This window comes from Dendrobates tinctorius, unplaced genomic scaffold (genome assembly GCF_039654945.1).
Source record: "Dendrobates tinctorius isolate UK_male_01 unplaced genomic scaffold, ASM3965494v1 ptg000147l, whole genome shotgun sequence".
Taxonomy (NCBI): Eukaryota; Metazoa; Chordata; class Amphibia; order Anura; family Dendrobatidae; genus Dendrobates; species Dendrobates tinctorius.
The window spans coordinates 3,467,069-3,539,157 of NW_027361814.1; positions in this window are offsets into that span (position 1 = coordinate 3,467,069).

Here is a 72,089-nt window from a genome sequence, read left to right on the forward strand (position 1 = left end):
TGAGCCTGCCTCATGCTGTATAGACATATATTTTGAATGTGTACGCTATCCATACATGTTATCCGGGGATACGGTACCCTTTCTAACCTTTGTGCAATCACGTGCAATCCATACTGGGCCTAACACCGTCTGAGCCTGCCTCATGCTGTATAGACATATATTTTGAATGTGTACGCTATCCATACATGTTATCCAGGGATACGGTACCCTTTCTAACCTTTGTGCAATCACGTGCAATCCATACTGGGCCTAACACCGTCTGAGCCTGCCTCATGCTGTATAGACATATATTTTGAATGTGTACGCTATCCATACATGTTATCCAGGGATACGGTACCCTTTCTAACCTTTGTGCAATCACGTGCAATCCATACTGGGCCTAACACCGTCTGAGCCTGCCTCATGCTGTATAGACATATATTTTGAATGTGTACGCTATCCATACATGTTATCCGGGGATACGGTACCCTTTCTAACCTTTGTGCAATCACGTGCAATCCATACTGGGCCTAACACCGTCTGAGCCTGCCTCCTGAGACATATATTTTGAATGTGTACGCTATCCATACATGTTATCCAGGGATACGGTACCATTTCTAACCTTTGTGCAATCACGTGCAATCCATACTGGGCCTAACACCGTCTGAGCCTGCCTCATGCTGTATAGACATATATTTTGAATGTGTACGCTATCTACACATGTTATCCAGGGATACGGTACCCTTTCTAACCTTTGTGCAATCACGTGCAATCCATACTGGGCCTAACACCGTCTGAGCCTGCCTCATGCTGTATAGACATATATTTTGAATGTGTACGCTATCCATACATGTTATCCAGGGATACGGTACCCTTTCTAACCTTTGTGCAATCACGTGCAATCCATACTGGGCCTAACACCGTCTGAGCCTGCCTCATGCTGTATAGACATATATTTTGAATGTGTACGCTATCCATACATGTTATCCGGGAATACGGTACCCTTTCTAACCTTTGTGCAATCACGTGCAATCTATACTGGGCCTAACACCGTCTGAGCCTGCCTCCTGAGACATATATTTTGAATGTGTACGCTATCCATACATGTTATCTGGGGATACGGTACCCTTTCTCACCTTTGTGCAATCACGTGTAAGCCATACTGGGCGTGAGAACGGCTGGCGAGCTGTTAAGCAAGCTACAGCACCTGTCCAGACAAGTACAGGGATTCCCTAGCGAGGAGACTTATTTGATTGTTTTCAATGTTGGGACAGCAATTTTTGGGGAGCACTATACTCTGGAGAATGATAGATGGGGCCCACCATACACTGGAACATTCCAAAGGTGGACATCAGACACTGGAGCAGCATTTACAGGGCCCATTATACACTAGAGCATTAGAAATGGGGCCCATTATGTTTGGAGCATTATTTGGGCCCATAAGACAGTGGAGCTTCATCCATGGGGACCAACATATACTGTAGCATTATGTGGAGCTCATCATATACTGTTTCAAACATTATATGGGACCAATGATTCTGTATGGAGAAATAGATGGGCCTCGTCATGAGATGTAAAAAGTGAGGTATTTTTCATTGTACTAAACTGCTATTTCTCTGCCGTATCGGAGCATGATGAGTTGTGGTATGTGTTAAAGGGGCGCTCTTTCGCCCAGGGCACATGAAAACCTGGAGTCATCCCTCCCCCCCCCCAGTTTGTAGCCAAATAACCCCCATTTTTCAGTGCGTAACTTGTATTATGAAGTTAATTAAGGTTGACAAGCTTAAGAAAGAAGAATTGATGCTTTTGGCATTCAAATGGGCACTGTAGGTGTGTTTCCTGTCCTCCTCTCACTGCCGACTTTTATTCCCCATTGACTTACATTGGGTTTCGTGTTTCGGAACGACCCCGACTTTTCCCTATAATCGGACGATCTTGCTCGACCCGACTTTTGGAAAAGTCGGGTTTCACGAAACGAAACGCGACCCTAAAAAACCAAAAGTTGCTCAACTCTACTGCACACGGATTACATATGTATGTAATACAGATGCTCCATTAAAAAAATCATATTGTACTCGTATGAAAATCATATGACACTCGTCCCACTTTTCTGGATCGATATTGGACCTTTTATTTTATGGTGATGGGTCTGATGCTCACAGATATAGTTTACCATACTATAAAAAGCGCTGGGTTGAAGATGCTCTTAGAATTCTATGGGACAATTTTCTGGGCATGCACTGTAACCTGTGCAGAGGTATTTGTGCAGCAAGGTGGAAGGAAAGCTGTATGCTGTGACCTTCTGTCATCTATATATAGGTGATTCCTATCATGGTACTCTTGCAAGTGTTAATGATGAGATGACGAGATCTCTACACAACTGGAACTGTCACCCTATTATGAGGCTTCGTGGTCAGAGAAGAGATTTCATGATTTTTTTAAATAGAAAAAGTGGCATAATAAATGAAAAAAAGTCATTTTTTACAGCCAGCTGTTTCATAGCATAGCGTCGCGAAACGTACGTTGGGGAACCAGAACAACGTCAAGGCAGGACGCAAAGCATGGGTAAGCATGGGTTCTGAGTAATGTGACTGACACTTGTCTATGCCCCAAGATATCAGCACGATAGAGGTTTTTCCCTTTTGGACAACATAGTACTATTTGGGATTCGTGGGGGTATATAATTATTTATATATATTTTCACCAATACTAATCACATTCTTAGATATATACCGAGTATGCCATCTTACAGTTTGACACAAACTATCTTGTTCTTGCCTTGTCCTCGGCCCCCTTATTACCCTAAGCTATGATCATAGATCCATATATGCACCTATATATACCCATAAAACTTTCGTAATTGTTATGTGTTTAACACTATTGTACCTTTTGTGATAATAAAATTATGTACTGTTCTTTAATGGCATAATTGACTCTGATCCTCCTTGCTTATTTAACCAAATAAATGAGCCAGGCCATATGTTGATAGAAATGCAGTATATAGGTGCTTGTTCACACTGGGGCCATTTAGCAGGAAAAAAAACTAAGATAAAAGCAAAATGAGCAAATAGTCTGTAGAAAGTAAATAAATAAACAAATAGTAATCGTACATGTAAATAACATAGGGGAGTTAGTTAACTGTATTTTGCTGAAAAAAGAGTAAAAGCCATCCTACCACGACAAGGTGACCCAATCAAGATGGTCCTATCTCTTGGACTAAACCTCTATATGTGTCAGCAGATCTCAAAATAAATGGGGCCGGAGAAGGACCCAGACCCAACTGGTCTGACACCCACCCACGAAAAGCAATATAGGCAAAATGCCTAACTCAAAAAGAGGGAGCTCAGCTCAAAATGTCCTTTCTAATGGTTTAGCATGGTGGCTACTCCAAAAGCTGCACAAGTTTTGAGCCTTTGATCAGACATCTTGGCAGAAACAAAATAGGCCTTCTGAAGCTGTGGTAGCAAAGGGCAACTCATCCTTTACCCTGTGAGGACATTTTAGGTTGGATGGGTTAGAGGACATTAAAGACCCCATACTAGCTACATAGGAAATCAAAATTGTCTTCCAAGAAACAAACCATTGTAGAGTTGTAGGTTTTTTTTATTATATATATAAATACTTGCCATGACACCACTATGATACATTACAAGATAAAAAACACAGCAGAACAAAAATATAAGAGCAAACTTCCAATCAGACAACAAGATGACAGAATCAGACACAAATCACAAAGAAATAAACCAGAAATGGAAACAAAATGGAGAAAGTTCATGACCTACTAAACAGGGGAAAAAAAAGAAAAATTCAAATAAAATAAAGAAAACAAAACTAAAAAGGGAAGAAACAAAATAACCATAACTACATGAATACCCCCCTAAAATAATAAATAATAAATAGTATAAAATCATGTAAAACCCCCGGCCCAGCTTCATTTATACTATTATATACAACCATACACTACATTCACACCGACCTATATGCAATATTATATACAATATAAACAATATAAAGCATTACACTAAACCGAATATTACAAATCACCGCAAACAGAACAAATACCTACTGGTCCCACTGCCTTACCTTACAGCCACCCCTTTACATCACACCACAACAAACCTAAATATAACACAATATACAAAATTAACAAAAAATATTTTTATTTTTGGGGGGGGGTTGTTTTTTTTTAAATAATTTTTTTTTTACTATGTATAAACACACAACACCTACACTCACTATCTTGCCACCCCTAATCCAGCTCTGGCCACTAAGAGCTAGGATCAGGCCCCAAAGTTTTCACCATTGTAGAGTTGTAACTTCTCATCATTCTTGCACAGGTAATTTATTTTCCAAATCCTTCTGATCAACAATTTTAAAGCTTCATCTAAATGGATTTAATAAAATGTGTTTCACGCAATAAGTCACCAGTAAAATATTTGTTACACTCTCACTGGAATCTTAATGTTCTTGAAATATAATTACAAAAAAAAAAAACTTTTGGTAATTAAGTCAGTACGCAAAACATCTGTCCTGGAGATGAAATCTGAAAATGTAGGAAATCAATGAACGGCGCCTCACACCTCAGTAAATATAACATTAATACATTATTAAAATAGATTGTAATAATTACTTTTGACTTAACAACTTTGCTTTAAAAACATTCATTGTAATACGTCTTGTGGAATAATGATATCGCAACAGATTTATAATCACAAGGCATGTTTGTCCTCACACCTTCTCTGAAGCAAGAAATTACAATAATTTACTTTTACTTTTCCTTAACCCCTTCTCCACCTTGGAATTTTTTATATTTTTGCTTTCTTGTTTTTCACTCTCTTTTTTCCCACAGCCATAACTTTTTTTTATTTTTTTGGTCACTGTGGCCATGTAAAGGCTTTTTTTTTGGTGGGACGAGTTGTACTTTTGAAAGACACCATTGGTTTTACTATATAATGTAATGGAAAATGGGAAAAAAATTCCAAGTGCTGTGAAATTGCAAAAAAAGTGCAATTCCACATTTGTATTTTGTTTTGTTTTTTTTACCATGTTCACTAAATGCAAAAGATTAATTGACCTGCCATTATGGTTCTCCAGGTCATATCAAGTTCGCAGATACCAAACATGTCTAGGTTCTTTTCTATTTAAGAGGTGAAAAAAATTCTAAAGTTTGTAAAAAAAAAAAGTAAACAAGGTGCCATTTTCCGAGATTCGCAGTTTCTCCATTTTTCGGAATCTGGAGCTAGGTGAGGGTCTTTTTTCTGCACGCCGAGATGAAGCTTTTATTGATACCATTTGGTGTAGATACGGTCTTTTGATTACCTTTTAATGCATTTTGTTGCATTTTTGCGGCAATCAAAAAAACATAAGCGTTTTGATTTATTTTGCCTTTACGCCGTTTACCAATCGGATTAATTCTTTTTAGGTCTAGTGTTTTTGAACACAGCGATACCAAATATGTGTATTTGTTTATAGTTTTATTTTTAATGGAGCATAAGGGGGATAATTTGAACTTTTATATTTTGTTAATTTTTGAAATATTTGTAAAATTTTTTGTCTTTTTATTAATTTCAATTATCTCCTTAGGAGACTAGAAGCTGTGATCTCCTGATTGCTTGTGCTTCAGCACTGCTATGTGTAGCAAAAATGATCATCTGATGTGAATGCTGGCCAGAGGGCGTCGCTCATAGCAGATCTGTAATAACAAGTACAGGAGTCTCCTGCAGACCCCTGGTTGTCATGCCAACCCATTGGCGCCCAGCGATCATGTGACAGGGACACCAAAGGTCAGGGTTTGTGACGGTCTTCTGGTGCGGATATGTTAACAGCTGAGGGTGGATCGCTGATCCACCCGAGGCTGTTAAGGGCACATGAAAGTTGATTAAATCAGCTGTTATGTGCCTGAAAAGATGCGGACTCGCATCAAAGCTCGCATCAAAGATGGGGAGGAGACCTATAAGTCACAGGTTATAAAAGGGCTAATGATATTACTTGTTCTTATGAAAATAAGTCAATTTTATCATAAATTAATAATTATGTCATGATTCGACTAGCAAATGACCTGGGACCAGGGGGCACCTTTCTTGGCCCTAACACTAGGGGGTGCCCTAGCTTGCCCTGTTCCATTGGATACTTCAAATGGCAAAGATGCCGGGGCTTCCGCGCTTGCCTTAATTCCTACAACAGCCCTACATCTGTCCCCTTCCCCCACAAGGGGAAGAGAGGCACTGCTGTGTACCGCAGTACACCAACCCGACAGGCAGGGGGACAAAGACAAGGGAAAAAGAAAACTACACACACACAAAGTATGCACTCACATATTACAGAGGTATTCACGAGGGTGTGTAGGGAGGGGGAGGAAAGTAAACAGGAAAGGATAAGGAATTTCCAAGCGTACAAACCAAGCAACAGTTGCTAATAAACTCCTCCAGCTCTTCTTCACAACACCAGCTTCTCCCACTCCAGATCTACATAGCTAATGCTAACTCAGACAAGGGCTTGGTAATCAAGCCCAGCTTTTATAGGGGGAGGAGAGGCTAACCGAGCACAGTTGAATGCAGGAATTTCCTGCATGGCCGATTAACCCCTGTTCTGCTGAAAGAAACCAAAACATTTAATACATATGAGTAGTGCTTCTTCTCAGTGGCGTTGTAGGAGCCACCAGATGCTGCAGTCTTCTGGCTCCGCTCTGGTGCGGTAAGCCCTTGGCACATTATGTTAACAGACAGTTGAGGAAAAATGAGCCAAGATATTGTAGTGAAATTGTCCAGTATATGCTCTACACCTGTCATTACTCTCAAGGAGAGAAAACAAAACTAATTGTTCAAAAATCATGCTGTAATTGTAAATATATAACACCTTTTTTAAGTACATTAGTGGTACAGTGGTACCAAATAAATAATCAAGATAAAATCATCAAGATGCAAATATAACTATGGTACAACCATCATGTTTCCTATATTAGGTTTTTTTATATCCTTATTTGATTTGCTCTAGGTATAAATTGAAATCCATTGTTATTTTATTATTAGTGATGAGTGAGTATACTCATTCCTCGGATTTTCCCGAGCATGCTCGGGTGTCCTCTGAGTATTTTGGGATGCTCGAATATTTATTTTTCGTCACCTCAGCTGCATAATTTGTGGCTGCTAGACAGCCTGAATACATGTGGGGATTCCCTAACGAACAGGCATTCCTCACATGTATTCATGCTGTCAAGTAGCCGCAAATCATGCAGCTGCAGAGACAGAAACTAAATCTCCGAGCACGCCAAAATACTCGGAGGACATGTGAGCATGCGCAGGAAAACCCGAGCAACGAGTATACTCACTCAAAACTATTTATTAAAAATCATATTTCATATATATGAATTTTAATAAAATATGAAGGTTGTATCTTAGTTATGTATGCATCTTGATGATTTTATTATATGTGTGCATAATTTTTCACTAAGGGGTCTGTATAATCCCAGTTTATAGAATTAAGATTTAAGGAAAATAAAACAAAATGCAGAGAATTTAAATTATGACAATCATCAAATGCATATGAAATATATACATAGAATAAAATAGATTTGACAGATAAAAGATCACAAACAGGGACAAGGAAATATGTTTGCAAATATATTTCTCCCTTTATTTTATATTAGAGATTTTTTGGCTGTTTATGAACTTTGAAGTAAGTCGTCGTTCGGTTTATAATTTCAGAGGTTTCGCAGTATCTATGTTGCAGCTTGTGTGGGGTGGTTCATGATCATCTACTGATAAAGGTTTATAGAGGGATGTTATATGGGGCAGATGCATTCGGTTAATCCACCAGCCCCCCTCTAATACTAATGAAAGGTATAAATAGGTTGTGTAGACCATAACACCTGATGAAGCCTAGATAGTCGAAACTCGCTGTGTTCATGTCCTTTAATGTTTTATATACTCTCTAGTAATCCTTTGTTTGAAGTTTTCTATATAAAAAATGAAAATAAAAAATAAAATAAATAAAGATTTCATCCTTCTACACTGCTGGATCCTCGCTCCTTTGAGTGCAAGTGCCTCTTAGCCTGGTTATTCTCATCTCTGTTCTTAAGGCTGTGTGCACACGTAGCTTTTTTTGCGGCTTTTTTTACAAGCGATATCGCCCTGAAAACGCAAAATAAAAGCATCCCATGCAATCCTATGGGATTCCGCAATGCTGTGCTAATGGTGCGGATTTTTCCGCTGCGTAATCGCATAGCGGAAAACTCCGAGCATGCTCATTCTTTTTGCAGAATCGTGGTGATTCCGCACCCATAGGATTGCATTGAAATGCTCACTTTACGCATGTGGCTATGCCCACCATACATAAAGTGAGCACTTCATGTAGGGATGGTACCCAGAGTCTGGAGGAGAGGAGAATGTCCTCCAGGCCCTGGGTACCATAATCCTGTAAAAAATAGAATACAAATAAAAAATCTTGTTACTCTCACCTTCCGACGGCCACCGGAGTCCTTCATGCCTCTCACCACGCTCCCGGCATCTTCCGGTCCCAGTAATGCTTTGCGTGAATGACCTCGATGACGTCGCACTCTCGCGAGTGTGATGTCATCGTAGGTCCTTTGCGCAAAGTATATCTGGGATCGGAAGATGCCGGGAGCGTGGTAAGAGGCGGGAAGGACATCGAGGGACGCCGGAGGGTGAGAATAACAATATAGTTTTTTTTATTATTTTTAACATCCTATCTTTTACTACTGATGCTGCATAGGCAGCCTCAATAGTAAAAAGTTGGTCACACTCGTCAAACACTATGTTTGACGAGTGTGACCAACCTGTCAATCAGTTTTCCAGGCGATGCTACAGATCACTTAAATCACTAGTATTCCGCAAGCTAATTACACTTGCAAAATGCTAGTTTTTCGCGGGAAATAAGCGGGAATTACAAATGCGGATTTCTCACGTATTTCCCGCGGCATGGAATTACGGAATTCCCGCGGAAATTTCTGCGGGAACTCCAGATGTGTGCAAATAGCTTAAATGGCAAATTGTGGTAGGAATATTTTTATCTATGTAGTCACACAACACTGTACATGCTGTATCTGTCAAATGTCCTCTTGGACCATGTGGATGCTGTTATTTTCTTGATCCCTTGTTTCTGAAAATTTAATTTTTAACTTATGTGTGGAAAATAGTTCCATTGTGTCAACCTAATATCCCATGCTGGAAAATATATTTCCCAAGTACTTTAAATACCGTGGCTTCCCCACCCCCACCAAAGATTAGACTTAAACTATAAATATACCACACACCAAAAACCTAGGCATTTTACATTTGGCCATCAAAGAAATATTTCTCCATGTAGTAACTTCTGGCTGCACTGTTATTTCATTGTGTTTTACAGTTCTGTAGCTTTAATATACATATATGCAATATACCTTTGTTTGTTAAAACTGGTATAAAGTAAGAGGTAACATAGTGTTTCCACTTTACAGTGTGTGAGAAGAAGTTTCACAGTTGCTGATTTTGACTTGTTTAGAGTATTTGGAGTTGCCATGTGCTGACTAACAGCTGTTTCTTATTCTGCGGAAAGGGAAAAGCGGTATTGTGCTTTACGTAATTATCACCACATTATTAATGACAAGTTGAAGAGCTAGTGTGTGTTGTTCTGTATGGGACTTAGTAACTTTGACTTTCATAGAATAAATAGGCTTATCTCAATGGCTATCTATTCTGTTCTGGACAAGGTATTAAGATTATTTCTACCTTCTACTAAATTAACCAAAAAGTAGGAAAAAATCGTGGTATTGCCTATTTGCCTCAATATCGGATGGCACTCGGCCTTTCATATGTATGAGTCTGTGGAAAACATCAGACCGCCCTTGGGTGACATCCGAGTGAGGTCTGATTTACACAGATTTACTGAATGAAGAAAACAGAGAAACTTTTTTTTTTAATTCTCCACATCCAAGAATATCAAATCACACTCTGATTAAACTCTGATCAAATTGTGATCAGATTGTGATTTACACAGTTTGACCTATTTTTTCGGATGAAGAACATACAGTCATGTGACCCTAGGCTTAGAGTCGATCATCAGTATTAGATTAGAGGAAATCCAGCACACATCCTCCCCCACCAATCAGTTGTCTGAAGGTCCCCCAATGACCAGAACTAATCAATGCATAGGGAAAGGACACCACAGCTTCAAACACGATTCAGTGACTATTCATTCACTTCAACGAAAGCTGAGCTGCAGTACCCAATGTGGTGTTCTAGGTTTACTTACATTGAACAGCAAACAGCTGATGATTGGGAGAACCCAGTGTCGGAATACCACCTACCCTGACGATAGGTCATCAATATGCAAGTCCTGGGCAGCTGCTTTAGATAATTCTTATGGTTTTCTGTAGTAGAGCTATGGCTAGACTTTTTTTCAACCAGGGTAAACATTAAAAAAAATGTATACATAGCTCACCTATCCAGTTCCTCTGTTGCTTGCTGCTCAATGTTCATTCTACTCCTAGACTTCCATCCACGACCAGGGCTTGGACATCATTGAATGTTATACTTTGTGAAGTTGCAGACATGTTTCATACTCAGTAACCTCTGAGGCCTGGTCTCAGTCAGAAGCCCCAGCTGTGAGCTAACAATGGCAGAAAGAAAAAGCCCTGAAGACCAGATGGTGGGCAACGAGATTCCGCTGTCGAATCTATGAACTGTTCACTCTAGGGACTTGCGGTCCCAACCAGACCTCATAGGCCACTACAAATCAAACATCACGAAGTGCAACTCGCAGTGAGCTTTGAGGCCTAGTTATGTCCGGAAGTACCTACCTATAGTAAACAGGCTGAGAGAGGCAGCTTGTAACAGGGGGAAGAAGAGACGTCTCTAAGGAGGGAACGGTGGCTAGTGAGCAGCAGTGGGGCTGGACAGGTGAGCTGTAAGGTGAGTGTAAATTTTTCTTTTTTACATCTTGCGTTTATTATGCACTGGGGTCAGGAGAGATCACAAAACATAATAGGGAACATTAAATTCATGGAGAATAACCTTGCTGCTAGCTGCTAATCGTATCTCCCAAAAACATCCATGCGATTTGGCAAATTTGTCAGATTCGGTGATCTGCAGTTCCAGACACAATTTGGTCATTTTCCTAGTATATTGTTATTTTGTGAACATTTAGGGTATGTGTACACATTGCGGATTTTTTTGCGGATCTGCAGTGTTTTGGATGCACGGAATTGCACCAAATCTGCAATGTAGTGCACAACCAATGTTAATTTAAGGGAATCCAGAATTGGTGTGCACATACTGCAGAAAAATCCACGCAGATTCGCAGCATTTTATTTTCCGCAGCATGTCAATTCTTTTTGCAGATCTGCAGCGTTTCTGCACCCATTGACTTCCATTGAGTCAGTCAAATCCGCAGCAAAACCGCAGGTGTAAAAAGATTTGTGGATTTGCTGCGGATGTGCATGTGAAAAACGCTGTAGAAAGGCAGGAAGAAGAGTTTGTGGGTGGGAATATGTGTGTGGGTGGAGACTGTATGCAGAGAAGATGTGCGTGTCTGTCTGCGGGTTTCTGTCTGTATCTGTGTGTGTGCACATGTGTCTGATGGGGTCTGCAGGTGTGTGCACAGCTGTGTGTGTGTGCAGGTCTGTGTGTAGGCAGGCATCGTCTGATGGGACTACTAGTCCCATCCGAATATGTCTGCTGTCACATAGAACAGTGACAGCATTAGCCGATGATGGGATAGTAGTCCCATCATCTGGCTACTGTATTGAATACAAACCTACAACGAACAATTGAGTTAAATGCCCCAAAATAATTCATCCAAATGCTAGATAGCTAGCTCAATGAACTAGACAGTTACCAACCATTAGGGTATATCAAAAAAGCTTTTTATTTATCAAAAATGGCACATAAGAATCCATAAAGTTATTCCAGATCAGTAGATATAGTGATGAACAAACAAACAAGACACCTGAGCATAGTAGTTAACTGGTAGTAAGTATCATGGGACACACTAAGTACCAAAGCACCATATTGTCTCTAAATGCTGTATGGGTCCCAGAGAGTGTAGACAAATAACCAGCAGGGCCGTGTATATATATCGCTAAATAGCTCCCACAAACCCTGGACCAACCAGTAACGCATAACTAAAGTGCCTCAAATAGTGCTCCTCCACAAATCCTTACCATGTGGGTGCTCAGTATGTCCTGCCATCGCCCCGATGTGCATTTCGCTTGGCAGGCTTCCTCGGGGGCTGTGTGGCTCATGCTATGGCTCGCGATCTGATTTACCGGCCGTCACCTGAGAGATTTGGAATGGGCGCCGCCATCTTGATTGGCGCATGCGCGGTGGGCACGCGAACCCCACCACATCATTTCCGGCTATCCCAGAACCCGATGCGTGTCAAGGCAGTATTTCCCATGATGTCACTGTAACACAGCGGGGCCGAATGGATGCCTTCCAATAAGCAGAGGGCTGCGCCACCACCACGCATGCACGCAGGGCGGTGGCCATTCCAATTGAGGGCAAACATATGGGCAGTGCACCACGAGACAGTGGTGAGTACATAAGTATCAATTCAACAATTTCTAGCAAAATATATTCAATTATACAATACTACAGGGATACAATTGTTCCATCCAATATATATAAGAGACAGTATCATGGTCGAGTATCCTTAAGGATGATGAATAACAAAGCACCGTTCCATTTCCACTTTTCCCAAATCAATAGTTTGGTTAATCCATTGGTGATACATAGGTAATACAGCCAGAAAGGGGCATATATCATCAGACATCCACAAAACGAGATAACTGTGTATAAACAAAAAAATATAATGAAACCCAACGCAAACATATCATGATTAAAAACATGAATCCTAGAGGAATGACATGAATGATAGCTTTTCATTGAGGCCGTGAGGAGACATTGTGCCGAGCGTAACAATCCAACGGCACTCAAGCTGCGCCAGAACACGTTTAGGATTACCACCTCTAATACCATAGTGAACTCGATCTATACCACGTACTAGTAATCCAGCTGGATAAGAATCATGGTGCAGCCTGAAATGCCTAGGGATTGTTTTTAGGTTTTCAATATCCATAGATTCCCCAGCCGGCACAATGTCTCTCACATGTTCCCTTGTAGTGAATCGAAGTTCGCGGGACATGAGGCCCACATACATAAGATTGCATCGGCACATAGCGTAATATGCAACATATCTCATGCTACATGAGCATGAGATGTACGACAAAATCCGGTAATCCCTACTCCCATCATATGACGAAACGGACGTAGCTCGTATAATATTGATGCATGCACGGCAAGAGCCACACGGATAGCAGCCCCACCTCTGTTTTTGGGTGCCAAAGGGATTGGGGGGAGTCACCACATAGTGGCTCCTCACCATCAAATCCCTCAGGTTCTTCCCTCTTCTCATAAGTGTCATAAGTGGACTTTCCGGTAGAATTTGGCTTAAAGATGGATCCGTTTTTAACACAGACCAATGTCTCTGGAGGATCTGGCACATATTAAACCACTGATTATTGTAAGTCGCAATGAATCTTAAAGGCAAATTATCAGTTGTGGTACGCAACGATCCGCAGAGAATTTGGTTGCGAGGAGTATCCTCTTTTAATACACCTGTTGCTGTAGCCACGTTCACGGAACTGAGGTCTCGAGTCTGGCCCTCGAATGCTCCATCCATTGAGCACACTCTCCTAATTCTCAAAAACTGTCCAACAGTGCAGCACCCCCTACATCTCCTCCCTCATTTCTGTCTGTCTGTCATGATCCAGGCTGGATATGACAGGTTTTGAATATGTAACCTTTTATTTCCTTTGAGCTGGTTGCTTAGAGTTAGTTTTGCCCCCGGTGGCCATTAGGGTTATTACACAGTGGTATCTTTTGTTCGAGTTTGCCCACAGTGGTGGTTAGTGTTATTGCATAATGAAGCAGGTGTTTTTGCTCTGGCTTTCCTATAAAGGAGTGTCAGGTGTGTTCACTCACGGTTGGTGATATTGGTCTTTTCCAACCATCCTTGGTGAAGGAAGGAATTTGAGAGGAGTCCCGGGCAGCTCAGTCAGAATCCTGGAGTGGCAGCTATGGTGTCAGCAAGGAGATCTTGCAAAGCTTGGAGGAGTGGCAGCTATGGTGTCAGCGAGGAGTTCTTGGAAAGCTTGGAGGAGTGGCAGCTATGGTGTCATTGTGGAGTTCTTGCAAAGCTTGGAGGAGTGGCAGCTATGGTGTCAGCAAGGAGTTCTTGCAAAGCTTGGTGGAGTGGCACCTATGGTGAAAGCTGCACTCAGATGCTGGACTCTGTTGCTGGAAGAGAGCTGCACTCAGGTGTCGGACTCTGTTGCTGTAAAGCTGCACTCAGGTGTTGGATCCGGTTGGAGGAAAAGATGCACTCAGGTGTCGGACTCTGTTGCTGGGAGCATTAGCAACAGAGCAAAGCTAAGTGGTGTTTCCCTGTTTGTCGCTTTCCTCAATGTGTGTTTAGTGCAGTGGTAGGATTAGTTTCTGCACCGTCCACTTCACTAGTAAGGGATTGGTTCAGGGCGAGCTAGGGATTTCAGGTATCCTGATTGGCGCCCGGGATTGTTAGGAGTGTAGAGACACTGACTCAGGGGAGTGCAGGAGGTCTCCACGTCCCCTGTTATGAATGAGTCACCGTAGGAGGCAAAAAACAGAAATACTAGCCAAGTCCAGAAAACCAGAGAAGTTGGCAGCTATCGGACTGCAGAACCCTGAACCTAACAACAACAACTAGCAGTAGCCGTGGGGGGTTCCTACGGTGCCCTAGACCCCTCGATCACAGCTGGAGAACTACATAGCCTAAAGACAGAAAGGGAAATCTAAACTGTCCCAGAGCAGACCCCAAAGCAATAGGCAGCCCCCAACATATAATGACGGTGAAGCAAGATGAAAAAACACTCACACAGATAGAAAGATAGGCTGAGCAAATGATGGGGCCCAAGCTAACTAAACAGGACAGGATAGAAAAGCTGCTGTCTGCAAACCGCCAAAACCCTCTCAAAACAAGAGCCAACAGACTGATAGGGAAAAAAGCCCTGAAGACGCTAGGCTTCAAAAAGACTATATCAGTACTCAGGTATTTTCACAAGACAGAGCAAAAAGGAATTCAGCTCACCCGGCAGGGAAAGGCAGAAATCAAGAAAAACAAGGCAAAACAAAACCAAAACACAAATGCAAAAAGCAGAGCAGAAAACTTAGCTTTTGAGGAGCAGGAATCAGACTGGTCTCCAAGAATCCCTCAGAGAAATCACCCGCAAGGCAGAAGGGCGTCGGCTGCCTTATATCCAGTCAGCAATTCCAGTCACCCAGTCATCATCATTCCGCTCAGGTGCTTTGTAATCAGCCTCACTACCTTCCTTCACCAGAAGAGGGAGTTCATCAGACCTCAATGGTGAAGGGGAAAATGAACTCACAACAGTACCTCCCCCTTGAGGAGGGGTCACCGAACCCTCATCCACGCCACCAGGGCGATCAGGGTGAGCCCGATGAAAGGCACTCACCAATCTTGTGGCATGAATATCAGAGGCAGAGACCCAGGAATTATCCTCCTGACCATAACCCTTCCACTTAACCAAATACTGGAGTCTCCGTCTAGCCAGACGGGAATCCAGTATCTTCTCTACCTCATATTCCATGTTACCTTCAATTAATACAGGGTCCGGAGGTGCCACCCCAGGAACAACTGGTTCAACAAACCTCTTCAACAAGGACTTATGAAACACATTATGAATTTTAAATGTGACAGGAAGAGCCAAACGAAAAGAGACCGGATTAATAATCTCCAAAATCTTGTAAGGTCCAATAAATCTAGGCTTAAACTTAGGAGAAGCCACCTTCATAGCGATATTTTTTGATGATAACCAAACCATATCACCAACCTTAAACTGGGGACCAATGGTCCTATGTCGGTTGGAAAACCGCTGGGCCTTTTCCTGGGAGAGAGATAACTTATCCACCACTTGGTCCCAGATCTGGTGCATTCTCTCCACCACAGTGTCAACACCTGGGCAGGCAGAAGGTTCCACCTGCCCTGAAGAAAATCGAGGATGAAACCCAAAGTTACAAAAAAAAGGTGACATCAAAGTGGCAGAACTAGCTCTATTATTTAAAGCAAATTCGGCCAAGGGCAAAAATGAAACCCAATCATCCTGATCAGCGTAAATAAAACATCTCAAATACGACTCTCCAAGGTCTGGTTTGTTCTCTTCGTCTGCCCATTGGTCTGAGGGTGGAAAGCAGAGGAGAAGGACAACTGAATCCCCAGCTTGGAACAGAAAGTCCTCCAAAATCTAGACACAAACTGAACTCCTCTGTCAGATACAATGTTCTCAGGAATCCCGTGCAAGCGAACCACCTGTTGCAAAAACTCTGAGGAAGATGGCAACTTAGGGAGTGGTACAAGATGAACCATCTTAGAGAACCTATCACAAATCACCCAAATAACAGTCATTCTCTGAGAGACAGGCATATCAGAGATGAAATCCATTGAAATATGGGTCCATGGCCTCCTGGGGACCGGCAAAGGCATCAACAACCCACTAGAGCGAGAACAAGGTTTAGACCGGGAGCAAGTCCCACAGGACTGCACAAAATTCCTGACATCACGAAACAACACGGGCCACCAAAAAGACCGACTCACCAGATCTCTAGTACCAAAAATACCTGGATGACCAGCCAATGCAGAGCAATGAACTTCAGACATCACTCTCTTCTTCCACTGGTCAGGAACATACAACTTTCCACTGGGAGAGCGCTCGGGTTTGTCATCCTGGAACTCTTCCAGAGCACGTCTCAAATCGGGCGAGATGGCAGAAAGAACTACCCCTTCGCCTAAGATGGTAGCAGGCTTGGTCACCACAGGAGAATCAGCAAAGAAGCTCCTAGAGAGGGCGTCTGCCTTGACATTCTTAGTGCCAGGAAGAAAAGAGACCACAAAATCAAAATGTGTAAAAAACAAGGCCCACCTAGCCTAGGTAAATCAAATTCTTGTGGTCAGTGAGGACCACGACTTGGTGTTTAGCTCCCTCCAACCAATGTTTCCACTCCTCAAATGCCCATTTCATGGCTAACAGTTCCCGATTTCCCACATCATAGTTAAGTTCAGATGGAGAGAACTTTCGGGAAAAGAAAGCACAGGGATTCATTTTAGATGTTACAGGATCCTTTTGGAACAAAACAGCTCCTGCACCAATCTCAGAAGCGTCCACCTCTACCTGGAACGGGAGTGAGACATCAGGTTGCCGCAAAACCGGGGCAGAAGTGAATCTTCGCTTCAGCTCCTGAAAGGAAGAAACAGCCTCCGGAGACCAATTCAACACATCAGCACCCTTCTTAGTCAGATCAGTCAATGGCTTGGCAATACTAGAAAAATTTGCTATAAATTTCTGATAAAAATTAGCAAAACCCAAAAACTTCTGGAGGGCCTTCAAAGAAGTGGGCTGAACCCAATCATAAATGGCCTGTACCTTGGCCGGGTCCATTTCAATAGTTGAAGGAGACAAAATAAATCCCAAAAATGAAATCCTCTGTACCCCAAAAAGGCATTTCGATCCTTTGACATACAGGGAATTCTCCCTCAAGATCCGGAACACAGTCCGAACATGTTCCACATTAGAATCCCAATCCTTGGAGAAAATCAAAATATCATCCAGATAGATAATCAAAAATTTATCCGCAAAGTCTCGGTAAATTTCGTTCATGAAGCGCTGGAAGACAGAAGGGGCATTAGTGAGCCCAAAAGGCATCACCAGGTACTCAAAATGTCCCTCCGGAGTATTAAACGCCGTCTTCCATTCATCCCCAGGCTTAATGCGGATAAGATTATACGCCCCCCTGAGGTCAAGCTTGGTAAACCAGCAAGCACCTTTAACTCTGGAGAATAGATCCGAAATCTGGGGTAACGGATACTGATATTTAATAGTAATTTTGTTGAGGGCACGATAATCAATACAAGGCCTTAATGAACCATCCTTTTTGGCCACGAAAAAAAAAACGGCACCTAAGGGTGAAGAGGATGGTCTAATATGACCCTTCTCCAACGCTTCCTTAATATAGGATCACATAGCCTCGTGCTCGGGTACAGATAAATTGAAGAGCCGACCCTTGGGAAATTTACACCCCGGGCTCAGTACAATTGCACAGTCATAACTCCTATGAGGAGGCAAAGATGCAGACTCATTCTCACTAAATACATCATAAAAGTCCGCCAAATAGTCAGGAACATCATGCGACTGAGGAGAGGTGGAAAAAACCGGAGCCTCACTAAGGGCACACCGACAACCCCCACAGACACAGATTTCCAATCCAAAACTGGATTATGAATTTGCAACCAGGGAAACCCCAGAACAATGGTATCATGCAAATTATGCAACACCAAAAATCTGCAATTTTCTTGATGGTCTGGGGCCACCCGCATTACCACCTGGGTCCAAAACTGAGGTTTATTTTTCGCCAAAGGAGTAGCATCAATCCCCCTCAAAGGGATAGGCGTCCGCAGAGGTGTCATCGGAAATCCACAACGTTTAGCAAAATCCAAGTCCATTAGGTTCAGGGCTGCTCCCGAATCCACAAAAGCCTTGGCGGAAAATGTGGACAGGAAGCAGATCAGAGTAATTGCCAGAAGAAACTTAGGTTGAACACCACCAACAGAAAACGTGTGTGCAAAACGTTTCTCTCGTTTAGGACAGACAGAAATAATATGCGAGGCATCTCCACAAAAAAACACAGCTTATTACGCCTTCTGAACTCCTGACATTGCTCCCTGGACAAAACGCTATCACATTGCATAGGTTCAGACACTTGTTCAACAGGTGGCAACACCTCTCGTGCAGTCCTGCGTTCACGTAAACGCCGATCAACCTGAATGGCTAATCACATAGAATCGTCAAGACCAGAGGGAACAGGAAATCCTACCATAGTATTTTTTACGGCTTCTGACAAACCCTTCCAAAAGAGAGCTGCCAAGGCATTATCATTCCAGGTAGTAAGGACCGCCCACTTTCGGAATTTTTGACAGTACAATTCTGCAGAATCTCGACCCTGGCTCAATGCCAACAGGGTCTTTTCAGTCTGATCAATAGCATTAGGTTCGTCATACAACAACCCCAAGGCTTGAAAAAATGCATTCACATTAGTCAGAATTAGAGTTGAGCGATACCGTCCGATACTTCAAAGTATCGGATCGGAATGGATCGGCCGATCTTTAAAAAAAGTATCGGTATCGCCGATTCCGATACCGGAAGTCCCATTCAAGTCTATGGGACTTCCGGTATCGGAATAAGAAAAACCCTGTTTTTGCCTTGTACAGCCTCTCTGGGGTATGTACGGGCCTTTCGGGGGGCTGTGCGGGCCTGCCAGGGGGTCTGTGCAGGCTCCGGTGGTCTGTGCCGGCCTGCCGGGGGGCTGTGCCGGCCTGCCGGTGGTCTGTGCAGGCTCCGGTGGGCTGTGCCGGCCTGCCGGGGGGCTGTGCCGGCCTGCTGGGGGGCTGTGCAGGCTCCGGGGGGCTGTGCCGGCCTGCCGGGGGGCTGTGCCGGCCTGCCGGTGGTCTGTGCAGGCTCCGGTGGTCTGTGCCGGCCTGCCGGGGGGCTGTGCCGGCCTGCCAGTGGTCTGTGCAGGCTTCGGGGGTCTGTGCAGGCATCGTCCGATGGGACTACAAGTCCCATCGGGCGATGCCTGCTACCATGACAGTGATTGACACATTAGCCAATGATGGGACAGTAGTAGTCCCATCATCCGGCTAATGTGTTGAATGTAAAAAAAAATAAATAAAATTACATGCTACATACATGCTACATTCATACTACATAAATACTACATGCAATATACATACTACATATATACTACATACATACTACATGCATGCTACATACATACTGCATGCTACATACATACTACATGCTACATACATACCACATATATACTACATACATACTACATGCATGCTACATACATACCACATACATACTACATACATACTACATACATACTACATGCATGCTACATGCATGCTATATGCTACATACATAACACATATATACTACATGCATGCTACATACATACTACATGCTACATACATACCACATACATACTACATGCATGCTACATACATACTACATGCATGCTACATACATACTACATGCTACATACTACATATATACTACATGCATGCTACATACATACTACATGCTACATACATACTACATATATACTACATGCATGCTACATACATACTACATGCTACATACATACTACATATATACTACATGCATGCTACATACATACTACATGCTACATACATACTACATATATACTACATGCATGCTACATACATACTACATGCTACATACATACTACATACATACTACATGCATGCTACATACATACTACATGCTACATGCATGCTACATACATACTACATACATACTACATGCTACATACATACCACATATATACTACATACATACTACATGCATGCTACATACATACCACATACATACTACATACATACTACATGCATGCTACATGCATGCTACATGCTACATACATAACACATATATACTACATGCATGCTACATACATACTACATGCTACATACATACCACATACATACTACATGCATGCTACATACATACTACATGCATGCTACATACATACTACATGCTACATACTACATATATACTACATGCATGCTACATACATACTACATGCTACATACATACTACATATATACTACATGCATGCTACATACATACTACATGCTACATGCATGCTACATACATACTACATGCATGCTACATACATACTACATGCTACATACATACTACATATATACTACATGCATGCTACATACATACTACATGCTACATACATACTACATATATACTACATGCATGCTACATACATACTACATGCTACATGTATGCTACATACATACTACATACATACTACATGCTACATACATACCACATATATACTACATACATACAATACATTCATACAATACATACATAGACATACAGTACATATAACATAGAGTAACATACTTACCAATACTTGTCACATTGTTCCCCGAAGCCATTGTCTTTTCCGGAATAAATATTAACATAACAAACCACAAAAATACTCACCCACGATCCGAAGCAGTCCACGAGTGTGTCCCACGACGATCTTGGGTAGAGAACTGCAGCATCAGCTGATGCTGCCGTTCTCTACGGGCTGCAGGAATCCAATGACGGAAGGTAGGTATCCTTCCGCACTGTATTCCTCCGCCACTTAAAAAAAAAAAGTCCCTAGTCTCACTTTATGCCATTGCTGTGTGGGAATTTCCCACGCAGCAATGGCATAAAGTGAGACTAGGGACTTTTTTTTTTAAGTGGCGGAGGAATACAGTGCGGAAGGATACCTACCTTCCGTCATTGGATTCCTGCAGCCCGTAGAGAACGGCAGCATCATCTGATGCTGCAGTTCTCTACCCAAGATCGTCGTGGGACACACTCGTGGACTGCTTCGGATCGTGGGTGAGTATTTTTGTGGTTTGTTATGTTAATATTTATTCCGGAAAAGACAATGGCTTCGGGGAACAATGTGACAAGTATTGGTAAGTATGTTACTCTATGTTATATGTACTGTATGTCTATGTATGTATTGTATGAATGTATTGTATGTATGTAGTATATATGTGGTATGTATGTAGCATGTAGTATGTATGTAGTATGTAAGTAGCATGCATGTAGCATGCAGTATGTATGTAGCATGCATGTAGTATACATGTAGTATGTATGTAGCATGCATGTAGTATATATGTAGTATGTATGTAGCATGTATGTAGTATATATGTAGTATGTATGTAGCATGTATGTAGTATATATGTGGTATGTATGTAGCATGTAGTATGTATGTAGTATGTATGTAGTATGCATGTAGCATGCAGTATGTATGTAGCATGCATGTAGTATATATGTAGTATGTATGTAGCATGCATGTAGTATATATGTAGTATGTATGTAGCATGTAGCATGTATGTAGTATATATGTAGTATGTATGTAGCATGTAGTATGTATGTAGCATGTATGTAGCATGCATGTAGTATGTATGTAGTATGTATGTAGTATGTATGTAGCATGCAGTATGTAGCATGTATGTAGCATGTATGTAGTATGTATGTAGCATGTAGTATGTATGTAGCATGTAGTATGTATGTAGCAAGCATGTAGTATATATGTAGTATGTATGTAGCATGTAGTATGTATGTAGCATGCATGTAGTATATATGTAGTATGTATGTAGCATGTAGTATGTATGTAGCATGCATGTAGTATGTATGTAGTATGTATGTAGTATTTTTTTTTTTTTTTTTTTTTTTTTTTTTTAACATTTAACACATTAGCCGGATGATGGGACTACTACTGTCCCATCATTGGCTAATGTGTCAATCACTGTCATGGTAGCAGGCATCGCCAGATAGGACTTGTAGTCCCATCGGACGATGCTTGCACAGACCCCCGGACATCAGCACAGCCCCCCGGCAGGCCGGCACAGCCCCCCGGCAGGCCGGTACAGACCCCCACAGGGTGCACAGACCACCGGCAGGCCGGCACAGCCCCCCGGCAGGCCGGTACAGACCCCCACAGGGTGCACAGACCACCGGCAGGCCGGCACAGCCCCCCGGCAGGCCGGTACAGACCCCGGGCAGTCCACACAGCCCCCGGCAGGCCGGCAGAGACCCCCGGAAGGCCCGAAATGACGGCGCATCATGATGCGCACACACCGCGCATCATGATGACGTCAGGCTGTCAATCAACTTTGAACTTCCGATTCCGATGCCGAATTCCGATATTGAAAAAATATCGGAAGTCGGTATCGGAATTCCGATACAGCAAGTATCGGCCGATACCCGATACTTGCGGTATCGGAATGCTCAACACTAGTCAGAATAGGATCATCTGGTTTCAAAGAAAACGCCCAATCCTGGGAATCGCCACGCAGCAAAGAGATGACAATTTTAACCTGCTGTGCAGAGCTCCCTGGCGAGTTAGGCTTCAAGGCAAAAAATAATTTACAATTATTTTTGAAATTCAAAAATTTAGACCGATCCCCAAAAAACACATCGGGAGTAGGGATCTTTGGTTCAGCAGCATGAGAATGAGCAAGGTAGGTGGAAATTCCCCGCGCTTCCGCAGCGAGCTGCTCCACACGATCAGACAATTGCTTTATCTCCATTGAGAGAAAATAAATTCCCCCTATGGCCTCAGAGATATAGAGGAAAAAATATACACACTTTTTTTTTTTTACAATTCTTTCCTGCTATTGAGTACCCTAGGATCTGCGGTATGGCGGGTGATTCTGTTATGAATGAGTCACCGTAGGAGGCAAAAAACAGAAATACTAGCCAAGTCCAGAAAACCAGAGAAGTTGGCAGCTATCGGACTGCAGACCCCTGAACCTAACAACAACAACTAGCAGTAGCCGTGGGGGGTTCCTACGGTGCCCTAGACCCCTCGATCACAGCTGGTGAACTACATAGCCTAAAGACAGAAAGGGAAATCTAAACTGCCCCAGAGCAGACCCCAAAGCAATAGGCAGCCCCCAACATATAATGACGGTGAAGCAAGATGAAAAAACATTCACACAGATAGAAAGATAGGCTGAGCAAATGATGGGGCCCAAGCTAACTAAACAGGACAGGATAGAAAAGCTGCTGTCTGCAATCCGCCAAAACCCTCTCAAAAAAAGAGCCAACAGACTGATAGGGAAAAAAGCCCTGAAGACGCTAGGCTTCAAAAAGACTATATCAGTTCTCAGGTATTTTCAGAAGACAGAGCAAAAAGGAATTCAACTCACCCAGCAGGGAAAGGCAGAAGTCGAGAAAAACAAGGCAAAACAAAACCAAATCACAAATGCAAAAAGCAGAGCAGAAAACTTAGCTTTTGAGGAGCAGGAATCAGACTGGTCTCCAAGAATCCCTCAGAGAAATCACCCGCAAGGCAGAAGGGCGTCGGCTGCCTTATATCCAGTCAGCAATTCCAGTCACCCAGTCATCATCATTCTGCTCAGGCACTTTGTAATCAGCCTCACTACCTTCCTTCACCAGAAGAGGGAGTTCATCAGACCTCAATGGTGAAGGGGAAAATGAACTCACAACAGTCCCCGTTCCCTATCGCAGGGCCACCATTGTAATTGTTTTCCTGGTTTTCCCCTTTATTCTGAAATTCACCCTGTTGTGGCGGTGTATCTAGACATATGTGCACTACTGAAATTCGCCCTGCTGGAGGCAGTGTATCCAGGGTCACGCGTGTCATATAAATTCACCCTGCTGGAGGCGCTCTGCAAACGACTTTCGACTAACCTCTGCACTAATCCGTACCTCCCACTCCCGACTCCAAGACTTCTCCCGTGCTGCGCCAATCCTCTGGAATGCTCTACCCCAAGAAATTAGGACTATCCAAAATTTGCATAGTTTCAGGCACTCCCTCAAAACACATTTGTTCAGAGTGGCTTATCACGTTCACTAATTAAAGTCATTCTATGTGTAAGTGTGCATGTGTAGCCCATTCACTATCTCCATCCATCCCTCACTCCCTCAAGATGGCTGGACCATCATTGCAAATACATCATTCTAAATACACACCAGTACTTTGTATCTCCCTCACCTCATTGTAAATTGTAAGCTCCCACAAGCAGGGTCGTCTTATTTTGCTTTAACTATTGTATTGTTAATGTTGTTACTTATGACTTGTGGTTTGAAACTGTTAAACTGTAAATCGCTGCGGAATATGTTGGTGCTATATAAATAAAGATTATTATTATTATTAACAGGAACAGCCTGTTTGGTGGATGGGGTATGAGCAGAATTAGCATGTAGTAATATGTTCACTGATGTCTCTTTTTGAAAGACATCAGTCTGACCTTTGCCCTCCACATCCACCATAATTTTAATGTCAAGAAAATCAATTTCCCTGGTAGCAATTTTATAAGTGAGTTTTATATTGTAATTGTTTTGATTGAGCTCATGGATGAAGTCCATGAGATCAGGCTCGGAACCCTGCCAAATAATAAAAATATCATCAATGAACCTGTTCCAGCACTGCGCCTGGGAAGCGGCGAGCATGCCGCCACCGAAAATGTCCCTCTTCCAGTACCCTAGAATGAGGTTTGCTTATTAATGTGCACAAGCTGTGCCTATCGCAGTGCCGCGTTGCTGCAAAGAAAGACAAACTTTGAAAGTAAAAATGTGTGTAAATTAGTGTTGAGCGATACCTTCCGATATCGGGAAATATCAGATCGGATTGGATTGGACCGATACCCCAAAAATATCAGGTATCGCCAATTCCGATACCGGAAACCCATGCAAGGCAATGGGGCACAAATATCGGAATGAAAATAAACCCTTTCTTTCCTTGCACATCCAGTTCGGGAGGGGGGAAGAGTGTGGGCGGTGCGTGGGCGGAGACTGTGTGTGTGCGTGCGGGCGGGGTCTTACGGACCTCTCGGGGGTCTGTGCGGGCCTGCCGGGGGTCTGTGCGGGCCTGCTGGGGGTCTGTGTGGACCTGCCGGGGGTCTGTGCGGGCTGCCGGGGGTCTGTGCGGGCCTGCCGGGGGTCTGTGCGGGCTGCCGAGGGTCTGTACGGGCCTGCCGGGGGTTGTGTGTGTGTGCAGGCATCGTCCGATGGGACTACAAGTCCCATCGGGCTATGCCTGCTACACTGACAGTGATTTACACATTAGTCAATGATGGGACTGTAGTAGTCCCATCATCCGGCTAATGTGTTGAATGTAAAAAAAAAAAAACATACATACTACATACATACTACAAATATGCAACATTCATACAACATACATACATACTACATACTACATACATACTTCGCAGAAATCTTAAACACCTTGACCTACACTCATTCTCTGAATCCCTCCTCCCTCTCACAGATATAAGTTCCTTACACAATGCGGATGACGCTGCTGCTCTATATAACACCATAATAGCTGTAGATTTGGAATCTGCTGCCCCACTTACACATACCAAAGCTCGCAAAATCAACAGACAGCCCTGGCACACCAGCCTGACCAAAGAACTGAGGCGAGCTTCCAGGGCTGCTGAGCGCAGATGGAAAAGATCCCACTCCAACGAGCACTTCATCACATTCAAACAGTCTCTCACTACTTTCAAGACCACACTCACCACAGCTAAGCAAACCTACTTATCATCGCTCATATCCGCCCTGTCTCACAACCCTAAACAGTTATTCAACACCTTCAATTCTCTCCTCCGTCCCCCAGCACCTCCTCCCTCCCCACTCATCTCAGCTGAAGACTTTGCCTCATTTTTCAAGCAGAAGATTGATAACATCAGAGACAGTTTTGGTCAACAACCCCCAGAGCCCCTCCTCCCGACTTCCCAGCCCTCCACCTCCAAAACCAACTTCTCCACCATTACAGAAGATCGACTCTCCACTCTACTCTCAAGATCACATATCACCACTTGTGCACTTGACCCGATCCCTTCCCACTTCATCCCAAACCTCACCACAGTCTTCATCCCAACCCTAACCCATCTCTTCAACCTATCACTAACAACTGGTGTTTTCCCCTCAAGCTTTAAACATGCCTCAATCACACCTATCCTCAAAAAGCCCTCTCTTGACCCATCCTCTGTATCTAGCTATCGCCCTATATCACTTCTCCCCTATGCCTCCAAGCTACTGGAACAACACGTCTACCTTGAACTGTCCTCCCATCTCTCTTCTTGCTCCCTCTTCGACCGCTTACAATCTGGCTTCCGGTCACACCACTCCACCGAAACTGCCCTTACTAAGGTCACCAATGACCTCTTAACCGCCAAGAGCAAGCGACACTACTCTGTCCTCCTCCTCCTGGACCTGTTGGCTGCAATTGACACAGTGGACCATTCCCTACTATTACAGACCCGCTCATCCCTTGGTATCACAGACTTGGCCTTGTCCTGGATCTCATCATACCTAACAGACCAGACATTCAGCGTCTCCCACTCACACACCACCTCCTCACCTCACCCCCTATCTGTCGGAGTCCCACAAGGTTCAGTCCTAGGACCCCTGCTCTTCTCCATTTACACCTTTGGCCTGGGACAGCTTATAGAATCTCATGGCTTTCAGTATCATCTCTATGCTGATGACACACAGATCTACATCTCTGGACCAGATATCACCTCCCTGCTACCCAGAATCCCTCAATGTCTGTCCACTAATTCTTCCTTCTTCTCTACCAGATTTCTGAAACTTAACATGGACAAAACAGAATTCATCATCTTTCCCCCATCTCACGTGACCCCCCCAACGAACCTATCCATTACAGTAAATGGCTGCCCACTCTCCCCAGTCCCACAAGCTCGCTGCCTCGGGGTAATCCTTGATGCTGATCTCTCCTTCAAACCACATATCCAAGCCCTTTCCACTTCCTGCCGACTTCAACTCAAAAATATTTCACGAATCCGTTCATTCCTCAACCAAGAATCTGCAAAAACCCTAGTCCATGCCCTCATTATCTCTCGCCTTGACTACTGCAACCTCCTGCTCTGTGGCCTCCCCTCGAACACTCTCGCACCCCTCCAATCTATTCTAAACTCTGCTGCCCAACTAATACACCTGTCCCCCCGCTATTCCCCAGCTTCTCCCCTCTGTCAATCCCTTCACTGGCTCCCCATTGCCCAGAGACTCCAGTACAAAACCCTAACCATGACATACAAAGCCATCCACAACCTGTCTCCTCCATACATCTGTGACCTCGTCTCCCGGTACTTTCCTGCACGCAACCTCCGATCCTCACAAGATCTCCTTCTCTACTCCCCTCTTATCTCCTCTTCCCACAATCGCATACAAGATTTCTCTCGCGCATCACCCCTACTCTGGAACTCTCTACCACAACATATCAGACTCTCACCTACCATCGAAACCTTCAAAAAGAGCCTGAAGACCCACCTCTTCCGACAAGCCTATAACCTGCAGTAACCACCGATCGACCAAACCGCTGCATGACCAGCTCTACCCTCGCCTACTGTATTTTCACCCATCCCTTGTAGATTGTGAGCCTTTGCGGGCAGGGTCCTCTCTCCTCCTGTACCAGTTATGACTTGTATTGTTCAACATTATTGTACTTGTTTTTATGTATACCCCTCCCTACATGTAAAGCGCCATGGAATTAATGGCGCTATAACAATTAATAATAATAATAATATATACTACATTCATACAACATACATACATACTACATACATACTACATATATACTACATTCATACAACATACATACATACTATATACATACTACATATATACTACATTCATACAACATACATACATACTACATAATACATACATACTACATATATACTACATTCATACAACATACATGCATACATACTACATACATACTACATATATACTACATTCATACACCATACATACATACTACATACATACTTCATATATACTACATTCATACAACATACATACATAATACATACATGCTACATATATACTACATTCATACAACATACATACATACTACATATATACTACATTCATACAACATACATACATACATACTACATACATACTATATATACACTACAACCATACAACATACATACATACTACATACATACTACATATATACTACATTCATACAACATACATACATTCATACTACATACATAGTACATACTACATATATAATACATACATACAACATACATAAAACATGCTACAGACATACAACATGCATACTGCATACATACTACATACATACTACATACAATACATTCATACATTCATACAATACATACATATAGACATACAGTACATATAACATAGAGTACATACTCACCATCACTTGTCACTTTGATCCACGAAGCCAGTGTCATCTGTAAAAAATATTAAAATAACAAACAACCAATATACTCCCTGATCCGCAGAAATCCATGAGTGTCCCACGACGATCTCCCGTGGAGAACAGCAGCATCAGCTGATGCGACTGCTCTCTAGGGGCTCCAGGAATACAATGACGGGAGGTAGGTATCCTTCCGCACTGTATTCCACCGCCACTGTAAAATAATAGTCCCTAGTCTCACTTTTGCCATAAAGTGAGACCAGTGAACTATAGTAACCTCTCAGTGATGCACTGCAGGAGATCGTCGTGGGACACTCGTGGATTTCTGCGGATCAGGGAGTATATTGCTTGTTTGTTATTTTAATATTTTTTACAGTGAGATGACACTGGCTTCGGGGATCAAAGTGACAAGTGATGGTGAGTATGTACTCTATCTTATATGTACTGTATGTCTATATGTATGTATTGTATGAATGTATTAATGTATTGTATGTAGTATGTATGTTGCATGTATGTAGAATGTTGTATGTATGTTGTATGTATGTAGTAAGTATGTAGTATGTATGTATGTTGTATGAATGTAGTATATATGTAGTATGTAGTATGTATGTATGCATGTTGTATGAATGTAGTATATATGTAGTATGTATGTATTATGTAGTATGTATGTTGTATGAATGTAGTATATATGTAGTATGTATGTAGTATGTATGTATGTTGTATGAATGTAGTATATATGTAGTATGTACTGTATGTATTATGTAGTATGTATGCTGTATGAATGTAGTATATATGTAGTATGTATGCATGTTGTATGAAAGGAGTATATATGAAGTATGTATGTAGTATGTATGTATGTTGTATGAATGTTGTATATATGTAGTATGTATGTAGTATGTATGTTTTTTTTTTACATTCAACACATTAGCTGGATGATGGGACTACTACTGTCCCATCATTAGCTAATGTGTCAATCACTGTCATTGTAGCAGGCATCGCCCGATGGGACTTGTAGTCCCATCGGACGATGCCTGCACACACACCCAACCCCCGGCAGGCCCACACAGACACCAGGCAGCCCGCACAGACCCCCTTCAGGCCCGTACAGACCCCCGGCAGGCCCGCACAGACCCCTGGCAGCACCCACAGACCCCCCGGAAGGCCCGCACAGACCCCCGGCAGCCCACACAGACCCCCGGTAGGCCCGCACAGACCCCCGGCAGCCCGCACAGTCCCCCGGCAGGTCCGCCCAGACCCCCGGCAGCCCGCACAGACCCCCGCAGGGCCACACAGACCCCCGGCAGCCCGCACAGACCCCCAGCAGGCCCGTACAGACCCCAGGCAGCCAGCACAGACCCCCGGCAGGCCCGTACAGACCCCCGGCAGGCCCGCACAGACCATGCATCATGATGACATCATTTCTGCAGCCAATCACAGCCATGCCATTAGTTGACATGGCTAACACAACTGGCTCATTGCATTATGGGAACTTCCGATTCCGGTATTCGATATTGTAAAAATATCGGAACTCGGTATCGGAACTCCGATACAGCGAATATCGGCCGATACCCGATATTTGCAGTATCGGAATGCTAAAGGTAAGGGAGAAAACAAGGGGAACTGCTACCTTGGATCTAATCCTTATAAACAGGGAGGAAATGGTTGAGGAGGTAAAAGTGGCTGGGACCCTAGGAGGTAGCGACCATGCTATTTTAGAATTTTGGATAACTAGAGGCGGAAGACCTGTGAAGACTCAGACGTCAAGGTTAGATTTCAGAAAGGCAGATTTTAAGGGATTCAGAAAGAGAATTGGAGGGATCCAATGGCTGGATATCCTTAAAGACAAAAATGTCCAGGAAGGATGGGAAATCTTGAAAAATGAAATTCTCAAAGCACAGTTGTTAACAATTCTGAAAAGAGGGAAGAATAGGAAGCAGTTAAGGAAACCAGGATGGATGAACACAGAACTTAAGCACATGCTAGAAAGGAAGAATAAAATGTTTATAAAATGGAAAGAGGGAGGCATATCTAAAGAAAAATATAATGCTGTCTGCAGAACCTGCAGGGCACAAATCAGATTATCTAAAGCTGAAAATGAATTGAGGCTTGCAAGAGATGTCAAAAGCAATAATAAAGGATTTTGGGGATATGTCAAAAGTAAAAGAAAAGTCAAAGATGCTATAGGATTTTTACAGGATGAAAATGATGAAATGGTAAGACAGGATGTTGAGAAGGCTGAACTTTTAAATTCCTATTTTGCATCTGTTTTCTCTCAGAAAGGAAATGTAACATCAACTGTTATTCACTGTCCTATTAAGGGAATAGAAGAATCCAGGATATCTATAAACAGAAAGATAGTGAGGAAACACTTAGCTAGCCTAAATGAATTCAAGTCTCCAGGTCCAGATGAATTACACCCCAGAGTACTGAAGGAGATAGCAGAAGAAATTTTTGAACCCCTCTCTATAATCTTTGAAAATTCTTGGAGAACAGGAGAAGTGCCAGAAGACTGGAGAAGAGCAAATGTTGTTCCTATCTTCAAAAAGGGGAAGAAGGTGGACCCAGGTAACTATAGGCCGGTGAGTCTGACTTCTATACCAGGAAAGATCTTTGAACAAATTATTAAACAACATGTATGTCAATACCTGGATAAGAATGAAGTGATTAAACAGAGTCAGCATGGGTTTGTAACTAATAAGTCATGTCAGACTAACTTAATTTCCTTCTATGACGGTATCACTGATTGGGTGGATCAAGGAAATGCTGTAGATATAGTATATCTTGACTTCAGCAAAGCATTTGACAAAGTCTCTCATACAATCCTTATTGAAAAAATGATTAAGTATGGAATGGACAAGGCAACTGTTAGGTGGATTCATAACTGGCTTAGTGATCGGACCCAAAGAGTGGTCGTAAATGGCTGCACATCCAGTTGGAAGAATGTCTCAAGTGGGGTACCACAGGGCTCTGTCCTGGGCCCTGTATTGTTCAACATCTTTATCAACGATTTAGATGAAGGAATTGAGGGTAAACTGATTAAATTTGCTGATGACACAAAGCTAGGAGGGATAGCTAATACTAGAGAAGAGAGAGAGAGGATTCAAAAAGATTTAAATAAACTGGAGAAGTGGGCAGCAACTAACAGAATGGTTTTTAACAGGGAGAAATGCAAAGTACTACATCTGGGCAATAAAAATGGAAAAAGCATATATAGAATGGGAGGAATAGGGCTAAGTGACAGCACATGTGAAAAAGACTTGGGTATACTAATAGATCACAGACTGAATATGAGTCAACAGTGTGATGCAGCAGCAAAAAAGGCAAATGCAATTCTAGGATGTATTAACAGAAGCATACAGTCTAGATCACGTGAAGTCATTATTTCCCTCTACTCCTCTTTGGTCAGACCTCATCTGGAATATTGTGTCCAATTTTGGGCACCACATTTTAAAAAAGACATCAACAAACTGGAGCAAGTTCAGAAAAGAGCGACCAGAATGGTGACCGGTCTGCAAACCCTGTCTTATGAGGAAAGGTTGCAGGATTTGGGAATGTTTAGTTTGCAAAAGAGAAGACTGAGAGGAGACTTAATAGCTGTCTACAAATATCTAAAGGGCTGTCACATTGTAGAAGGATCAACTTTATTCTCATTTGCACAAGGAAAGACTAGAAGCAATGGGATGAAACTGAATGGGAGGAGACACAGATTAGATATTAGAAAAAACTTTTTGACAGTTAGAGTGATCAATGAGTGGAACAGGCTGCCATGAGAAGTGGTGAGTTCTCCTTCAATGGAAGTCTTCAAACAGAGGCTGGACAGACATCTGACTGGGATGATTTAGCGAATCCTGCTTTGAGCAGGGGGTTGGACCAGATGGCCCAGGAGGTCCCTTCCAACTCTACAATTCTATGATTCTATGATTCTATGATTCTAAACACTAGTGTAAATACAAATTGTAACAACTCCAGGATAAGTGAGCGCAGCGCAGGCTCAAGATCACTCATGCCCAAAACAAACTCCCCCGCTCTCAGTCCATCTGATTGCCTGATGCTCGTATAGAGCGAATCCACATCCACAGTGGCCAAATACATATCGGAATCCATAGTAAGACCACCAATTCTCCAGAGGATGTCCGTAGTGTCTCTGACATGGGAGGGCAGCGTCTCCACCAAAGGCTTTAAGTAGTAGTCTATAAATTTACATATGGGATCACAAAGCCCTCCAATGCCAGAGACAATAGGACGCCCCAGTGGTGTTAAGGGGTCCTTTTGTACTTTTGGCAATAAAAAGAATGTAGGGATTACCTGATTCTCCATCAAAAGGTCATCAAAGATTTTTTGGGGGATTATACCTTGTCTAAATGCTCCATCTCAAATAGTTATCCTGAGAACTTGTCCACCGGATTATTGGGTAACAGAATATATTCCTCACAGTCCGTTAACTGACGGAATGCCTCCCTTTCATACACCACCGATGGCAAGATTACCACATTCCCCCCCTTATCTGTCGGCTTAATGACCACATCCTTTAGGCCACTAAGTTCCTTCAGGGCAATACGTTGAATAGGAAAACAAAAACATTTACATATACACATACAGCACACATACTCACCAAACAGTTAATCCCTGATGCCCTCAATTGCCTGCAATAAACTAGAATAATAAACCAACATAAATAATCCCTGTTCCGATCTAATACATTAAATAACGAGTGTCCCATGACTCGAATCTCCTGTGTAGAGCTGTCACATGGGGAGATGTGGCCGCTCTACACGGCTCCGGTGATATAGTGACAGGAGGTGATCCTCCCGCAGTGGATCACTCCACCGCCTGGAGGTCACCAGAGTTAGTCCTGTCAGTTGCGGCACTGCTGCATGAGAAAATTCTCACACAGTGGTAGTGACGTAAAGTGAGAGCATGAACTCTGATCAACTACACTGTGGGAGTATTGTGCCGGGCATTGAGGTGCGAGACTCGTGTGAATTTCTTGCAAGTGTGACCCTGGCCTAATGCAGATTTTGTGTGTGTGTATTTAACTCTTTATGTACCATTTTATTATGCTCATTACTAAACATCGGGCTTGTTATTATCTATCTATCTATCTATCTATCTATCTATCTATCTATCTATCTATCTATCTATATCTATATAGATATATATATACTGTATATTTATACATTATATATATAGAGATACATATATATATTCCCTTACATTTGTTTTAACATTATATTTAAACATCATTTCTGATGATATTATGGTCTTCAATGGAGTATGTAAATGAGGAGGTTGGACAAGAAATGACATCCCAATTCCTTTTTTGTTAAATAATATATCTTTATTTAGTTTACAAGAATGCATACAAACCCGCATGAAAATCTGCATCAAATCCGCACGGATTTTCAACTGCGTTTTCGGCCAAGAAAGGAAGAATCTACGCAGAAAATTCCATAGGCAAATCTGCAACGTGTGCACATACCCTAAAAGTGAGGATGGAGAAGCTGAGTTGTCAATGGTGTGTTTCAATGTTTTCTGCTTCCGACTTTATGGTAGAGTTGAAGACTTTTTTGTAAACCTACCCTACGATGATACTAATGGCTAACCCTTCACCCTTTGTACATTCAGAAAGCATCAGCCTACCGGGGGAGATCACTGTCCAGTGTAAAAAATAGAAATACAATTTTTGAAGCAAATGTTAGATTCTATTCTATAGTCAAGAAAACCCATCTTAAATTGAAAAATAATTATATGTATATACATATATATATATATATATATATATTTTTTTTTTTCAGTAAAAACTTGAATAAGACAAGAAATAATTTTCTGATGATAGTTTCCCTTTAACATACGCAAAAGACTGTTCTATATTATTCCTCTGTAGCCTCCTTGGATTTCAGATTTTCTTATCCAAGTGTCAGTGTGTATGTGCAGAAAAAAAAAGTGTCAAGGATGAAAATAAAGAAAATCAGTGTTGCAATGCCAAAACGAATGCCAATTCAGTAATAGCTGATAGGAATTTTTGCCGGCAGGAAAAAGAGCAGTTCAATAGTATTGCTACACAAAAGTGACCACTCATCATGCAGGAATTTCTTGTACCACCCTGGGCGACTATCAGCTTGAGAATTCCCACATCACTGGAGGGAAGTTCTTTTTAATTTAGCTCAGGTACCAGGTTCTTTGCTTGTACTGTTACATTCTACTTAGCTCATCTCTTCTGTTTCAACTTAATTTGGGCAGGTGTTCACCGCGAGGTATCTGAGAGTATTTAGTAGAAAATTAAACTTCTGCTGCTGTCGAAGTCCTGCCTGGAAATTCTCAGCACTTTCTCTAGAAAAGGTAAAAAAATATGTCTGCAATTACTAAATCTAATTTTAGATATGAGCAAAAAAATTCACACTGCTCAAGACCGGTCTCCATTTTGGTACTGGCTTCACTAGCAGAGGGATACAGAGAGCGCCATGTTGCCTCCATCACTAAAATTTCTAAAACGGCCATCCACTACAACAAGGTCAAGCAGCAGACATTGGGGACAACAAAGCTACAGACCGGCAGAGTGCGAAAATGACTCTCCACTAACCGGGATGACCGTCATCTTATTCGAATGTCACTCAGCAACCGCAGGATGACATTAAGTGACCTTCAAAAGGAATGGCAAATGTCAGCTGGGGTGAAGTGCACGGCAAGAACAGTTCATAACAGGCTCGTAGGCAGGGCTCAAGTCATGTAAAGCTAGAAAAAAGTCTTTCATCAATGAAAAGCCATGGAGGGCCAGGCTGAAGTTTGCCAAAGACAATAAGGATTGGACCATAGAGGACTGGAGTAAGGTAATCTTCTCTGATAAGTCTAGTTTTCAGTTTTTCCCCACCACCTGGTCATCTATTGGTTAGACAGAGACCTGAAGAGGCGTACAAGGCACAGTGTCTTGCACTCACTGTGAAATTTGGTAGAGGATCGGTGATGATCTGAGGATGCTTCAGCAAGGCTGAAATTGGGCAGGTTAATCTTTGCAAAGGACGTATGAATAAAGCCGCATACAAGGTTATCCTGGAAAAACAGATGATTACTTCTGCTTAGGCACTGTTCCCCAACTCTGAGGACTGGTTTTTCCAGCACAACAATGCACCATGCCACACAGCTAGGTCAATTAATGTGTGGATGAAGGATCACCACATCAAATCCCTGTCATGGCCAGCCCAATCTCCAGACCTGAGCCCCATTGAAAACCTCTGGAATGTAATCAAGAGGAAGATGGAGAGTCACAAGCCATCAAACAAAGAAGAACTGCTTACATTTTTGGACCAGGAGTGGCATAAGGTCACCCAAAAGCAGCCTGAAAAACTGGTGGAAAGCATGCCAAGATGTATATATATATATATATATATATATATATATATATTCGGTGCCTAACAGTCACTGTATTATATTACACACATGAGCAGATCTTCATAAAAAGTATTTCTAAAATCCATTTATGATATGTAATAGAAGCCTTTGACCAGTCGAGGAGGCGATAGTGTCCCCAAACTAGTCGGCCCACTTGGAATGCTATCACGCCCCTGTGCATGTGATTACATAGCTTACAAGTGCGACGTCATCACAAGCGCCATACCTACCTTGTGCATGCACGCAGCATCTTTCCCTCTCATCATTGATCCCCTGAAGTTGGGGTATGCATCCTGGCTTCAGAGAGGAGCACTGCGCACGATCAGAAGTCTCTGCACTTGAGATCACTTTTGGACTTTAGAATTACTTTTTCTCTTGTCTATTTATGTATGTAATATAATACAGGGACAGTTAGGCACAGAATATATATACGCAGACACAACTGCTGGTGGTTCTGGGTCCACGTGGGAACTAACAGGTTCTCTTTAACTCATTTCATGTGATTTTCTGTTGTAAATATGCTCTATGTTCTCAATTTGTCTACACTTTGATAGAAAAACAGCAGCTATAGACTTGTACCTGTTCCTCTTGCGTAATGTCCCTCAGAATAATTATAAGTTCATTTCAAATTCTTCAATTAATCAATAGATTGAGTAGGAGGATCCCAATTAGTATAATGGTAATTCTCATGAATAAAGAGCATAAATTAAGATGAGAGCTATAAAATATGATTGTTTCTTAATGACAAGTTATTATCATTTTATTCATGTCTAGTTGCTGCATGTATATGAGCAGATCAACCGATTATATTAGGCACAATAATAAGGAAGGAGGAGGGGGACACAAATGTTTCATGTTCTGTCAACTTCTTATGTGGTTACTCATTAATGTAACTTGGTCAGGTTGGAACCTGAACATTTCAATGCATTATTAAGTGTAAGAAACCATGTGTTTGTGTTCTTACAATTGTGCATTATGACTATTTTTGCTTGTTTGGAGAGAATCTGTCACCAGTAGGGATGAGCTTTCCGATATTTAAATATCGGAAATCAGCCAGATATTTGCGATATCGAAATTCCGATTTCCGATTCCGATATTTTTTTCACATCGGAAATCAGAAATACCATAATCCTTCATCCTCTGATCGCTCCATGGAGCCAATCAGGAGCTGAAGAATTGCTGACAACATTGTGTAACTCCCCTAAGCTTGGTAGGAGGCGTCCAAACTTACTAGCTAGGGGCTACGCTGCGATTGATTGGCTGGATGGTGTGATCAGGCAGTATAAAAGGCTGCGCCTGCCATTTTAGCCTCACTGTTATGAATGGGTCACCGAGGAGGAAAACAAAACCAAGCTAAGTCACAGAAAACCAGGGTGGTTGGTAACTACGTGGATTGCAGACCCCTGATCCTATCCACAACAACTAACAGCAGCCGTGGAGCGTACCTACGATGATTCTAGATGCCACAACACAGCCAGAGGACTAAATAAGCCTAAAGCAAGAAAAGGGGAAATCTAAACTGCCCCAGAGCAGACCCCAAAGGAATAGACAGCCCGCACACATGTATTGACGGTGAAACAAGATGAAAACACGAACAGAGGTAGGAAAATAGGCTGAGCAAATGATGGGGCCTACAGTAGCTAGAAAGGACAGGAAAGGAAAGATACTGTCTGCAATCACGCCAAGAAACCCTGCAAAAATGTCCAATACTTCTGATAGCAAAAAATACCCTGAAGTCACTAGACTTCTCCCACTATATCAGCACTCTGGCATATTCTGAGAACAGAGCAAAAAGAGGTCAATCTAATAAGGGACAAAAAGCAAACTGGCACATACAGTGACATAAGAGTGGAAATTCAGCACAGCCCCAGCCGGGGCTGGCTGACCACACAAAAAACTGAATAGACCAAACCAAATCAAATGTAAACATTAGCAAAGACAACTTAGCTTGAGAAGACAGGAACTGAGCTGGAAACTAAGACCTCAGGAGGCAGGAGGTAAATGTCATCAGCATGGGAATAGGGAGTCGGCTGTCTTAAATCCAGTCTGAGACTCCAGATGTCCACTCCTCTTCCTCATCATCAGTTGGCAGGTCTCTGTTAATTAGATCAGCTTCACTACCTCCTGCCACCACCAGAGGGAGCCCAGAAAGAGACCTCACAACTCCTCTGTCAGCACAGTCAGCTCCCTCACCAGAAACCAGAGGCAGACCAGAAAATGAGTTCACAACACCTCACTCTACTTTGAAAGCAGATAGGGATAGGTTGCTGTTGGAGATAGGGAGAGATCTCAGATCTAATAGCGATAGAAATTGTTTTTCAGCGACTGTAGCAGCCCCTGTGTGTGTTACAGAAGCAGTCTTTTTCCTCACTGACCCCATCAGTTTCATTTTTTGTGCTGTGCAGGCTCTCAGTGAGGTGCTTAATGAGACAGTGCAGCACACATTAACTGCAGCTGCTGCAGCTCCTCTTGCTGCAGCACTGTGTGGTGTGTGTCTCACTGCCTTTTCACAGCCTTTTCTTTTCATCCCTTAAATCCCCTTCCCGTATTTTTCCTAAAAGTGTAGCTTCACCATCCAGTACATTTTGGTGAACGCTATATAGGGATTTTTCAGTGAGGGGTTCCCCCCCCAAACCTCCCCCCCAATCCCTTACCCCCATTTATCTCTCAATTTTCCTGGTGCTCGGGTACGCTTTGCACCGTTTAGTCATCTCTGCTGCGCAGACCGCCTGTGTGCTTTTTTTTGGGGAGTGCAGCACCCACTAGGTCAGTCTTTGTAGTCACATCAGACTGCAGGACCCCTAGTGTGGCCTGTTCTATCGTGCACCCCCAAATTTTTCACCAGTAAATTCACTCTCAGTGCCCCTAAAAGTGTTACTTTACCTCACACCATCTATTGAGGTTAAAGTTAAACACTATATAGGGATTGTACTGTGAGGGCCCAAACAACCTCTGTGGCTGGTGCCACACAGCACCTGGCCCAGTCCCGGAGAATCCTTTTTTTTTTGGTATCACAGCAGTGTCATTTACTGCGCTGTGACATCCGACCATAACGTGTACACCAACACCACAAACACACGTTACTCTTTGTGTAGGCCACATTAGATTCAAATAAAGTGTAGCAGACACTCCATCATACAGTGCCATTAGTGTTTCTTATACCTGTTTGTAGTCCTACAGGAATAAGCACACTAATCCCTAATAATTACTTTCTTGCTGTTCTGAATCCATCGATAGAGATGAAGAAGGCAGGGAGTAAGGGACGTCCCCGCGGCGGCGGCAGAAGAGGTGCATCAGCAACTAGACATGGTGCACATCCAGAGCAAGCAGCAGGCCCAAGTCACTCAGCACCTACTTTCACCCGGCAGCAGTCATTTATGAGCAGCTTGTTAGGAGCGCAGGGCCATAGGCTGATAAGAGAGGATCAAGTAGAAACCATTGTTGGTTGGATGGCAGCTGAGGCATCCACCTCAATGAGCGCAGCATCCTCCCAGGACCTCTCCACCACATCGGGTCAGGCCAGTGAAGAGCAGCACCCATCTGCTTCTTCACCGCCCACTAAATTGCCCAGACATTCAGAGGGCCAGGAGCCAACCTTAATCCTCTTCTCAGAATCTGTTGGCTTGGAATCTGTGTGCCAGCCAGACAGCATTCCTGCAGCTGAAGAAGAGGTAGTGTGCACAGATGCGCAACCACTGTGTGCGTCTGAGGAAGAAGTGGAGGGTGGGCCAGTGCCCACAGTGACCAGACCAAAGTCAGCAGATGATGATGAAACTCAGCTGCCAGTTTCTGCTGACGAAAGTGTTTTGGATGACGAGGTCCTTGACCCATCATGGCATGCTGAGGGGCAGCAAGCAAGTGGGGATAGCTCAGAGGAAGAGCTTGCAGGTGTGACGCAGCGTGGCCGTCCATGTGGGATAGGAAGAGGGAAATATTGGTTGTCGGCTCCCTCAACTTCAGCACCCATTAGGAGCAGGGCTCTTTTAAAGAGCACAAGGGGTGCGCCCAAGAGTTGTGGTGCATGGGCCTTTTTCGACCAAGTTGCAGATGACGTTACAGTAGTCAGATGCAAGCTTTGTCGACAAACTGTGCTGAGAGGGAAGAATGTCAGCAACATTAATACCACCAATATGTTGACGCATGTCAGGAAGAGGCACCCTGTGGAGTGGCAGCATCACATCCAAGATGATTCGCCACCTGCAGCTGGTCCCCCACCTTCCACCTCTTCAGCCACAGCGGCCACCTCTTCCTCCAGCTCGCAAATAGCTGCTACCGCTTCCTCGCCAGAATGCCAGGGTGCATCTGCAGGCAGTGTTGTAAGGAGGTACACTGTCTGTACTCCGTCAGCATCAGCATCCCAATCTCTGGCATCCTCACACTCCCAATCCAGTGTGCAGCCATCTGTCACACAGGTGTGGGAGAAAAGGCACCCGTACTCGGCAAACCACCCACGAGCACAGGGCAGGAATTCTCGCATTGTCAAACTGCTTGCAGTGGAAATGCTACCATTCTGGCTGGTGAGCAAGCCAGCCTTTATCGATATGTTGGGGTTTGCAATCCCACAATACAGCGTTCCCAGCTGCTTCTACTTCAGCAGGCAAGCCGTCTCCGCCCTGCAACAGCATGTGGAGCGTAAAATTAAGCTTTCGCTACAGAATGCAGTTAGTAGCAAGGTCCACGTGACCACCGACGTGTGGACCAGTCAGCATGGCCAGGGATGCTACATTTCCATCACCGCCCATTGGGTAAATGTAGTTGAGCCTGGAACTGAAGTAGACAGTGCAAGTGCGTGGGTCCTGCCAACTCAATGGATTGCAGGCCTCTCCTCCGTACAAATTGACTCCTCCTCATACTCCTTGTCAGACTCGCCTGCACCCAGATGTACCACAACAACCGATTTCAGCACTGCATCGGACAAACATCCACAGGCCGTGTTGAAATTGGTTTATCTGGCTGATGTTAGCCACACCGCAACCAAGCTGTGGAACACGCTCAAGGAGCAGAGCGACATGTGGCTTGCGCCTCTCAACCTCCAGCCAGGTATGGTGGCGTGTGGCAACGGTCAAAACCTGGTCGCGGCTCTGGGCCTAGGTGGTCTGACTCACATTCCATGCCTTGCCCATGTCCTTAACTTGGTGGTGCAGAGCTTCCTTAGGAATAGTGTTAAGCTTTCCGATACCGCAAGTATCGGGTATCGGACAATTTTAGCTGTATCGGAATTCCGATACTGACTTCCGATACTTTTTTCATATCGGACACCGGAATCGGAAGTTCCCATAATGCTATCAGCCCGCTCGCTTTGATTCAGCCAATGGGAATCCTCAGAAGTGTGGGCACATCCTGTTAGGCATGTAGGCATGTTAACTATTGGCATGGCTGTGATTGGCTGCTGAAATGATGTCATGATGCACTATAAAAGCCACCGCCGCCGCCATTTCTGGTCACTCTGCTGTGAATTCAGTTAGGGACAGGCTGCTGTTGAAGACTGTGAGGGACAGTTAGAAATAGCGATTCTAAAAACAATATTGTGCTTTACCCAGGCTACATAAACCACCACTGTAGCTTTCTTTTGCCTAGCAGCAGTGTTCACAGCTGTCTGCAAGGGCTGTGTGAGTGCAGCTCACGCTGTGGAGTGGGTCCTGCAGCCACGTCTAGTTGTAGGCCGCCCAGCGTGCCTCACTGCTGCCTCATACATATTTTTCTTTTTGAGCTGCTTATTTTTAAAAAATGTTATGTAGTGTGCTTCCATCCGTATCCATATACGTTGGTTGCAAACACTAGTAGTAGACAGCGGAGCCTTTCTGCAGCCTTTCAGTGCTAGTGCCCACTTAGCTGCACTGTTCACAGCTGTCTGAGAGGTCTCTGACTGTGTGTGAGTGCAGCTCACGCTGAGTAGTGTGTCCTGCAGCTATGTCTGGTTGTAGGCCGCTCAGCGTGTCATTGCCTCACACATTTTTCTTTTATTGCAGCTCATTTTTTCTCCTATTAGTGTGCATCCATCCGTATCCATATACGGTGGTTGCAAACACTCTAGGAGTACACAGCGGACCCTTTCTGCAGCCTTTCAGTGCTAGTGCCCACTTAGCTGCACTGTTCACGGCTGTCTGAGAGGTCTCTGACTGTGTGTGAGTGCAGCTCACGCTGAGTAGTGTGTCCTGCAGCTACGTCTGGTTGTAGGCCACTCAGCATGTGTCACTGCTTCACACATATTTTTCTTTAATTGCAGCTCATTTTTCTTCTCCTATTAGTGTGGATCCATCCCTATCCATCTACATTGGTTGGTTGCAAACACTATCTAGGAGTAGATAGAGGAGCCTTTTTTCTGGCTTGTGCCCTTCAGCTGCAGCCAGATTAGTATTACCCAATTTTTTGGAGCCTCATCTTTTGCATTGTAGGTTACCTGCCTGCATTGTAATAGCTCCAGAAAGTTGGTGATACTCTGACTTTCAAATCTTTGGTCACATCCTTTTAGTTTTTTTTCCCCCCAAAAAAAACAACAAAGTTCACCAAACACTACATTTGAAAGTTGTGTAGGCCACATTAGCTCCCATTAAAGTGTAGTCGACACACACACTTCATAAAATTAGTGTTTCTTATACCTGTAACCAGCTGTTCAGGAATAAGCACACTAAGGCCCCCCTTTGTACTTTTCTGCCTATCTTTCTCAGTCTAGCAAGATGAAGAAGGCAGGGAGTAAGGCACGTGGCCGTGGGCCTGGAGTTTCAGCAGGGAGAGGACGTGGGGATTCTGCAAGGAGAGGACGTGGGGATTCTGCAGGGAGAGGACGTGGGGATTCTGTGCCTGCTGTTGGCACCAGTGAGTCAGCATCCCCCAGTTTTAGCAGGCAACAGTCCTTTATGTGCAGCTTTGTAGGACCTCAATGTACCCCACTGCTGCGGGAGGAACAAATTGAAGCCGTTGTCGGATGGATGGCAGCTAACGCATCGACTTCAATTACTTCCACATCCTCTCAGGGCCAGAGCACCGAAGAGCAACCATCTGTCTCTTCACCACCTGCCAAAGTGCCCAGGCAGTCAGAGAGCCCTGGACAGGAGCCATCACAGTCTCTACTTCTGTTCTCGGAATCTGTTGGTTTGGAAAGAGGGGGCCAGCTAAGCAGCATTCCAGAATGTGAAGAAGAGGGAGTATGCAGTGATGCGCAACTTCTTTGTCCCTCTGAATCTGAAGAGGCGGGTGAGCCAGTGCCTATGGTCAGCACTCCTCAGTACGCATCAGATGATGAGACTCAGTTACCACTTTCTGGTGCGTACGGTGCTGGCGAGACAACCCAGGAGAAGCAGGTGTTTGAAGAGGGGAGTGTAGATGATGAGGTCCTTGACCCATCATGGCGTGAGGAACAGGAAGGTGGTGGGAGAAGCTCTGAGGAAGAGATTCCCCGATTGGCCAAAACCAGAGGGAGAGGGAGGGGGCAGACTTGGTTGCCTGTAGCCTCCACTTCCACTTTCAAAAGGCAAAACGGGCGCTCCAAAGACTTGCAGTGCGTGGTCCTTTTTTGACACAGTTGCAGATGACATTTGCTTTGTCAAATCCAAACTGTGTCATCAGAGAGTCAAAAGAGGGAAAAATGTCAGCAACCTCAATACCACTAATATGTGGAAACATGTGCGGACCAAGCACGAGGTGGAGTTACACAGACACACTGAAGATGTAGGCCAACGTACAGCACCACCTACCACCTCTTCAGCTCATGTTGGGGCCTCTTCCTCCAGCTCACACACAGCTGGTTCGGCTTCCTCACAGGATCGCCAAGGAAGAACCTCTGGCACTGTTGTCCGGAGACCCTGTGACATTCCACCCACAGCACCACGTTCCCTGTCATCCTCACACTCCCAGGCCACTCGACAGCCATCGGTAGCACAGGCATGGGAGAAAAGGCGGCCATACTCGGCAAACCATCCCTGAGCACAAGCTCTGAATGCTGGCATTGCCAAACTACTGGCACTTGAAATGCTGTCATTCAGGCTGGTGGAGACTGACACCTTCCAGGACTTCATGGCATTGGCAGTCCCACAATACACCGTGCCCAGCCACTTTTATTTCAGCAGGCGAGCCGTCCCTGCCCTGCAGAAACATGTGGAGGCAAACATAAAACATGCGCTACTAAACGCCGTCAGTAGCAAGGTCCACCTGACCACCGATGCGTGGACCAGTAACCATGGACAGGGACGATACCTTTCCCTCACTGCCCATTGGGTCAATGTTGTGGAGCCGGGTACAGATCTGGAGAGTGGCGCTCTATGTGTTCTGCCAACTCCACGGATTGCAGGAATTCAGTCTGTACACATTGACTCCTCCTCCTACTCAAGTTCCTCTGAAACAGCGCAGCAGGAGCCTGTTATGACCGATATGAGCACAGCCGTGGCCAAACGTCAACAGGCCGTACTGAAATTAATTTCTTTGGGGAATCGAAGCCACACAGCGCAGGAGCTCTGGAATGCCATCAAGCAGGAGAGCGACGTGTGGTTTCTGCCAGCGAATCTCCAGCCGGGCTTGTTAGTGTGTGACAATGGCCGAAATCTGGTGGCAGCTCTTGGCCTTGGCAACCTCACTCACATCCCATGTCTGGCACATGTGCTCAACTTGGTCGTGCAGAGCTTTCTGAGGGACTATACGGATCTTGATGCACTGCTGCACAAGGTCCGCATAGAGTGCGCTCACTTGCGTCGTTCCAGCATGGCAAGATCGCGCCTTGCTGCTCTGCAGTGCCGATTACGCCTTCCGGAACATCGCATCATATGTGACCTACCCACCCGGTGGAATTCAACGTTACATATGTTGGAGCGGTTGTGTGAGCAGCAGGCAGCAGTCATGGAGTACCAGCTGCATCAGGCACAAACAAGTCGCAATGTGCGCCGGTCACACTTCAGCACCACTGAGTGGGCCTCTATGAAGGACATCTGCCTCATTTTGTGTACCTTCGATGATTCCACGTGGATTGCGAGTGCAGATGATGCACTAGTCAGCATGACTGTCCCCCTTATCTGCCTGCTTCAAAAAACACTGCAAGCACTAAGGGATGAGGTTTTGGAAGAGGTGGAGGATGAGGAGTCCCAAATGCCATCTGCCTCTGGACAGTCTGCGCTACGTGCTTCCTCACAAAGGCCTAGGCAGGGGACACTTTGTGAGGAGGATGAGGAGGAGTCGATGGAGGAGGAAGACATCTCTCCACAGGAGGGAGGTACACAAAGCTCTAGTCAGTATGTATAGCAAGGGTGGGGTGATGCAGAGCAGGCAGAGATCACGCCTCAAGCAGGGGACAGCGGTTCTTTGGCAGTTGGGAGTCTGCAGCACATGGATGACTTCATGCTGCAGTGCCTGAGAAACGACCGCCGCATCGCCCACATTCTCTACACGGCTGATTATTGGGTGTACACCCTCCTAGATCCTCGCTACCGGGACAACTTGCAAACCCTCATACCAACGTTGAACCGGGAGCGTAAACTGCGGGAGTACCAAGACACACTGGTGCAGTCCATCATGTTTTCCATTCCACCCGACAGCAGTGGTGCTAGTGCTTTACAAAGCACCGCTGTGCGTCCAGCCAGTGGAGGAAACTCGGCACAAAGAGGGAGCAGAAGCAGCGCCTCAGCACAAGGCAAGACCACTATGACCCAAATGTGGCAAAGTTTTGTGTGTCCGCCACAATTGTCTACACCATCACTGATGGCTCCAGTCAGCAGGAGGCAACGTTTCCGTCAGATGGTGACAGACTACATGTCTTGCCCTGTGAGTGTACTCCCAGATGGCTCTTCCCCCTTCAAGTTTTGGGTCTCTAAGCTGGATACATGGCCAGAGCTTAGCCAGTATGCATTGGAGGTGCTGGCTTGCCCTGCTGCCAGTGTATTATCGGACGTGTCTTTAGTGCCCCAGGTGGTGTACTAACAGACCGTCGCACGCGACTTGCTTCCGATAGCGTCAACCGGCTTACTTTTCTGAAAATGAACAAGGCCTGGATCTCCCCAGAATTTGCCAGTCCTCTTCCCGACTAAATAATTAGTTGGCAACTGTATCCAGGTCTCCTGTTGTGTTCATGTTTCTACCACCTGAACTATAATCCCTGGGCTTCAACACAGCCAGTTGTCGCTCAGATGTGTCGTCTGCACAGAGAAAAACACTAGCTCCTGTGTTAGTGGGGTTCAGTAACGCCAGCTGCTCCCCTGCTGTGTGGACGGCAAAGTCTCCTGCTCCATCCACATTCAAACTACTACTGATTTTTAATCCTGCTCCACTTAGGCCTCTGGCTCCACTGTCTCTAGTATTTCCCCTGGCCTCCAACCCCGCCAGTGACAGCTCTGAAGTGGCGTCTGCACAATCCACACTTGTTCCTGTGTTACTTGGCCTCAGACACGTCAGTTGATCCCCTGATGTGTGTCCGTAAAGGTCTCCTGCTCTGTCCACATTCCTATTACTAGTAGTGTGAAAGAGGACAGAGCAGGAGACCTTACCAGACACACATCAGGGGATCAACTGACGGGACTGAGGCCAAGTAACACAGGAACAAATGTGGATTGTGCTGACGCCACTTCAGAGCTGTCACTGGCGGGGTTGGAGGCCAGGGGAAATACTAGAGACAGTGGAGCCAGAGGCCTAAGTGGAGCACGGTTACAATCAGTAGTAGTCTACAACCTGTATAAAACGTGTTGCAAGTTGGCCTCAGCCAACTCCATGCCTCATCCTGGGCTCCAACAATGCCAGTTGGTGTTCAGAAGTGCCGTCTTAACAGAGAAACACACACTAGCTCCTATGTTAGTGGGGTTCAGTAATGCCAGCTGTTCCCCTGCTGTGCGGATGGCAAAGTCTCCTGCTGCCTCCAACATCATACTACATGTTATTTTCCACTTGATCCAAGTAGGCCTCAGCCTGCTCGGAGCATTGATCCTGGGCTTCAACACAGCCAGTTGTAGCTTGGAAGTGCCGTCCGCACAGATAGAAACACTCGCTCCTGTGTCTGTGGGGTTCAGTAATGCCAGCTGTTCCCCTCCTGTGCGGATGGCAAAGTGTACTGCTGCCTCCAACATCACACTACTACTGACTTTTAACCGTGGTCCAGTTAGGCCTCTGGCTGTACTGTCTCTAGTGTTTCCCCTGGCCTCCAACCCCGCCAGTCGCTGCTCTGATGTGCCGTCTGCACAATCCACACTTGTTCCTGTGTTACTGGGGCTCAGTCACGTCAGTTGATCCCCTGATGTGTGTCCGGCAATGTCTCCTGCTCTGTCCCCATTCCCATTAATAGCTGTGGGAATGTGGACAGAGCAGGACACCTTGCCGGACACACATCAGGGGATCAACTGATGTGACTGAGCCCCAGTAACTCAGGAACAAGTATGGATTGTGCAGACAACACTGCAGAGCAGCAACTGGCGTGGTTGGAGGCCAGGGGAAATACTAGAGACAGTAGAGCAAGAGGCCAAAGTGGAGCACGGTTACAATCAGTAGTTGTGTACAACCAATATAAAACTCGCTCCAAGTTGGCCTCAGCCTGCTGCATGATTGACCCCTGGGCTTCAACATCGCATGTTGCTGCTCAGAAGTGTGTTTGCCACGGGTACTCCCTCCTGCCCAGCCGGGTTCCAGCACCGTCAGCTGTTTCTCGGCAGAGCCTTTGGCCTAGGTGCCTCCTTCTTGGTATCCGAGTTCCAGCAACGTCTGCTGGTCCTTGGTAGTGCTTTTTAGCACAGGTAACTCCTGCTTAGAAACCGTGTTCCAGCACCGTCAGCTGGTCCATGGTTGTGCCTTTGGCTCTTGTTCCTTTTGCTGCCCCTCCGGGTTCCAGCACCGTCAGCTGGTTCTCGGCAGTGTCTTTGGCACGGGCACTCCCTCCTGCCCAGCCTGGATCCAGCACGCCTGCTGTTTCCGAGTAGTGTCAACGTCACTTTGCCACCAATACGTTGTCCTGTCATGTTGCAGTCGGGTTAGCCGAGTCTATGGTGCCTGCAGTTTCGGTGCTTCCTATGTGGGCTGCGGGTTCTGGTAATAAAGGCTGGTTCCGTAGTGCCAATAGGACAAGCACCCCCTGTAGGACTGTGGGTTTCGGTAACTGCGGCCGGCTCACGGCCTTGCAACTTTGTTTTTTTCCTGGGTACCTTCTGCTACCCATCTGGGTTCCAGCACCGTCAGCTGGTTCTCGGCAGTGCCTTTGGCCTAGGTGCCTCCTTCTTGGTATCCGAGTTCCAGCAACATCTGCTGGTCCTTGGTGGTGCTTTGTAGCACAGGTACCTCCTGCTTAGTAACCGTGTTCCAGCACCGTCAGCTGGTCCACGGTTGTGCCATTGGCTGTAGTTCCTTCTGCTGCCACTCTGGGTTCCAGCACCGTCAGCTGGTTCTCGGTAGTTCCATTGACTCTTGTAGCTAATGCTACCCATCCGGGTTCCAGCACCGTCAGCTGGTTTTCGGAAGTGTCTTTGGCACGGGAACTCCCTCCTGCCCAGCCTGGTTCCAGCACGCCTGCTATTTCCGGGTAGTGTCAACGTCACTTTGCCACCAATACGTTGTCCTGTCGTGTTGCGGTCGGGTTAGCCGAGTCTATGGTGCTTGCAGTTTTGGTGCTTCCTATGTGGGCTGCGGGTTCTGGTAATAAAGGCTGGTTCCGTAGTGCCAATAGGACAAGCACCCCCTGTAGGACTGTGGGTTTCGGTAACTGCGGCCTGCTCGCGGACGAAACACTTTGTTAATCATGGGTACCTTCTGCTACCCATCCGGGTTCCAGCAACGTCAGCTGGTTCCCGGCAGAGCCTTTGGACTAGGTGCCTCCTTGTCGGTATCCGAGTTCCACCAACATCTGCTGGTCCTTGGTAGTGCTTTGGAGCACAGGTACCTCCTGCTTAGTAACCGTGTTTCAGCACCGTCAGCTGTTCCACGGTTGTCCCATTGGCTCTTGTTCTTTCTGCTGCCCCTCCGGGTTCCAGCACCGTCAGCTGGTACTCGCTAGTTTCATTTACTCTTGCAGCTTCTGCTACCCATCTGGGTTCCTGCACCGTCAGCTGGTTCTCGGCAGTGCCTTTGGCCTAGGTGCCTCCTTGTCGGTATCCGAGTTCCACCAACGTCTGCTGGTCCTTGGTAGTGCTTAGGAGCACAGGTACCTCCTGCTTAGTAACAATGTTCCAGCACCGTCAGCTATTCCACGGTTGTCCCATTGGCTCTTGTTCCTTCTGCTGCCCCTCCGGGTTCCAGCACCGTCAGCTGGTCCTCGGCAGTGTCTTTGGCACGGGTACTACCTCCTGCCCAGCCTGTTTCCAGCACGCCTGCTGTTTCCGGGTAGTGTCAACGTCACTTTGCCACCAATACGTTGTCCTGTCGTGTTGCGGTCGGGTTAGCCGAGTCTATGGTGCTTGCAGTTTTGGTGCTTCCTATGTGGGCTGCGGGTTCTGGTAATAAAGGCTGGTTCTGTAGTGCCAATAGGACAAGCACCCCCTGTAGGACTGTGGGTTTCGGTAACTGCGGCCTGCTCGCAGACGCGACACTTTGTTAATCATGGGTACCTTCTGCTACCCATCCGGGTTCCAGCAACGTCAGCTGGTTTCCGGCAGAGCCTTTGGCCTAGGTGCCTCCTTGTCGGTATCCGAGTTCCACCAACGTCTGCTGGTCCTTGGAAGTGCTTTGGAGCACAGGTACCTCCTGCTTAGTAACCATGTTCCAGCACCATCAGCTGGCTCTTGTTCCTTCTCCTGCCCCTCTGGGTTCCAGCTCCGTCAGCTGGTCCTCGCTAGTTTCATTTGCTCTTGCAGCTTCTGCTACCCATCCGGGTTCCTGCACCGTCAGCTGGTTCTCGGCAGTGCCTTTGGCCTAGGTGCCTCCTTGTCGGTATCCGAGTTCCACCAACGTCTGCTGGTCCTTGGTAGTGCTTTGGAGCACAGGTACCTCCTGCTTAGTAACCATGTTCCAGCACCGTCAGCTGGTCAACGGTTGTGCCATTGGATCTTGTCATTCTGCTGCCCCTCCGGGTTCCATCACCGTCAGCTGGTTCTCAGCAGTGTCTTTGGCACGGGTACTCCCTCCTGCCCTGCCTGGTTCCAGCACGCCTGCTGTTTCCGGGTAGTGTCAACGTCACTTTGCCACCAATACGTTGTCCTGTCGTGTTGTGGTCGGGTTAGCCGAGTCTATGGTGCCTGCAGTTTTGGTGCTTCCTATGTGGGCTGCGGGTTCTGGCAATAAAGACTGGTTCTGTAGTGTCAATAGGACAAGCACCCCCTGTAGGACTGTGGGTTTCGGTAACTGCGGCCTGCTCGCGGACGCGACACTTTGTTAATCATGGGTACCTTCTGCTACCCATCCGGGTTCCAGCAATGTCAGCTGGTTCCCGGCAGAGCCTTTGGCCTAGGTGCCTCCTTGTCGGTATCCGAGTTCCACCAACATCTGCTGGTCCTTGGTAGTGCTTTGGAGCACAGGTACCTCCTGCTTAGTAACCGTGTTCCAGCACCGTCAGCTGTTCCACGGTTGTCCCATTGGCTCTTGTTCCTTCTGCTGCCCCTCCGGGTTCCAGCACAGTCAGCTGGTCCTCGCTAGTTTCATTTGCTCTTGCAGCTTCTGCTCCCCATCCGGGTTCCTGCACCGTCAGCTGGTTCTCGGCAGTGCCTTTGGCCTAGGTGCACGGTTGTGCCATTGGCTCTTGTTCATTCTGCTGCCACTCCGGGTTCCAGTACCATCAGCTGGTTCTCGCCAGTTCCTCAGCCTTCTTGTACCTTCTGCTACTTTTCCAAGTTCAAGCTTGTGGAAATGGTTTTTGATTTTCACTCTGGATCTCCCTGACAATGACCCTGAAGACGACGACCCTGAAGACCACACGGAAGAATACCTAAAAGATGACCCTGAAGAAGTTGACCAAGAGGACAAAGAACAGGAAGACAACCACCAAGATGCAGAACAACAAGAGACAGAAGAACAAGAAGCATAAAAACCAAAAGCAGAAGAACATTAAGCATAAGACAAAAATTCTGAGCAAATGAGATTATCAAATTTATAAGCAGGAGAAGACTAAGCAGTGTATGGGGGTGAGTCCGTTCCTCCTCGTGGTGCCCCTGGAAAAGGCCTGCTGCTGCAGGCCATACTGAACATGGACAAATCCTGTTGTAAATCTTTTGTGACAGGCTGAACGGAAGGTGTAATCTTGAAACTTTTATAGATAACAACTACAGGGAAAAAGAAGAAGAAGAGGAAGAAGATACTGCTGCTGCTGAAGATGATGGAGAAAGTGTGGGAGAAGTAAAAAGAAGGTGAAGAGCATGGAAGTAGTGAAACATACATATCTGACAAAAAATTACAGACTTTAACATAGTCAATATCTTTGTAACTACGAATGTCTTTAAAAAAAAAAAAAAAATTCCTGCTATTCCATTTAATTGGGCTAAACCTCTATGGCTTTAATGTCTCCTACACCTCCCACAATACATTCTACATTATTATTAGTTGTTTTTCTTCATGTAGAATTAACCGACAGGGAAAGAAAGGGTTTTTTTTAATTCCGATATTTCTGTTCCATTGACTTGAATGGGATTTCCGGGATCGGAATCGGCGATACCCAATACTTTTTTTAGATCGGCCGATCCATTCCGATACGATATTTTTCAGTATCGGGTGGTATCGCTCAACACTACTTAGGAACTATCCTGACCTTGAGGAGCTGCTGCACAAAGTCAGATAGGAGTGCTCTCATTTGCGGCGTTCAAGCATGGCTGCATCGCGCCTTTCAGCCATGCAGCGCAGATTGGGCCTGCCCGAGCACCGCATCATTGTTGACCTCCCCACCAGGTGGAATTCGACTTTGCATATGCTGCAGAGGTTGTGTGAGCAGCAACCTGCAATTATGGAGTTGCAGCTGCATCAGGCGCAAAGTAGGCTACACACATCTCAGCCCTCCCACTTTACAACCACACAGTGGGCATCCATGAAGGACATATGCACCATTTTGAAGTTCTTCGAGGACTCCACTGTGATGGTGAGCGCGGATGGTGACCTACTCAGCCTGACTGTTCCCCTTATATGCCTTATAGAATCATCACTCAAAGTACTAAGGGATGAGGTTTCTCAGGAGGAGGAGGAGTATGATGAGACACTTGCACCAACCAGGCAATCTTCATCGGTCCGGTTGGTACAAAGCTCTGTGGGTGCCTCACAAAGGTCCAGGCAGGACACAGCAAGCGAGGAGGATGAGGAGGACTATGAGCATGAGCCAGAGGAGGAAAGTACACAGCGCTCTACTAGTAGTCACCAGATAGAGTGTGGATGGGGTGATGCAGAGCAGCCAGAGCACATTCCTTCAGCTGGTGACAGCGATGCATGGCCAGTTGGCAGCCTTCAGCACATGAGTGACTTCATGCTGCAGTGTCTGAGAAACGACCCATGCGTGGCTCGTATTCTCCACACAAATGACTACTGGGTGGCCACCCTCTTAGATCCACGCTACCGGGACAGCCTTCAAAGCCTAATTACACCATTGAACCTGGCGCGTAAAATGCAGGAGTACCAAGACGCACTGGTTAATTCACTCATGTACTCTTTTCCACCGCATAGCAGTGATGCGCGTGCACTAGCAGGCACCTCAGTGCGTCCTGGGCCCAGCGGAATCCATTCAGAAGCCAGTAGCAGAAGCAGTACATCTGCTACTGACAGGTTCAGTGTACCCAACCTGTTCCAATGGTTTCTGAACCCGCGAACAGTTCAGGCACCATCAGCACAGACAGTGCAACACACTAGGAGTCAACGTTACCGTGACATGGTGGCACAATACCTCTACACCCCTGTCAGTGTGCTTCAGGATGGATCTGCCCCCTTCAAGTTTTGGGTCTCCAAGTTGGATACAGGCCCGAGCTTAGCCAGTATGCCTTGGAGCTCCTGGCTTGTCCTGGTGCCAGTGTGATTTCTGAACGTGTCTTTAGTGCAGCTGGCAATGTACTAACAGACCAATGTACCAGACTATCCGCTGCAAATGTGGACCGACTTACATTCATAAAAATGAACCAGGAATGGATTTCTGGTGACTTTTGCTGCCCTGGGCCAGAGTAGACAGGTTACATGCATGGTTGGTAGCAGTATGCATGCTCTGTCATGTGCCTATGTTGCACACAGTGTCATCTGTTATGCCCGTGCTCTGGCCTCTACTACCAACATTTAGCACCTGGTTCTGTGACTGACTCTTTCACCTCATACTGTTTTCCATGGGCTCTAGTACCGCCAGCAAGTGCCTATTTCTGTGACTGCTGATTTCACAGCATGCCGTGTTTCTGGGCTTTAGTACCGCCAGCTAGTGCCCATTTCTGTGACTGCCATTTTCATAGCATGCTGTGTTACTGGGCAACAGTACCGCCAGCTGTACCTCGTTAGACCAAAGTGGAAAAAAAGGATGACAGATGCCAAACACCTATAGGCAGAAGCACAAGAGGCGGAATCCAGCCACGCCGGGAGTTTCCTGTCAGTGAAGTGCGACCTCCTGCTCCAAACCGTGTTTCGACAACGCTAGCCGTTACACGGTTGAGTCCGCCGCACTGTTCCACGCCCCCGCCGTACATCATTCTGGCTCAGTTTGCTGTTATCCTTGATGTCGGCAGTGTAGGAGCCCCCTACGTGGACTCCGGGACCTGGAGCTCAAGGCTGGTCTCGACAGTGCCAGTAGGCCCTGCTCCTCCCCTGCTGCGACTGCGGAGTAAAGAAGACTGTGTCCGGGTTGGGGGGGCAAATGTGGCTCTTGCACCTTCTGCCGAGAAGACATTACTCCGGTAGAAGACCCAAGACAGGAAGACAGATGCAGAAGACCCAAGACAGTAAGACAGATGCAGAAAACCCAAGACAGGAAGACAGATGCAGAAGACCCAAGACAAGAAGACAGATGGAGATGTCCCCGGACTCCTGTCTTTTTGCTCTTGAACTTGCATCTTTGTGGGGTTTTTTGGGCTTCTCAGCAGTGCTTTTGGCTTATGTCACTATTAAATTGTGATATCCGGGCTACAGTAATGTCAGCTGTTGCCCAGTACAGCCACTGGCACTTTTACCTTCTGCTGCTTATCTAGGTTCCAGTAACCTCAGCTGGTTCTCAGTAGAGTCAATGGCTTAGGTCCCTCCTTTGTGGTATCCGAGTTCCAGTAACGTCTGCTGGTCCTTGGTAGTGCATTCTGGCACAGGTACCTCCTGCTTAGTTAACGGGCTCCGGTAACATCAGCTGGTGCCCGTTAGTTCCATTGTCTCTTATGCTGATTTCTGCTGCCTATACGGGTTCCAGACTCACCAGCTGGTTCTCTCAAGTTCCTGTGCCTACTGTTATTTCTGTGTATTTCCTCTGGGTTTGGGATATTCTGCGACCAGTCAATAGCTGAATAACCATAGACGGAGGTTTAGGAAGCAGTAGGAGCAGATGTACATGATCCAAAAGCAGAATATCAATATGCAGAATTACTGAATAACAGTAACATAATCAGCAGAAGAAGACTAAAAATGGTTTAAAGGGAGTGTATCCGTTCCTCCACGTGGTGCTCCTGGAAACTCCCTGCAAAGCAAGGTGAGCTGAACGCGGACACATGTCAGTCAAAGGGCATATTGACACCACCACCGGCAGTTTTAATTTAATAATGTAAAATCACTAACCCTAACCCTAACTAACCCTAACCACTAACCCTAACCCTACTAACCCTAAATGTAAACCCTAACCATAGCCCTACTAATCCTAACCCCTAACCTTAACCCTACTAACCCTAACCCCTTACCCTACTAACCATAACCATAACCCCTAACCCTAATAACCCTAACCCTACTAACCCTAACCATAACCCTAACTAACCCTAACCCTACTAACCCTAACCCCTAACCCTTACCCTAACCCTTACCCTACTAACCATAAACCCTAACCCTACCCCAACTAATCCTAACCCAAAGAAAAAACACCGCTGTTAAGAAGATGGCGGCAAGTTTTCCTGCTACACCTTTCGCTCTGTGCATTTTTCTAGAGACTTTTTTGCTCCTCTGCCTCTGCAAACTCCTTCCCCATTATCCTGAGGTGTTTCCCCTCCATTTTATCCATTATACAGCACTGTAGTGGTCATTTTGTAATTCCGATTTTTTTCTTCCATTGACTTGCATTGATATCGGAAATCGGAAATTCCGATATCCGATATTTTCCAATATCGGAAATCGGAATTCCGATATAATATTGGGCAATATCGCTCATCCCTAGTCTCCAGGTTTTGCTAGGAATTCTATTAGCAGCATGCTGTGTCAGTTACATAACTGCTTGTTGCAATTTTGATCAAATCATTGTTTTATTTGCTGCAAGATATACCAGTTTGCTGAATGCTGAGCTGTGTATCACCCCGTCCACACCACTGATTGTCAGCGTTCTGTGTACACTGTGCATAGGCAGAAAGCTGCCAATCAGAAGTTGGGGACGGTGTAATACAGAGCTCTTCAATATAGAGAACTACATGGCAGTAGGTTTATTAGTCATTAAATGATATTATCCTGCTGCTAAAACACTGATTTTATAAAAACTACAGCAAGCAGCCCAGTAACTGACATCAGGGAATCACGACCTCTATATCTACAAAATGCTGAAATGCTGTTCTCAGACTAGAAGGCAAAACCTGGTGTCAGATTCCCTTTAAACATATGAATAGTGATGGGTGGACCCATGATGTTGGGTCTGTTGGGTTCGGCCGAACATTTGAAAAAACGGTAGTCGAACTCGAACCCAAACCCGGACCCCATTGAAATGAATGGAGAACAAGAACATACAGTGTTTCCCAAACAGTCATATGTGACAGTGAGAGAAACACCGGAACTGATCAGTGGTAAGTTTGTTTCCGCTGGTCAGAGTGCTGTGGTTCCCACACTGTCACACAGACAGCAGCTGTGATTGACAGTAAGAAGGTTACTGCCAATCACAGGCGTTGGCTGATGAGGGTACTACTCTCATCAGCGTACATCTGGTCTCGCTGATAGCAGAGAGAGCAGGTGTATGATGATGAGAGTATTCTCGAGCTGGCACCTGTGCAATAAATAAATAAAGTTAAAAAATGGCATGGTGTCCCCTCTTTTCTTTATAACCAGCGCAGGTAAAGCTGACAGCTGCGAGTTGCAACCCCCAGCTGTGAGCGTTATCTTGACTGGTTATTATTGTTATTAATATTTATTTATATAGCACCATTGATTCCATGGTGCTGTACATGTGAAGGGGTAACATACAAATTACAGATATCACTTACAGTAAACAAATTAACAATCACAGACTGATATAGAGGGGAGAGAGGACCCTGCCCTTTCGGGCTTACATTCTACAGGATGGTGGGGAAGGAGACAGTAGGTTGGGGGGTTGCAGCAGCTCCAGTGATGGTGAGACAGTAGCTCCAGTAGTGGTGAGAGGGCAGCAGGGATCATTGCAGGCTGTAGGCTTTCCTGAAGTGATGGGTTTTCAGGTTCCGTCTGAAGGATCCGAGTGTGGTTGATAGCCGGACGTGTTGGGGCAAAGAATTCCAGAGGATGGGGGCTATTCGAGAGAAGTCTTGGAGGCAGTTGGTTGAGGAGCGAATAAGTGTGGAGGATAGAAGGAGGTCTTGGGAGGATCGGAGATTATGTGAGGAAAGATATCGGGAGATTAGTTCAGAGATATATGGAGGAGACAGGTTATAGATGGCCTTGTGGATCAGTATTAGTAATTTGAATTGGATACACTAAGGGAGTGGGAGCCAGTGAAGAGATTTGCAGAGGGGAGAAGCGGAGGAGCAGTGAGGAGAGAGATGAATTAGTCAGGCAGCAGAGTTAAGGATGGACTGGAGAAGTGTGAGGGTGTTAGCAGGGAGGCCACAGAAAAGGATGTTGCAGTAGTCGAGACGGGAGATGGTGAGGGCATGCACACGCATTTTAGTAGAGTGAGGGTTGAGGAAGGGAAGAATTCTGGAAATATTTTTGAGCTGGAGGTGGCAGGAGGTGGAAAGAGCTTGGATGTGCGTTTTGAAGGAAAGAGCAGAGTAAAGGGTTACTCCGAGGCAGCGGACCTATGGTACGGAGAAAAGTGTGATGTCGTCAGGTAAGGAAGATCTGTGGGATGGGGGAAAGATGATCAGTTCAGATTTGTCCACATTCAGTTTGAGGAAACGGGGTTATCAAAAATACAGGAGTCCCCACAACGGTTTTTAAATTATTTAAATTAATATATTTAAAAATACAATGTGGAGTCCTCCCCATTTTTAATAACCAACCAAGCAAAAGCTGGGGGCTGGCATTCTCAGACTGGGAAGGGGCTGTAGATATCGGCCCCAGCCTAAAAAGAGCAGCCAACAGCTGCACCAGAAAATGTGCATCCATTAGATGCACCAACTTTGGTACTTTCCCCGCTTATCCCACTTGCCCATGTGCATTTCCTGTAGAAGTCCATGTTCGGGGTCTGTGCCCAGACCACAGGTGTTCAGTAGGTATGTAAATGTAAGTCAAGGGGGTCACAAATAATCATATTTGGGATTACCCCCCTTCCTAACAATTGTAACAGACAATGATGGATGTATACAGACTTTAAGACTATAGTAACCTTTAGTTAGTACAATTGTTTCTCCTTGCAATTTTCATTCCATCATTCACTTTCGGACCCCCTGATATACAATTTGCAGGGAGCATCTCCCCCAGTAATATAGGCTGTGGGATCAGTGTGTATCTGGGGTGTTGCAATCTTCACTTGTTTTTTTTCTATCAGCACAACTGCAGTATTGTACTCCCCTAAAAAAAATTATTCTTATCGCCTGCACAATTCTGCTCCAGTCCAATGAACGTTGGTCAAGTGCAGATTCTTCCTCTGTCTGGTGTGGTATCTTCCTTCAGCACACTGGATAGAAGTGCACTGGACAGAAGAGGCTACCTTAGATTGAAGAAGACCACCGGATTCTGTGCTGGGATAGGTGAGGGCTGATAGAGTAAATATATATACTATCTGAAGAGCCCGGTGTTGCCTAGGCATAGTAACTAACTGTGGCTAGTTATAACAAATTATAATGATTATATTGCACATAAAAACATTTCACATATATATTTAGTTAAAACTTGGAGTAAAACAATCAGAGGAAAAGTATAATAGAAACACGTCACCAGGTAAAATACTGACCAAATACTGAACAAGTGAATGTGGCCTTATACACAGCCCACACCTGCAGCGCCTCACTCTTCTCTATACACAGCCTCATACTGCAGCAGCACATCACTTTTCTCATTTTCCCATCACGTCTCTCATTTTCTCCCTCACATCTCTCATTTTCCCCTCACATGTCTCACTTTCCCCTCACTCCTCTCATTTTCCCCTTCACACCTCTCATTTTCCCCCTCACTCATCTCATTTCCCCCCCACCCGTGTCATTTTTACCTCACAACTCTCATTTTCCGATCACTCTACTATTTTCCCCTCACTCCTCTCATTTTCCACTCACACCTCTCAATTTCCCCTCACTCCAGTATTTTCACCTCACTCCACTATTTTCCCCTCACTCCACAATTTTCACCTCACTCCTCTCATTTTCTCCTTACAACTTTCATTTTCTTCTCACTCCACTATTTTCCCCTCACTCCGGTCTTTTTCCCCTTACTCCACTATTTCCCCCTCACTCCTCTCATTTTCATCTCACTCCTCTCTTCCCCTCACACGTGCACAGCAACTTCCTGTTATGAGCACAGCGGTGTAATCCATGAGGCTCCTCCCTTTCCATTGATGTCATGCCTCACAGGAGCAACTCCATTCTAGACACGACGGAGCTAGATGTGGCCTGTGCCTGCTGCGCACTGATACTCTGAAGGCGGCAGCCCTGTTTGTAGCTCGCAGCAGCTGGGATGTCACAGCCGGTGAGTTTTGCAGGGTGGCTTTTGAGGTGAATGTGTCTCTGCCCGTGTGCGCTAACAACGTGGGCCGTGTGGACCAGTCTTTGTGTGTGAAGTGTGTGTGGCGATGCGGTTTCTGTAACTACAACCACATCAAGTATATTATGGGCTTAAAGGAATTGCCCGGGACTTTATCAATGATGCCCTACCTTTAGGATACATCATCAATGTCTTATCGGGGTGGTGGGACTCTCGGCATCCCCGCCGATCAGCTGTTACTGGTGTCGGATAGAACTGCTCAGTTGTGGAGCTGGCCAGCACAGCTCCATCAAATGGCCACAGCCGGGTACTGTACATCCAACCCTTATTGATTTGAATAGGTGGCGGATGTGCAGCACCTGGCCGCTGCCACTATACAATCGATGGAGCTGTGCTATGCAGCTCCTCCACCCTGCTGTTCCGGTCGCCGCCGACATTGGGAATAGCTGATTGGCGGGGGTGCTGATTGTCACCCCTCCACCGATCAGATGTTGATGACCTAGCCTAAGTATAGGCCATCAATCTTAAAGACCCAAACAGCCCCTTTAAAAGTCAACATCAGCAGCATACACGTCAATGACTTCACGTAAGTAAGGTATATTTTGCATTAAATAATTAGCAGAAGAGACAAGTGTCTTTGGTGTAAAGAAGAGGTTTGGCCATTTACTTTGCGACAGTGTCCAGTATTGCACCAAATGCATTTATCAGCATTTGTGGTTAACTATGAACTTCTCCAGAGTGCATCTGGGTACAGGAAATTTGGGCTAGAACTTCAGTTCAATCCTTTGCTTATTATGGACATTCAGGCTATTACATAAAAATCTGTATTCATTTGGCACAAGGACGTCCTGTAATTATGACAAGCCTTAGTGGTGCCCCTGACAGATAGGAGGTTGTAGGTCAACGTATTTATTTTTTTCTCCCATTCTCCGGGGAGTGGTGTCATGCTACAAAGCTGTATTGTTTGACTAGGTTGAGCAGGAATGGTCTATCTCTGCATTCCACAGGCGTACAGGAGGTGCCAACACAGGGGGTCGCATTAAAGGTTAGTCTGGGCGAATAGTTATAACACACAAGATCTCTCTGAAGTGTCAAGATGATGGTTTGTTTTCAAATGTATAAAACATATTTAAGAGGAAGTCTCGGAAGCCTAAAATGCTAATAAACCAACATTTCACTGGGTTTATTACAGCAAATGCATAGTTGACAGCTTTAACTGACCACTAAAGACTATTGGTAATACTAAGGAAGAAGTAAAAAAAAAAAAAAAAGCATATCACATAAAACAGCCATGGCAAGCAGATGTAAGAAGGATGAAGCCATATATAAATATTTTTATTGGGTATTTTTATTTTTTAAGTCAGCCCCTTTTGCCAATTAATCTGATCTGCAGTGGAATAACTGGAGTCAGATGGGCATTGGTGCAAAATTTGGACCTACATGTCCGTCAGATGTATGGGCCCTGGCAGCATTCCAAATCTTAAAAGGACATACTTGTTTGGTTCCCCTATCCTTCATCATGTAATAATGTCCTCCATCCTGTACTAATGTCCCCATCTGGGGACCCTTCTTGGTATATTATCCCCAATCCTTGGCCCTATCCATCCTAGTATATATGTCTCCCATCCTGAACTCATCCTGGTATATATGTCCCCATCCTGTTTTTTTCCTGATGCATATGGCCCCTATCCTGGTATATATTTTCCCCCATTCTGTGCCCTTTCCGGGTATGTATATGTCTCCTATCCATCCTAGTACATATGTTTCCCATCTTGAGCTCATCCTAGTATATATGTCTCCCATCCTGAGCTCATCCTGGTATATATGTCCCCCATTCTGGTCCCTTTCCTGATATATATGTCCTCTCTCCTCGTATATATGTCCCCTATCCTGAGTTATTTCCTGATTTATATGTCCCCCATCCTGGTATATATGTCCTCAGATGCACATCCAGTTGAAATATGCATGGGGTCATTCGCAGTTACATGTTCTGCAACTGTGATGGTTGAGCCCCTGCTGATCCCACTGATCGCTCTGGCTAGTTAGAAGAGAAAATGTGGTACATGGCGGCCATGCTCTTTCCAACCAGGCTCCTAGGGCATTATTAGAAAAGGCTGTTATTTCTTCTCAATATAAAAGACTGTAGAGATAATTTTCTGTTAACTTTTTGTATGATTCTTTTACAGACAACCTGTCATCAAAATTTACAGTACAAACTGCATGCATAGTGTAATACATCTATTAAACCTGACGAGACTAGTGTACTTCTTATGAAACACAATGTCAGAATGACTACAAAATGATCAATATTAAGATCGTCTAGGGCCGGATTCACAAGATGCTAATTTTAATATCAGGTGTGAAAACTTTCAAAAAAGATTATACAGACATTGTCAAATGAGTTTTCAAGGTAAGTATGCCAGCCTCATCTGATCTAAGAGGTCTGATTAGTAATGTATGAAGCTTGCATTGTGAAAATCTTTTCAAATATCCACTTTGAGCATTTTCTTCTGTTGGAATATGTTTAGTGCAACAACCCCATTCCTGTCAATGAGTGTTTAGTTGCTAGATTTGTATGCTGTTCATAAAGTTAGAACAAGAAAAAAAGCTCCCAGAGGCTCACACAGGGAAAGCATGTGACTGTATTTCCTGTTTTTCATGTGTCTGTGTATGAGAGAAGCAGCCTGCTGCAGATGCTGCACAGATAGACACACAAATGATTTATTCCTGATCTATTAAGCTTATCATATATTGTTCCTTTTTGTTCCTGAATAAAGCAGCTCTGTTGTCACACACTTGGAGGGTATCCTGAATAATCCGCTGCCAACATCTTCAGATCTTTGTCAATTACAATGGGTTTTCAGAATGTGATGGGTGACAACTTGAGATAATAGCCGATTTTGAAATTCAAAATTTTTGAGGTTTGACAAATTTTTTTCTAAAAATTTAATTTGGAACGAATTTATCCACAGTGAATTTCATCTAGCCAATTACTTGGAATGGTGTGTAGAACATTTTTATGTCGCCCAATACTGTATCCATATTAAGGGAAGGAGAAAGAATATTTTTATAATATTTTTTGCCCCTTCTGAGCCTCTCTAATTCTTTTAGATACCCAGATTTTCTTTGATCAATACAAGATTTCATGTAATGATTGAAGACCAATATGCCATACTTGGGAACACAAAGAAATGGGAATGAGGGCTAAATAGTCAGCTGAACATTTACTAAAAAAAAAAAAAAAGTTGTAAATAATTTTGTTTTTTTAAAAACTGCCCACCACCTTTTTGAATTCAAAAGCCCAGGAAGTAGTTAAAAAAAATCTTTATAAATAATTACCTTCCTTTATGCCCTTCTTATGTGTCCACTCCTACCAGTCCACAGATCAACTCCTTTATCATCTATCTTTTTTCTTTTTCTCTTTCCAGGCCTCTGACACTGCCATTTTTCCCTGGGTCCTAATCCATTACATGACAAGCAATGCATCAATGATGTGCATGGCACAGCACCCAGTCACGTGAGTCTCAGAAAGGATAGAAGATAGAAAACATAAGGCAGAAAAGCTCATCATTGGATTGGCAGTGGTGGGAGAGGTATGGGGAGCACCAATGAGATGTTAGTATAACAGTTTTTCAATTTTTTTTACTCCTTCCAAACCAATTCGATTCGCGCAAAATATATTTATTGCTAATTGATTTTTTCAGATGAATTTTAGCAAATGTATGGAATTTAAATTTTGGCATATTCACTCATCTCTGTGTTTATGATATGCAAAAAAAGTGTATGTAGTGTTATTGAGGTTCTATGTCAGTTTTCCTAAACTGCCTCCACCACTAGCACACCTATCCAAGGATATTAGGCCCATCTCTTGAAGAAGAGAATGGAGAATTGATCATTGAGTCTCTTTCCCTTCCAAGTTGGCTCACTTTGACGTTGCTGAAGAGACAAAGGGCAACTTGTACTGGGTCTTTTTTTTCCCAAAAATCTTGCTAAAAGCCACAACTTCTTCTATGATAAGTAATAAAGATGTTTTTGTATACACAGTCAAAATTGTTGGTACCCCTCTTTTAATGACAGAAAAACTAACAATGGTCACATAAATAACTTGAATCTGACAAAAGTAATAATAAATCAAAAATCTATGAAAATGAACAAATGAAAGTCAGACAATGCTTTTCAACCATGCTTCCACTGAATTTTCAAAAAAATAAAACTCATGAAATAGGCCTGGACAGAAATGATGGTACCATTAACTTAATATTTTGTTCCACAACCTTTTGAGGCAATCACTGCAATTAAACAATTCCTGTAACTGTCAATGAGACTTCTGCACCTCTCGACAGCCATTTTGGCCCACTCCTCAAGAGCAAACTGCTCCAGTTGTCTCATGTTTGAAGGTTGCCTTTTTCAGACATCATGTTTCAGATATTTTCAAAGATGCTCAATAGGATTTAGGTCAGGGCTCACTGAAGGCCACTTCAGAATAGTACAATGTTTTCCACTTAGCCATTCTTAGGTGTTTTTAGCGGTGTCTTTTGGGCCATTATCTTGTTGCGAGACCCATGACCTTCGACTGAGACCAAGCTTTCTGACACTGGGCAGCACATTTCTCTCTAGAATCCCTTTATTGTCTTGAGATTTCATTGTACCCTGCACAGATTCTAGGCATCCTGTGTCAGATGCATCAAAGCAGCCCCAGAACATAACAGAGCCTCCTCCATGTTTCTCAGTAGGGACAGTATTCTTTTCTTGATATGCTTCATTTTTCCATCTGTGAACATAGAGCTAATGTGCCTTGCCAAAAAGTTCCAGTTTTGTCTCATCTGTCCATAGGACATTCTCCCAGAAGCTTTGTGGCTGGCCAACATGTAGTTTAGCAAATTCCAGTGTGGCTTTTTTATGGTGTCCTCCTTGGTCATCTCCCATGAAGTCCACTTTGGTTCATGCAAAGATAGATGGTGCGATCTGATACTGATGTTCCTTGAGCTTGAAGTTCACCTTTAATCTTTTTAGAAGTTTTTCTGAGCATTCGTATTATCCATCTCTTTGATTTGTCATCAATTTTCCTCCTGCGGCTATGTCCATGGAGGTTGGCTACAGTCCCATGGAGCTTAAATTTCTGAATAATATCTGCAACTGTAGTCACAGGAACATTAAGCTGCTTGGAGATGGTCTTTTAACTTTTACCTTTAACATATTTGTCTATAATTTTCTTTCTAATCTCCTGAGACAACTCTTTCCTTTGCTTCCTCTGGTCCATGTTGAGTGTGATACACACCATGTCACCAAACAGCACAGTGAGTATCTGTAGCCCTCTATACAGGCCACTCACTGATTCCAAGATTGTAGACACCTCTGATGCCAAATAGTGGACACACCTTGATTTAACATGTCCTGTTGTGAGTTCATTCTCTGGTTCCCCTTCTGGACTCCCTCTGGTGGTGTCGGGAGGTGGTGTGGCTGGTTTGATCGGTGGAGATCTGCCACCTGAGAATGAGGATGACGATTGGATCTCAGGATTCTCAGATTGGATTTAAGACAGCCGACGCCCTATTCAGTTGCTGGTGATTCCTTCTGGCTTGTCAGCTCTTGGTTTTCAGCTCTGTTCCAGTCATCTAAAGCTAAGCATTTCTGCTAATGTTCACCCTTGATTTTGTTGGTCTATTCAGTTTTTTGTGTGGTCTGCAAGCCCCGGATGGGGGCTGAGCTGAATTTCCACTCTTATTTATCAGTATTTTGCCAATTGGCTTTTTGTCCCTTACTAGTTCGGTCTCTTTTTGCTCTGTCTCAGAATATTTCAGAGTGCTGATATAGTGGGAGAAGTCTAGTGACTTCAGGGTTAATTTTGCTATCAGAAGTGTTGGACATTATTTTTGTAGGGTTTTTTGTAGGTTGCAGATAGTGTCTTCCCTTTCCTTTCCTGTCTAGTTAGTTTGGGCCCCATCATTTGCTCAGCCTATTTTCCTGCCTGTGTTTGTGCCTTCATCTTGTTTCACCGTCAATACATGTGTGGGGGCTATCTATTCCTTTGGGGTCTGCTCTGGGGCAGTTAGTTTTCCCTTTTCTTGCTTTAGGCTTATGTAGTCCTCTGGCCGTGACAAGGCATCTAGGAACATCATAGGCACGCTCCACGGCTACTGCTAGTTGTGTGGTAAGATCAGGGATCTGCAATCTGCTTAGTTACCAACCACTCTGGTTTTCTGTGGCTTAGCTTGTTTTGCCTTTTTCTCCTCGGTGACCCATTCATAACAATGTCCCTTTTGTCACATTATTTTCAGGGGTACCATTATTTCTGTCCAGACCTGTTTCATGAGTTTTATTTTTTTTTTAAATTCTGTGGAACCATGGTTGAAAAGCAATGTCTGACATTCATTTGCTCATTTTCATAGATTTTTTTATTTATTATTACTTTTGTCAGATTCAAGTTATTTCTGTGACCATTGTGAGTTTTTCTGTCATTCAACAAGGGGTACCAACAGTTTTGACCACGTGTGTATGCTTTGAAATATAGAACATGTTGCCTCTCTAAACACCACCTATTCCTTCTTGCTGTACTTGGTGCTTTGATTACCATTGTTTTGCACAAGGATACAGCACCAGAACATTGTGAAATTTAGAATGTGACCTTTATAGTTTATATAATTTATTACTGTTCTAATTTTGGTTTCCAACCTGCTCGGCAAAAAAAAATCTCTCATAACTGTTAATATAGTTAAAAATAACCATTTTCAATGCTTGAATTAATTATACCACTCTGTGCAACTTCTGTGCAACACAGGTGACACAATTTGACTTTGCTCTCAATAAGCCACTCAAGATGTTTTAAAAATAGTTGCTCATTTTATGGTGGCAAAAGGGAAAGAAAAAAAAAGAGAATACATGTAGCTTTAGCTTTTAACCTTTTTTTTCGTGTTTTGTGACGTGAACATAGATTATAATTCAGTTTGCCCTCTAGAGCAATGGGAACAGCTTAGCCCATTATATGACATATATGACCTCGGGCATTTAAGGTCCATTTTATGTGGAGCTGAAATAGGGTTTCTATGCAAGTTCATAGGATGTCCACTGCTTTATCACTACAAAAATGTACCATGCTTATGTGTAATATACATTGCTGGAGCTTTCCTCTCCTGTAAGCATTGTTCCTAAATGATAATAGAAATGTGTCCTACCTTATCTTTCTACACCCTTACAGAACTCATAGACACAAATAGCATAAATAACTCCCAGCACAGTGCAGCAACACCATGTTTTTTTTAAAGCTATCTGTGGAGACACAGCATTGTATCTTAATTACCCAGACGACTATTTTTAGCAAACCAAGAAAAATAGACTGTTATCTGTATGTTGGCTTTTCAGTTTGTGTTGGTCAATAAAACAGACTTTTGTTTGTGTATGTCTGGAATATCAACTTGTTAGCTGAAAAAATTTGATATAACATAGAGTGCTCTTATCCTTGATGACTAATGAGGTTACTGATATGCTAATTATGCATTGTTTAGGCCAGATAGTTTGTTGAAATCAAAAATAGAGGCGGAAAGAACTATGCAAATAGATTTACTAATCAAGTAGTGCTACTTGATCTCATCTCCATTGTTACCCTTTATGTCAATACTGAATGAAAGACACTTGTTAAGTATAAAAGTATAAAAATAGGTTACATGCCTCTGTATTGTGAGACACAGAGAGTCAGAGAAACTGAGTAACAGAAAGAGAGAGATAGAGATTCTGCCAAGACATCCAAACATCCAGGGGATCCTACAGGACTGCTGCCAATGCATCATGGTTCCATCACGAGGGACATGGATCTGTCATTCTACAGAAAACAACCAAGGGGTTCTCAGCCCCAGTTGGGAGAATACAGAGCTGCTCCATTGACCATCGCTGAACCATGGATACATTTGGAGAAAGCCACGATAGGGACCTGCCAGTCTCTTGGCTCCTTGGAGATGTTTGGAGAAGTGAGGTTGTGACCCTCCGGTCAATTGGCCTTGTACCTGAATGGACTGTCATCTCCCTACACTTGTCGTTACCTCCTCTCTGCATGCGTGCCACAGGTGGGGTAGCCAACCCTGGGTGCTCTGAGGTAACAGCTGCCATTATCCAGGTGAGTCAGCGGAAGAGTGAGACTCGGTAATGTGCACCATCCTGGGGTATTTTGCTGGGTCTGTTCTATGTGTTATATGCCTGTTTTGTGGTTCAATAAAGCATTGCCACACTGTTTTACCCTCACCTTGTATTGTCTGAGTAGCGGTATGCTTACATTAAAGGGAGAGCGGGCATTCAGCAGTACTCTTCCTGGTCCATGCAGTTCTGGTTAGCGGACCTGGGCGCCCACTGACTCCCCCGTGTCTCCTCACTAGTCATCTTAAGCCACTTATCACATGATATGTCAAGCAAAGAAGAACAGTAAAAAGAGTCACATCTGCAGCTCCATACATATGGTTGACAAAGCCTGCATAGCAGCATAAGAAGGATGTATTGACTTTGGACCAGTGGTGAAACTTGAAGTTTGTGGACCCCAGTGAAAAAGCTCCAACAGGGTCCCGTTTTATTACAAGTAATAATAATAGTAATTTCATATGGGTCAAAGAGACCTGTTGGGACCATATAGACTCCATATATGCCTTTGAAATGTGGTGCTGGAGAAGAATGCTATCAATACAACAGTTGGCAAGAAGAGCAAACAAATCAATTTTGAAACAAAACAAGCCAGACATGTCACTCCAAGTAATGATCACCAAGCAACAACTTGCCTACTTTGGATGATCATACAGAGAACGCAAACACCGGAGAAGGACATCATGGTCGGAAGAATAGAAGGGACAAGAGAAGAGGAAGACCAGCAACCCGACAGCATGATACTATCAAGATATCTAGACTTGCACAAGATCAATCTTCCTTCAGATCGCTCATTCCACAAAAAAGGCTCCAGGTCCCGGGATGTCTATTTCTTTGCTTTCTATTGAATCTGTACCCCTGTCTGTGTGTGCATGCTACTGTCTGCAGAGCTGCACACTTTTCAGGGAGTCTATTTGGTGATAGATGGAGATCTCAGGATGCAGACCCCCACCGATCTTCTCGCAATTTAAGTGTCTGCTAATTATGAAAAAATAGGCATAAACTTTAGTTACTATTTAATATCTTCTTTTTTTTATTCTAAAATAACATAAGAATTTTTTAAAGTTATTTTTACTTTATTTTGCAATTAATTACCTTTCAACTCTTTTTAGTTGTTCGTCTTGGCATTAAAGGCTTTCTCTATCAGTCTTCTTCGCAGAACATATTGAACACGCTTGAAGTTAGTTAGAAATCTCGCCACACATCATTTACGATAAAGATCAGATCCTTGATTTGAATTCCAGACCTCTCAACTGTGGTCTACTGACATCTCCTCAGTATTTGTGACATTTTCCAGTGATATACCATTATATCATTTAAAGCTCCTGAGACCAGATGACAAGATTTTTGAGACATTAGAATACGGATTATAAAAATAAATGGTCATGGGACCTTCAGAGAATTCTTGCACAGTGCAAATGAATATTGATATGTTTACTGAAGTGCACAGTGCAGGAAGCGATCAGTTTGCCAATAACATATAATGGTTCTTACTGTGCCGAGTTTTCGAATCAACAGGCAAAATATCAGGTGTTTTTATTGAAGGCTCCGTAGAGCAGATAATCTCTAGAGATAATCTCAAAAAAATCAGATCAAAACCGTAAGTTGTTTCCTATCTGAATTGGTAACACCAAATTATCATAAAATTGGATCATTTATCTGACTCCATCTTCATATTTTGAGTATAAGGAAAGTACTGAACAATGTCACCAAAATTGTTAGCAGTAATGAAATCAGCTTCATAATGGTATAACTAACAGAAACTTGCTTAAAGCAAATCTGTCAGCAGAAGTTCACACCACAAACTATATGTGCATATAACTCTTTCAAAGACAGATCCAACAATACCTATACATAACCTATCAGATCCTCCGTTACTGAGAAATCATCATTTAAATTGATGTGCAAATGATGCTGAAGCAGTATGGAAGATCTGGAATCATAGAATGTTAGAGTTGGAAGCGACCTCCTGGGTCATCTGGTCCCACTCCCTGCTCAGTGCAGGAGTCATTAAACCATCTCAGACAGATGTCTGTCCTGCCTCAGTTTGAAGATTTCAACTGAAGGAGAACTCACCACCTCTCAAGGCAGCCTGTTCCACTCCTGCTCTTTTCACCTCCCAGTGCCGCCTACTCCTGCTTGATTGATGGCTCCTTTACCTGAAGACCTAAAGTCACATAGAATAGAGTATGTTAGCATGTCAGTCAAGCTGGAGGAGGCTGTGCTGGGTGGGGAATAGAGTTGGAAGACAGAGGCTTCAGATCTACCATAGAACTTTGGTCTCATTTGCATATCAATTCAAACACTTATTTCTCAGTAGGGCAGGAACTGTTAGGAACGGCGGAACGCACTAAATAAATAAATAATAAAGTGCGTTCGCCGCTCGGGGTCCACCTTGCAGAAGGTGATATCACTGCTGCTGAGTAATGGCAGATGCGCTATATGGTGGTATAACGCGCACGGGTTAAACGCCACCCGATGTGCGCTGAGCGGACTCTGTTAGCTCACAGAGGCGCTGTAAAATAAACATAAACGCCGAGCCTGTTAGCCTCACAGGTCTCAGCTAAATTGCACGCATGGTATATGGTCACAGGACACGGACCCAAGGCTGAGGTCGGTCTCCGTCTAGACCTACCCTGCGTTCGACGTCGCTACCGTGGAGGCCGGTAAGTGCTGCTGACTGCAGTGCAGCGGTAACCACAGCCGCTATGCGATAGTGCCGTGAGAAGTGACACAATCGGATGCTAGTGTAGAGGTGCGGTGTGCACAGTGACCTATGGCTTGCCACTGACTGGCACTGACTATCTCTCTAGTTCCCTATCCACATGCCTAATATCAGAGGGAGGGGAATCATAAGTCAGTCATCAGAATCATACATCCATCACCATTCACACATCTAGCAAGTAAAGTCTGTACTAGCGCATGACCGAACGGCCATGCGGCCCTTTTATAGCCGTGTGCTGCCAGGACCTTCCAGATCTCTGAGATGGACCAATCAGCTCAGGAGAAGGACCTGAGCACGTGACTCCCGACCTCCAATGGGAGATCATCTCATGAGCATGCTCAGAGGAGCGGCAGAGGGACTTAGCCTCAGGAGTAACTTGCTGGGAAGCAGTATGGGAGGCTCTGGACTCCTGCTGTGTAGCCGCAGGAATCCGATGCCTAACAGGAACAGACTGACCATGTTCCAGAATTGCTGGACTTGACTTTAAAAGAGCTGCACATATAAATAGTTTGGCGCTGAAATCATGCTGACAGATTCCCTTTCAAATTGTTATGTCAAAAGTATTTAAGTGTTCCTATTAAAGCTGGAGTGCACCTTAAATCAATTACCACTTTCCAAATGATATTAGGACTTATTTTAATAGCTATGTACAGCTCTGGCAGAAATTAAGAGACCACTGCACAGTTTTATAAAAATCGGCTTCTCTACATGTCTAACAGCCATTCCATTCCAGTGTCAGTTGAATTCCAACCAGAGTAGACCTCATTCTACATAATGTGTTTCTGATTTGGTGATCACCTGAACCAAATCCTATTTAGAGAAGCAAATTATAAAAAATCCCTCCTGTGGTGTTCACAATTCTCTTGCAATAGGACAAGCTGGATGGCAGAACAAGTGCTAGAAATATCCCAAAAGTAATAGGAATGAAAAAATAATCTTTAACCTTGCCAAAGGAGTTAAAAAGAAAAGTCTTGAGAGAGGAAAAGAAAGGCTCAATTCTGGCTTTACTAGTAGAGTGATACAGTGAGCATCATGTTGCCTCCATCCTTAAAATTTCTTAGACAGCAGTCCATTACAGCAAGGTCAAGCAGCAGATAATGGGGACAACAAAGTTATAGACTTGCAGAGGGTGAAAATGACTCTCCATTGACCGGGATGACCGTCATCTTATTCGAATGTCACTCAGCAACCGCAGGATGACATCAAGTGACCTACAAAAGGAATGGCAAATGGCAGCTGGGGTGAAGTGTACAGCAAGAACAGTTCATAACAGGCTCCTAGAGGCAGGACTCAAGTTAAGTTAAACATTGCAAAAAGCCATTCATTTATGAGAAGCAAAGGAGGGCCAGGCTGAAGTTTGCCAAAGACCATAAGAATTGGATCATAGAGGATTGGAGTAAGGTAATCTTCTCTGATGAGTGTATTTTTCAGCTTTGTCAAACACCTGGTCATCTAATGGTTAGATGGAGACCTGGAGAAGCGTAAAAGCCACAGTTAGTGTTGAGCATTCCGATACTGCAAATATCGGGTATCAGCCAATATTCGCTGTATCGCAATTCCGATACCGAGTACCGATATTTTTTCAATATCGGATACCGGTATCGGAAGTCCCCATAATGCAATGAGCCACTTTTGTGGCTGTGATTGGCTGCTGAAATGATGTCATCATTAGCGTTGAGCGAAACCATCCGATATAGAGAAATATCGGATCGGATTGGATCGGCCCGATACAAAAAAAAGTATCGGGTATCGCCGATTCCAATACCGGAAGTCCCATTCAAGTCAATGGGACAGAAATATCGGAATGAAAAAAACCCGCTTTCTTTACTTGCACATCCAGTTTGGGAGGGGGGAAGAGTGTGGGTGGTGCGTGGGTGGACCCTGTGCGTGTCTGTGTGTGCGGGCGGGGTCTGTGCGTGTCTGTGTGTGCGGGCGGGGTCTGTGCGGGCCTGCTGGGGGTCTGTACGGGCCTGCCGGGGGCTTGTGCCAGCTGCCGGGGGTCTGTACGGGCCTGCCGGGGGCTTGTGTCGACTGCCGGGGGTCTGTACGGGCCTGCCGGGGGCTTGTGCCGGCTGCTGGGAGTCTGTACGGGCCTGTCGGGGGCTTGTGCCGGCTGCCGGGGGTCTGTACGGGCCTGCTGGGGGCTTGTGCCGGCTGCCGGGGGTCTGTACGGGCCT